This window comes from Amia ocellicauda, chromosome 5 (genome assembly GCF_036373705.1).
Source record: "Amia ocellicauda isolate fAmiCal2 chromosome 5, fAmiCal2.hap1, whole genome shotgun sequence".
Lineage (NCBI taxonomy): Eukaryota > Metazoa > Chordata > Actinopteri > Amiiformes > Amiidae > Amia > Amia ocellicauda.
Window position 1 is genome coordinate 51,669,747 of NC_089854.1, and position 72,089 is coordinate 51,741,835.

Below are 72,089 nucleotides of genomic sequence, written 5' to 3' on the forward strand. Positions count from 1 at the left end.
CTCCTAAAACTCAACCCAAAAATACAATTAGACTAATTAAACTCAACACCTAACCTTAACTTAAGACTCAAACCCCAAACTTAACCCTTAAACTCAACCCTAAAATACAATTACCCCACAATTTAACTAGGCACTCAAACCTACCCCTAAACCCAATCCCTAAACCTAACCCTTAAACTCAACCCCCAACCCTAACCCCAACCCTAACCCCAACCCTAAATTTAACCCCTAAATTTAACCTCAAATATGAATAACCCATAATTTAATTAGGCCTTCAAGCTTAAACCTACCCCTGAACCTAAACCCTAAACCTATCCCTTAAACTTAACCCTTAAACTCAACCCTAAAATAACCTAAACCCTAACCATATCCCTTAAACTTAACCCTTAAACTCAACCCTAAAATAACCCCAACCCTAACCCTAAAATATAATTAGCCCACAATTTAACTAGGCACTCAAACCAACCTCTAAACCCAATCCCTAAACCTAACCATTATTCAAATGTAACCCTCAATCCTATCCCCAATAATCAATTTCACAACTTATCCTTAAATTTATTCCCCATAACTTATTCCCCCCCAAAACAAAACCCAGACTCCCTTAAAAACCTAGGTAATAGACTTCCAGACTCCATAATTAAATTTTAATCCCAATTCCAAACATTCCCCTTACTTTTAAGACGTATTCTTGTACATACAAACTTCACATCATTCAATTACACCACATCTCATCCCACTGAATTACCTTAACAAAACAGACTATAGAACGAATACTTTCGGATGCATCTTTTAAGGACACAACAATAGCCTCAACACCTGTGAGTGCCAGTGCACTTGAGGATGTCAGAGGAACCAAAGGTTTGATTCACCTGACAACCTCAATAACCTATTTTTTTTAAACCTAACCAGCCAGTGCCACCAGGTTAGGCTACATGATAAGTCAACAAAATTCAAGAAATGTACAAATGATTGATACAGAAGAATTATACAGTTTGTTTCCTTTTGCAGATTATATTAAGATCAGGAGGTCAATTACACCTTTAAAAAGGGAATAAAAAAGACCAAAGCACTATGGGTACTTCATTTATTCAAAGGAGCCAATCCCATAGTGCATTATGAAGACCTAAAACCGCAGGATAATAACTGCAAATCACCAATATACTCACCTTCTATTACGGGAATTATATAGCACTTGAAAAAGCCTAACAATTGGCGAAACGTCGTGCAAATTCACCAAAAGATCAGGAGAAGAAGATCAACTTCAACCAACCCGGGTTGGAGAACAGTGGCTGGAGCGCTACGGCCACCAACACATTCATACTGTTATTTTCTGCAAACTCGGATACAGAACGGACAACACACCGGATACTAGGACTTGGAAGACTTTCAACGGAATTACAAGGGTAGGAATTGGACTTATTTACTCTTGCTTTTAAACCCAAAACCGGAAAAAAGTCATCCTACCTATGTACGATATATTGATGCATTTTGTATGACTTTTCTTTTATCTGTATTACTCCTGTATATTTTTGTTTTAAAAGACTTTTTTATGCTCTGTTTTTAGGATATTTTAAGCACATCATACTGAGGTTTCTTAAAGAACAACAATAGCAGAGCCTTTGTTTGTACTAGCTGGAGCAATTTGTTAATGCTAACTACAACATTATTTTTTCCTTTTTTTTAAAACCATTAATAAATAAATTGTCATACTATATAGTATTGTATCCTATCTACAAACACTATGGACAGAACACAAATGGTTAAACATTTCTACAAAATTATACAGATTAGTCATCACCTAACAATAACAAATAGTGCTATTTATCAAGACAAATTACCAATAGCCTTCCAAAGACAAACTAAAATACTAGGACAGTACATCAAACCTGCTATCCCTACATTTGATACTTTAGAACTACTGACAGCTAACGCAATTAATTGGATGCACACAAATGTACAGATATTGCAAGTACATTATGAAAATGCATTAAACACATTACTAGAAGACATTCTACAATACAAAGGAACGAACTGGAAAGATAAACTGGACCAAGCTATGACATGGGCAAAACGAAATTATGGAAATAGATTAAAGCCAGAAATTCTACATAAAACCAAGCACCGAATTGAAATCCTCCTAACTAATCAAACACAAATCGCATCAACAAACGGATTAATAGACACACAGAATGTTAATTCACAACTAAGTAATCAGTTTGCTCCTTTAGCCACACTAGAACCCAACCTATCTACACAGAGACCCAAAACTGCTAGATTCTACAGTAATGTGGTAGTTTCGGATTCACAAGGCATTCACTCGTCCCCTATAGAAGAAACTCCTATCCCTACAAGACTATCATATTCTAGTCCCTTGCTCCCACACAATATACCCAAACCAAGACCAACCATAATATCAACCCCAATAGAAGAAAACCCCAGCCTCCCTAGACTACCATATACTAGCCCCTTACCTCCCCGAACCATAGCCAAACCTAGACAAACCACAATACCAGCCCAGATACACCACTCTACAACAAATATGATTCCACTGGACAGCCCCATAATAGACACAAGTAATATTGACGCAGCTCAGGATAATACTGATGGAACAGATTCACAATTCGAAAACAATGATAGCCTCAATACAACACCACCTCATGAAAATACACGATATACGGTTCATAGACACCCAAACACAGAGAGAAAACTAACAGATTGGCATTTAACTACAACAAAACCGATAGTAATCATAGGGGATTCCAATTTGGATACCATAGGGCAACATAATAATTCACATATACAAATCGATAGCTACCCAGGAGCCAAATTTATACATGCTGCCAGTATTCTAGAACGCACAGCCCTCAATAAGGAAGTACAACATCTAATCCTTTCATTTGGAATCAATAACAGGGACCAAAAAGTAAAAGAAACCGCAATTAAGCAATTACAGAAAATGGTTCGAACAGCAGAAATAAAATTTCCTCGGGCACAGATACATATCCCTATGATCAACTTTTCAACTCATCTGGAGGAACATACACAAAACAACATTAGAGAAATAAACTCATACATAAAGAACAATTACAATAATATCACGTCAATAGACCCAACAACATATAGAACTCTCTCCGATGACATCCACTGGACTACCCAAACAGCACAAACAATCCTATACCACTGGATAAGGCATTTAAACTTATAAATCCTGTGAGCACAAACATTTCAGTGAACAGGAACACTACAGAATTAATACAACAGGACACACCTAACATATTGAACTTATCCAGAATATTCAGATTAAATATGGAACAGAGGAATCTCTTAAACAAAGGGCTTTCCTTTGTCCCGACCCCCGACCTTATTTTTTCTACACAGCTTAAAGCAGACATACAAACATATCATCGTAGATTAAAATTAGCAGATTTCTTTAAGGATACACAACATTCACCTAGACCTTTTATTCCCAAATCAACTTGGGAACCAAAAAATAATCAAATACATCCACATATAAGACAACTAATAACAACAGACCAAAATTACAGCTACAATATACAATACAATCAAGATAACCGCTTGGATAACCTAACACAGGGGGAAAGGAGAGCTTTACAACAATTACAAAAAAATAAGAACATTATTATAAAACCAGCGGATAAAGGGGGCAGAATAGTAATTATAGACAAAACACAATATCTAACAGAAGCATATAGACAACTAGACAATACAGAACATTATCAACAATTAACAGAACCCATTTACTTACAAAATCAAATATACATACGGGACATATTACAGACCCTTAGACATACACAATACATCAATAACAAACAGGAACAATATTTAAGAGGGACCAATGCACCCAGACCAAGACAATTTTATCTACTTCCAAAAATTCACAAACACCCTTCCACATGGACCATTCCCTATCAAATCCCCACTGGTAGACCCATAGTATCAGATTGTAACAGCGAAACATACCACATTGCGGAATACATTGACCATTTCCTTAACCCCATCTCGCAAAAACACCCCAGTTATATAAAAGACACCTATGACTTCATCAACAAAATAAAATGCATAATAGTACCACATGATGCCTGGCTCTTCTCCATTGATGTCACAAATCTCTACACTAACATAGATACAATAACCGGTTTAAACACAGTCTCAAAATGGTTCAAACTTTATCCAGACATCAACAGACCAGACAACCAAATCCTACAATTATTACAAATTAGCCTAGAAAGAAATGACTTTGAATTCAATAACAAACACTTTTTACAAATAAAGGGCACAGCTATGGGAAAAAGGTTTGCACCAGCATATGCTAATATCTATATGGCTGACTGGGAACAGACGATACTAGAACAATGTACACTGCTACCTACCCACTACTACAGATTTTTAGATGACATTTGGGGAATCTGGCCCCATCCATTAACCGAATTCAACACTTTTATACAGAAACTCAATCACCATCACCCTCACATTAAAGTAACGAGCACCATTCACAAGACCGAAATTAATGTTCTGGACACTTGCACTTATAAAGGTCCACAATTTTTGAGCACCAACACTTTAGACACAAAAGTTTTTTTTTTTAAAGAAACCGATACACATACACTACTACATAGACACAGTTTCCATCCAAAGCACACCTCTAAAGGTCTTATCAAATCACAGTTATTAAGATTTCACCACATCTGCACAGAAGACACAGAATTCAAGAAGGCCACCAATACACTATTTACAGCACTCTACAAGAGAGGGTACAATAGAACCTTCCTCAGGAACATTAAAAAAACATTTTTGCAACCTAAAATTAAAGACAATAAAACTATTATACCTCTAATCACTACTTATTCCCAATATACAGTTCAAATCAACAACTCCATTAAACTAAACTTTCAAAAACAACAATCCAGACACCAGATACTCCCAAATCACAAAATTATATCTGCATATCGGAAAAACAAAAGTCTACATAACCTACTAGTCCATAGTAAATGCCAAAACACCAACCGAAAACCCAAGTCTAAACCAACCTACTTTCGTCAGCTGGCCTATATCACCAATACAAGCAATAAAACTACATTCAAGTTACAGTCAGGCATCACACATAAAACAAAAAATGCAATATACCTCATTCAATGTAAAACTTGCAATTTAAAATACATCGGAGAGACTAAAAACCAGATTAGTACTAGAATAGGTCAACACATTTATAATATTAACAAACAAAAGGATAGACACACACATTTAGTGCAACACTTCATAGAACATCACACACAACAAATGACAGTTACAGGTCTAGAAACTAATCATAATTGGAATACAATGCAACGACAAATAAGAGAGAGACACTGGATTCACAAACTAAATACAATTTACCCATTAGGACTCAATGAAAGATTTAAAACAAACACAAAAAAAATCCCAGTAGTTGCCCTTAGACCTACCCACATTTAACTTCCTACACCCCAAAAAATTAAACTTCAATTTCAAGCAATTCATTCAGCTCAATCACAACCCCCAATTTTACAAGTCAAAAAATAAATAATAAGTCGAATCCCAAACTTACTCCTTAACCCTAAATACAAAACTACAACCTACCCTCTACCCCTTAATGTAGTCCCAAAATTTAATCTAAAACTTAAAAACTTAGCCCCAAAACCCAACCCTAACCTAACCTCAGACCCAACCCCAAAAACCCAACAAGGCCATCAAACTTAATCTCCAACCCAAATTTTAGACCCAATCCCTAAACTTTATCACCTAATTCAATCTCACAATTTAATTAGGCCCTCAAACTTAACCCCGAAATTTTACTCCTAAAACTCAACCCAAAAATACAATTGGACTAATTAAACTCAACACCTAACCTTAACTTAAGACTCAAACCCCAAACTTAACCCTTAAACTCAACCCTAAAATACAATTACCCCACAATTTAACTAGGCACTCAAACCTACCCCTAAACCCAATCCCTAAACCTAACCCTTAAACTCAACCCCTAACCCCAACCCTAATCCCAACCCTAACCCCAACCCTAACCCCAACCCTAACCCCAACCCTAACCCCAACCCTAAATTTAACCCCTAAATTTAACCTCAAATATGAATAACCCATAATTTAATTAGGCCTTCAAGCTTAAACCTACCCCTGAACCTAAACCCTAACCCTATCCCTTAAACTTAACCCTTAAACTCAACCCTAAAATAACCCCAACCCTAACCCTAAAATATAATTAGCCCACAATTTAACTAGGCACTCAAACCAACCTCTAAACCCAATCCCTAAACCTAACCATTATTCAAATGTAACCCTCAATCCTATCCCCAATAATCAATTTCACAACTTATCCTTAAATTTATTCCCCATAACTTATTCCCCCCCCAAAACAAAACCCAGACTCCCTTAAAAACCTAGGTAATAGACTTCCAGACTCCATAATTAAATTTTAATCCCAATTCCAAACATTCCCCTTACTTTTAAGACGTATTCTTGTACATACAAACTTCACATCATTCAATTACACCACATCTCATCCCACTGAATTACCTTAACAAAACAGACTATAGAACGAATACTTTCGGATGCATCTTTTAAGGACACAACAATAGCCTCAACACCTGTGAGTGCCAGTGCACTTGAGGATGTCAGAGGAACCAAAGGTTTGATTCACCTGACAACCTCAATAACCTATTTTTTTTAACCCTAACCCTAACCCTAACCCTAACCCTAACCCTAACCCTGACCCTAACCCTGACCCTGACCCTAACCCTAACCCTGACCCTGACCCTAACCCTGACCCTGACCCTAACCCTAACCCTGACCCTGACCCTGACCCTGACCCTGACCCTGACCCTGACCCTAACCCTAACCCTAACCCTAACCCTGACCCTGACCCTAACCCTAACCCTGACCCTAACCCTGACCCTGACCCTGACCCTGACCCAAACCCTGACCCTGACCCTGACCCTGACCCTGACCCTAACCCTAACCCTGACCCTGACCCTGACCCTGACCCTGACCCTGACCCTAACCCTAACCCTGACCCTGACCCTGACCCTGACCCTGACCCTAACCCTAACCCTGACCCTGACCCTGACCCTGACCCTGACCCTAACCCTAACCCTAACCCTAACTTCAATTTCAAGCAATTCATTCAGCTCAATCACAACCCCCAATTTTACAAGTCAAAAAATAAATAATAAGTCGAATCCCAAACTTACTCCTTAACCCTAAATACAAAACTACAACCTACCCTCTACCCCTTAATGTAGTCCCAAAATTTTATCTAAAACTTAAAAACTTAGCCCCAAAACCCAACCCTAACCTAACCTCAGACCCAACCCCAAAAACCCAACAAGGCCATCAAACTTAATCTCCAACCCAAATTTTAGACCCAATCCCTAAACTTTATCACCTAATTCAATCTCACAATTTAATTAGGCCCTCAAACTTAACCCCGAAATTTTACTCCTAAAACTCAACCCAAAAATACAATTAGACTAATTAAACTCAACACCTAACCTTAACTTAAGACTCAAACCCCAAACTTAACCCTTAAACTCAACCCTAAAATACAATTACCCCACAATTTAACTAGGCACTCAAACCTACCCCTAAACCCAATCCCTAAACCTAACCCTTAAACTCAACCCCCAACCCTAACCCCAACCCTAACCCCAACCCTAACCCCAACCCTAAATTTAACCCCTAAATTTAACCTCAAATATGAATAACCCATAATTTAATTAGGCCTTCAAGCTTAAACCTACCCCTGAACCTAAACCCTAAACCTATCCCTTAAACTTAACCCTTAAACTCAACCCTAAAATAACCCCAACCCTAACCCTATCCCTTAAACTTAACCCTTAAACTCAACCCTAAAATAACCCCAACCCTAACCCTAAAATATAATTAGCCCACAATTTAACTAGGCACTCAAACCAACCTCTAAACCCAATCCCTAAACCTAACCATTATTCAAATGTAACCCTCAATCCTATCCCCAATAATCAATTTCACAACTTATCCTTAAATTTATTCCCCATAACTTATTCCCCCCCAATACAAAACCCAGACTCCCTTAAAAACCTAGGTAATAGACTTCCAGACTCCATAATTAAATTTTAATCCCAATTCCAAACATTCCCCTTACTTTTAAGACGTATTCTTGTACATACAAACTTCACATCATTCAATTACACCACATCTCATCCCACTGAATTACCTTAACAAAACAGACTATAGAACGAATACTTTCGGATGCATCTTTTAAGGACACAACAATAGCCTCAACACCTGTGAGTGCCAGTGCACTTGAGGATGTCAGAGGAACCAAAGGTTTGATTCACCTGACAACCTCAATAACCTATTTTTTTAAACCTAACCAGCCAGTGCCACCAGGTTAGGCTACATGATAAGTCAACAAAATTCAAGAAATGTACAAATGATTGATACAGAAGAATTATACAGTTTGTTTCCTTTTGCAGATTATATTAAGATCAGGAGGTCAATTACACCTTTAAAAAGGGAATAAAAAAGACCAAAACACTATGGGTACTTCATTTATTCAAAGGAGCCAATCCCATAGTGCATTATGAAGACCTAAAACCGCAGGATAATAACTGCAAATCACCAATATACTCACCTTCTATTACGGGAATTATATAGCACTTGAAAAAGCCTAACAATTGGCGAAACGTCGTGCAAATTCACCAAAAGATCAGGAGAAGAAGATCAACTTCAACCAACCCGGGTTGGAGAACAGTGGCTGGAGCGCTACGGCCACCAACACATTCATACTGTTATTTTCTGCAAACTCGGATACAGAACGGACAACACACCGGATACTAGGACTTGGAAGACTTTCAACGGAATTACAAGGGTAGGAATTGGACTTATTTACTCTTGCTTTTAAACCCAAAACCGGAAAAAAGTCATCCTACCTATGTACGATATATTGATGCATTTTGTATGACTTTTCTTTTATCTGTATTACTCCTGTATATTTTTGTTTTAAAAGACTTTTTTATGCTCTGTTTTTAGGATATTTTAAGCACATCATACTGAGGTTTCTTAAAGAACAACAATAGCAGAGCCTTTGTTTGTACTAGCTGGAGCAATTTGTTAATGCTAACTACAACATTATTTTTTCCTTTTTTTTAAAACCATTAATAAATAAATTGTCATACTATATAGTATTGTATCCTATCTACAAACACTATGGACAGAACACAAATGGTTAAACATTTCTACAAAATTATACAGATTAGTCATCACCTAACAATAACAAATAGTGCTATTTATCAAGACAAATTACCAATAGCCTTCCAAAGACAAACTAAAATACTAGGACAGTACATCAAACCTGCTATCCCTACATTTGATACTTTAGAACTACTGACAGCTAACGCAATTAATTGGATGCACACAAATGTACAGATATTGCAAGTACATTATGAAAATGCATTAAACACATTACTAGAAGACATTCTACAATACAAAGGAACGAACTGGAAAGATAAACTGGACCAAGCTATGACATGGGCAAAACGAAATTATGGAAATAGATTAAAGCCAGAAATTCTACATAAAACCAAGCACCGAATTGAAATCCTCCTAACTAATCAAACACAAATCGCATCAACAAACGGATTAATAGACACACAGAATGTTAATTCACAACTAAGTAATCAGTTTGCTCCTTTAGCCACACTAGAACCCAACCTATCTACACAGAGACCCAAAACTGCTAGATTCTACAGTAATGTGGTAGTTTCGGATTCACAAGGCATTCACTCGTCCCCTATAGAAGAAACTCCTATCCCTACAAGACTATCATATTCTAGTCCCTTGCTCCCACACAATATACCCAAACCAAGACCAACCATAATATCAACCCCAATAGAAGAAAACCCCAGCCTCCCTAGACTACCATATACTAGCCCCTTACCTCCCCGAACCATAGCCAAACCTAGACAAACCACAATACCAGCCCAGATACACCACTCTACAACAAATATGATTCCACTGGACAGCCCCATAATAGACACAAGTAATATTGACGCAGATCAGGATAATACTGATGGAACAGATTCACAATTCGAAAACAATGATAGCCTCAATACAACACCACCTCATGAAAATACACGATATACGGTTCATAGACACCCAAACACAGAGAGAAAACTAACAGAGTGGCATTTAACTACAACAAAACCGATAGTAATCATAGGGGACTCCAATTTGGATACCATAGGGCAACATAATAATTCACATATACAAATCGATAGCTACCCAGGAGCCAAATTTATACATGCTGCCAGTATTCTAGAACGCACAGCCCTCAATAAGGAAGTACAACATCTAATCCTTTCATTTGGAATCAATAACAGGGACCAAAAAGTAAAAGAAACCGCAATTAAGCAATTACAGAAAATGGTTCGAACAGCAGAAATAAAATTTCCTCGGGCACAGATACATATCCCTATGATCAACTTTTCAACTCATCTGGAGGAACATACACAAAACAACATTAGAGAAATAAACTCATACATAATGAACAATTACAATAATATCACGTCAATAGACCCAACAACATATAGAACTCTCTCCGATGACATCCACTGGACTACCCAAACAGCACAAACAATCCTATACCACTGGATAAGGCATTTAAACTTATAAATCCTGTGAGCACAAACATTTCAGTGAACAGGAACACTACAGAATTAATACAACAGGACACACCTAACATATTGAACTTATCCAGAATATTCAGATTAAATATGGAACAGAGGAATCTCTTAAACAAAGGGCTTTCCTTTGTCCCGACCCCCGACCTTATTTTTTCTACACAGCTTAAAGCAGACATACAAACATATCATCGTAGATTAAAATTAGCAGATTTCTTTAAGGATACACAACATTCACCTAGACCTTTTATTCCCAAATCAACTTGGGAACCAAAAAATTATCAAATACATCCACATATAAGACAACTAATAACAACAGACCAAAATTACAGCTACAATATACAATACAATCAAGATAACCGCTTGGATAACCTAACACAGGGGGAAAGGAGAGCTTTACAACAATTACAAAAAAATAAGAACATTATTATAAAACCAGCGGATAAAGGGGGCAGAATAGTAATTATGGACAAAACACAATATCTAACAGAAGCATATAGACAACTAGACAATACAGAACATTATCAACAATTAACAGAACCCATTTACTTACAAAATCAAATATACATACGGGACATATTACAGACCCTTAGACATACACAATACATCAATAACAAACAGGAACAATATTTAAGAGGGACCAATGCACCCAGACCAAGACAATTTTATCTACTTCCAAAAATTCACAAACACCCTTCCACATGGACCATTCCCTATCAAATCCCCACTGGTAGACCCATAGTATCAGATTGTAACAGCGAAACATACCACATTGCGGAATACATTGACCATTTCCTTAACCCCATCTCGCAAAAACACCCCAGTTATATAAAAGACACCTATGACTTCATCAACAAAATAAAATGCATAATAGTACCACATGATGCCTGGCTCTTCTCCATTGATGTCACAAATCTCTACACTAACATAGATACAATAACCGGTTTAAAAACAGTCTCAAAATGGTTCAAACTTTATCCAGACATCAACAGACCAGACAACCAAATCCTACAATTATTACAAATTAGCCTAGAAAGAAATGACTTTGAATTCAATAACAAACACTTTTTACAAATAAAGGGCACAGCTATGGGAAAAAGGTTTGCACCAGCATATGCTAATATCTATATGGCTGACTGGGAACAGACGATACTAGAACAATGTACACTGCTACCTACCCACTACTACAGATTTTTAGATGACATTTGGGGAATCTGGCCCCATCCATTAACCGAATTCAACACTTTTATACAGAAACTCAATCACCATCACCCTCACATTAAAGTAACGAGCACCATTCACAAGACCGAAATTAATTTTCTGGACACTTGCACTTATAAAGGTCCACAATTTTTGAGCACCAACACTTTAGACACAAAAGTTTTTTTTAAAGAAACCGATACACATACACTACTACATAGACACAGTTTCCATCCAAAGCACACCTTTAAAGGTCTTATCAAATCACAGTTATTAAGATTTCACCGCATCTGCACAGAAGACACAGAATTCAAGAAGGCCACCAATACACTATTTACAGCACTCTACAAGAGAGGGTACAATAGAACCTTCCTCAGGAACATTAAAAAAACATTTTTGCAACCTAAAATTAAAGACAATAAAACTATTATACCTCTAATCACTACTTATTCCCAATATACAGTTCAAATCAACAACTCCATTAAACTAAACTTTCAAAAACAACAATCCAGACACCAGATACTCCCAAATCACAAAATTATATCTGCATATCGGAAAAACAAAAGTCTACATAACCTACTAGTCCATAGTAAATGCCAAAACACCAACCGAAAACCCAAGTCTAAACCAACCTACTTTCGTCAGCTGGCCTATATCACCAATACAAGCAATAAAACTACATTCAAGTTACAGTCAGGCATCACACATAAAACAAAAAATGCAATATACCTCATTCAATGTAAAACTTGCAATTTAAAATACATCGGAGAGACTAAAAACCAGATTAGTACTAGAATAGGTCAACACATTTATAATATTAACAAACAAAAGGATAGACACACACATTTAGTGCAACACTTCATAGAACATCACACACAACAAATGACAGTTACAGGTCTAGAAACTAATCATAATTGGAATACAATGCAACGACAAATAAGAGAGAGACACTGGATTCACAAACTAAATACAATTTACCCATTAGGACTCAATGAAAGATTTAAAACAAACACAAAACAAATCCCAGTAGTTGCCCTTAGACCTACCCACATTTAACTTCCTACACCCCAAAAAATTAAACTTCAATTTCAAGCAATTCATTCAGCTCAATCACAACCCCCAATTTTACAAGTCAAAAAATAAATAATAAGTCGAATCCCAAACTTACTCCTTAACCCTAAATACAAAACTACAACCTACCCTCTACCCCTTAATGTAGTCCCAAAATTTAATCTAAAACTTAAAAACTTAGCCCCAAAACCCAACCCTAACCTAACCTCAGACCCAACCCCAAAAACCCAACAAGGCCATCAAACTTAATCTCCAACCCAAATTTTAGACCCAATCCCTAAACTTTATCACCTAATTCAATCTCACAATTTAATTAGGCCCTCAAACTTAACCACGAAATTTTACTCCTAAAACTCAACCCAAAAATACAATTAGACTAATTAAACTCAACACCTAACCTTAACTTAAGACTCAAACCCCAAACTTAACCCTTAAACTCAACCCTAAAATACAATTACCCCACAATTTAACTAGGCACTCAAACCTACCCCTAAACCCAATCCCTAAACCTAACCCTTAAACTCAACCCCCAACCCTAACCCCAACCCTAACCCCAACCCTAACCCCAACCCTAAATTTAACCCCTAAATTTAACCTCAAATATGAATAACCCATAATTTAATTAGGCCTTCAAGCTTAAACCTACCCCTGAACCTAAACCCTAAACTTATCCCTTAAACTTAACCCTTAAACTCAACCCTAAAATAACCCCAACCCTAACCCTATCCCTTAAATTAACCCTTAAACTCAACCCTAAAATAACCCCAACCCTAACCCTAAAATATAATTAGCCCACAATTTATCTAGGCACTCAAACCAACCTCTAAACCCAATCCCTAAACCTAACCATTATTCAAATGTAACCCTCAATCCTATCCCCAATAATCAATTTCACAACTTATCCTTAAATTTATTCCCCATAACTTATTCCCCCCCAAAACAAAACCCAGACTCCCTTAAAAACCTAGGTAATAGACTTCCAGACTCCATAATTAAATTTTAATCCCAATTCCAAACATTCCCTTTACTTTTAAGACGTATTCTTGTACATACAAACTTCACATCATTCAATTACACCACATCTCATCCCACTGAATTACCTTAACAAAACAGACTATAGAACGAATACTTTCGGATGCATCTTTTAAGGACACAACAATAGCCTCAACACCTGTGAGTGCCAGTGCACTTGAGGATGTCAGAGGAACCAAAGGTTTGATTCACCTGACAACCTCAATAACCTATTTTTTTTAAACCTAACCAGCCAGTGCCACAAGGTTAGGCTACATGATAAGTCAACAAAATTCAAGAAATGTACAAATGATTGATACAGAAGAATTATACAGTTTGTTTCCTTTTGCAGATTATATTAAGATCAGGAGGTCAATTACACCTTTAAAAAGGGAATAAAAAAGACCAAAGCACTATGGGTACTTCATTTATTCAAAGGAGCCAATCCCATAGTGCATTATGAAGACCTAAAACCGCAGGATAATAACTGCAAATCACCAATATACTCACCTTCTATTACGGGAATTATATAGCACTTGAAAAAGCCTAACAATTGGCGAAACGTCGTGCAAATTCACCAAAAGATCAGGAGAAGAAGATCAACTTCAACCAACCCGGGTTGGAGAACAGTGGCTGGAGCGCTACGGCCACCAACACATTCATACTGTTATTTTCTGCAAACTCGGATACAGAACGGACAACACACCGGATACTAGGACTTGGAAGACTTTCAACGGAATTACAAGGGTAGGAATTGGACTTATTTACTCTTGCTTTTAAACCCAAAACCGGAAAAAAGTCATCCTACCTATGTACGATATATTGATGCATTTTGTATGACTTTCCTTTTATCTGTATTACTCCTGTATATTTTTGTTTTAAAAGACTTTTTTATGCTCTGTTTTTAGGATATTTTAAGCACATCATACTGAGGTTTCTTAAAGAACAACAATAGCAGAGCCTTTGTTTGTACTAGCTGGAGCAATTTGTTAATGCTAACTACAACATTATTTTTTCCTTTTTTTTAAAACCATTAATAAATAAATTGTCATACTATATAGTATTGTATCCTATCTACAAACACTATGGACAGAACACAAATGGTTAAACATTTCTACAAAATTATACAGATTAGTCATCACCTAACAATAACAAATAGTGCTATTTATCAAGACAAATTACCAATAGCCTTCCAAAGACAAACTAAAATACTAGGACAGTACATCAAACCTGCTATCCCTACATTTGATACTTTAGAACTACTGACAGCTAACGCAATTAATTGGATGCACACAAATGTACAGATATTGCAAGTACATTATGAAAATGCATTAAACACATTACTAGAAGACATTCTACAATACAAAGGAACGAACTGGAAAGATAAACTGGACCAAGCTATGACATGGGCAAAACGAAATTATGGAAATAGATTAAAGCCAGAAATTCTACATAAAACCTAGCACCGAATTGAAATCCTCCTAACTAATCAAACACAAATCGCATCAACAAACGGATTAATAGACACACAGAATGTTAATTCACAACTAAGTAATCAGTTTGCTCCTTTAGCCACACTAGAACCCAACCTATCTACACAGAGACCCAAAACTGCTAGATTCTACAGTAATGTGGTAGTTTCGGATTCACAAGGCATTCACTCGTCCCCTATAGAAGAAACTCCTATCCCTACAAGACTATCATATTCTAGTCCCTTGCTCCCACACAATATACCCAAACCAAGACCAACCATAATATCAACCCCAATAGAAGAAAACCCCAGCCTCCCTAGACTACCATATACTAGCCCCTTACCTCCCCGAACCATAGCCAAACCTAGACAAACCAATTGGGTAGTCCTCACGGCACACGGGTTAAAAACCACTGAGCCAAGCCACGGTGCTTCTTGGCTTTGCATTGCCACTGAGACTGCCAGGGGAAGGCGGTGACGCGCTTCCATTCGGTAGCTCAGTTGATAGAGCGGAGGACTGTAGGTTTCAGGCAGCGGGCACCCTAAGGGCGCTGGATCAATTCCGTCTCGAAGGAAGCCGTGCTTATGGTTTGGCGTCGGTTTTGGACGAGCTCCCAAATGTCAAGCCATTGGAATTGCATGAGGACAAGGAGAAAACCCCGGCAATTCGGATTTGTTGTTGAGAACTCGCATTGCCCAAACATCTCGTATTGCATGTGACCCTTTTCACCCTGAGCCCAGTTTTCTAAACTGGCCAGAAAGCGGTCTGGAACAATCATGAAGCCAACACATTGTGAAGCACTTCACTGAAGCCCGGGTAGCTCAGCCGGTAGAGCATCAGACTTTTAATTTTAATTTTAAGTCCGTGTTCGGGCGCAGTGTTGAGACCTTGTTGACCGAGGGCCATGATGGTGAAAAGCCTGGACGGCCTTCCTCGGGACAATGAGAAACGCAGTTGCGTCTAGGCGAGGTGTCCTGTCCTCTTTGCTTCCTTCGGCAAATATCCAGCCTGGCAAGTGTTGTCTTCCAGAGGCAAGTCAAGCCAGGAACTCTGAGAGATGTTTTTGCTGTTGACGACGTGTCACTTTAGAACAGGACAACATGCATCTCTACTTGACTTGGCACAATCTGTGAGGGTTGGGCCAACACAACCTACTCAATGTGTCCACACATTTGCTGGCGTCTTGAAATACTTGGAATGACCTGTGGCCCCATACCATGCAGAAGTCCACAACTATGCGTGTCAGCATGCACTGCTCCTCATCCCCAATGTGCCACTTGTAAGAACTGTGTAAAAAGCGACAGAGAACGTGATCAGCAAAGAAACACAATTCCCCTGAGAACGACAGTCATCATGCCGATCGTAATCTCAGTGCATACCTGGATGCCCAACAAGCCAAGCCAGTGGTTCCCAAGCGTTTTAATGCCACGGCACACTTTGCTGAGACCAAAAACCTTTGCGGCGCACCAACATGGAAAAAAAAAAAGGATTTACTAGGTATTGTCTCACCTGAATGGCAACAGGCTGCTAAAACTATTATCAAACGCACATTGCATGTTAAAGTATGTCAGTAAGGGAGTAATTAAAAGGGCAAATGTGTGAAGTGCAAGGAGTGGCCTTTAGTGGTTAGGTAAAAAAGTAGACCAGACACAATAAACTATTCGCAGTAAATATAAATTCACAGCAACATAGGTTCAGTTCACAATATCCTATAACAAGCTCTATTCAACACAGTGGTTAAACGTTACAAAGGGCATTACAGTTGTTGAAAAACAATAGCACACGGATCAAACATGCTATCCCCGCCGTTTTATTCGATTTGATTAGACGTTTCGCGACCAAAACGTTTTGTGTGCGGACTGAACGCACACCTGAGCCGAGCACGATCACAATACATATCCACAGTTAATCTAAGCGGTATCGTATTGTAACCGTTTCGGTTTGTTATCAACCCTTCCGGATCCAAAACCAGGAGTCAGACACCCTTCTCGGTGGACACGCTGTTGACTTCTCACAAGCACCATCCGCCTTCACAGAGGCAGCGCTAGCAGTGGAAAGAACGAAGAACTGCAGGAGAAACGCCGGGGCTATTTAGAGCCCGATTATTCATCGCAGAGGGGGGAAACCAAAGCCAAATGAGACTTAGAGGAACAGGAGACACCCAACAACAGTACACAACGGTACAGAACACAATCAATACATAACAATGAACAGGTCCTTAATTCACTGTTTACAGTCCTTTCTCTTATCTCCCAGCAGCCCCTACGGAGATGGCCGCATATTAATCCAGAGGGGCGGTGCTGCCTCTCCATCTCCGTTACAGTATCAAAAAATTAAGCCTACCAAAAGGGCAAGAACAAACACATTGAATAATATTGATAAAATCGATTTCGTTCACCAGTCCAACTTAGAACAAGGACAAGCAGAGTGCAAGATGAAAAGGAATTCACCATCTGTCCCTTTAATCAATTGCCTTTCAGTACCACTGATAGCACTGCGACTCAGTGTAGGTGTGCGTTCAGTCCGGCAAACACAACATTTCAGTTATGAAACGCTTTCTACAGGTGATGTATGAATGTAACATTTTCACAAATTTGAATAAGTTTGATTTGATACAAGATTTATGAAGTTGACCCAAAAAAATGACATCATATCTTTGAGGGGATAAAAATCTCACGACACAATTGGGTAGTCCTCACGGCACACGGGTTAAAAACCACTGAGCCAAGCCACGGTGCTTCTTGGCTTTGCATGGCCACTGAGACTGCCAGGGGAAGGCGGTGACGCGCTTCCATTCGGTAGCTCAGTTGATAGAGCGGAGGACTGTAGGTTTCAGGCAGCGGGCACCCTAAGGGCGCTGGATCAGTTCCGTCTCGAAGGAAGCCGTGCTTATGGTTTGGCGTCGGTTTTGGACGAGCTCCCAAATGTCAAGCCATTGGAATTGCATGAGGACAAGGAGAAAACCCCGGCAATTCGGATTTGTTGTTGAGAACTCGCATTGCCCAAACATCTCGTATTGCATGTGACCCTTTTCACCCTGAGCCCAGTTTTCTAAACCGGCCAGAAAGCGGTCTGGAACAATCATGAAGCCAACACATTGTGAAGCACTTCACTGAAGCCCGGGTAGCTCAGCCGGTAGAGCATCAGACTTTTAATCTGAGGGTCCAGGGTTCAAGTCCCTGTTCGGGTGCAGTGTTGAGACCTTGTTGACTGAGGGCCATGATGGTTAAAAGCCTGGACGGCCTTCCTCGGGACAATGAGAAACGCAGTTGCGTCTAGGCGAGGTGTCCTGTCCTCTTTGCTTCCTTCGGCAAATATCCAGCCTGGCAAGTTTTGTCTTCCAGAGGCAAGTCAAGCCAGGAACTCTGAGAGATGTTTTTGCTGTTGACGACGTGTCACTTTAGAACAGGACAACATGCATCTCTACTTGACTTGGCACAATCTGTGAGGGTTGGGCCAACACAACCTACTCAATGTGTCCACACATTTGCTGGCGTCTTGAAATACTTTTTTATGACCTGTGGCCCCATACCATGCAGAAGTCCACAGCTATGCGTGTCAGCATGCACTGCTCCTCATCCCCAATGTGCCACTTGTAAGAACTGTGTAAAAAGCGACAGAGAACGTGATCAGCAAAGAAACACAATTCCCCTGAGAACGACAATCATCGTGCCGATCGTAATCTCAGTGCATACCTGGATGCCCAACAAGCCAAGCCAGTGGTTCCCAAGCGTTTTAATGCCACGGGACATTTTGCAGAGACCAAAAACCTTTGCGGCGCACCAATATGGAAAAAAAAAAAGGATTTACTAGGTATTGTCTCACCTGAATGGCAACAGGCTGCTAAAACTATTATCACACGCACATTGCATGTTAAAGTATGTCAGTAAGGGAGTAATTAAAAGGGCAAATGTGTGAAGTGCAAGGAGTGGCCTTTAGTGGTTAGGTAAAAAAGTAGACCAGACACAATAAACTATTCGCAGTAAATATAAATTCACAGCAACATAGGTTCAGTTCACAATATCCTATAACAAGCTCTATTCAACACAGTGGTTAAACGTTACAAAGGGCATTACAATTGTTGAAAAACAATAGCACACGGATCAAACATGCTATCCCCGCCGTTTTATTCGATTTGATTAGATGTTTCGCCACCAAAACGTTTTGTGTGCGGACTGAACGCACACCTGAGCCGAGCACGATCACAATACATATCCACAGTTAATCTAAGCGGTATCGTATTGTAACCGTTTCGGTTTGTTATCAACCCTTCCGGATCCAAAACCAGGAGTCAGACACCCTTTTCGGTGGACACGCTGTTGACTTCTCACAAGCACCATCCGCCTTCACAAAGGCAGCGCTAGCAGTGGAAAGAACGAAGAACTGCAGGAGAAACGCCGGGGCTATTTAGAGCCCGATTATTCATCGCAGAGGGGGGAAACCAAAGCCAAGTGAGACTTAGAGGAACAGGAGACATCCAACAACAGTACACAACGGTACAGTACACAATCAATACATAACAATGAACAGGTCCTTAATTCACTCTTTACAGTCCTTTCTCTTATCTCCCAGCAGCCCCTTCGGAGATGGCCACATATTAATCGAGAGGGGCGGTGCTGCCTCTCCATCTCCGTTACAGTATCAAAAAATTAAGCCTACCAAAAGGGCAAGAACAAACACATTGAATAATATTGATAAAATCGATTTCATTCACCAGTCCAACTTAGAACAAGGACAAGCAGAGTGCAAGATGAAAAGGAATTCACCATCTGTCCCTTTAATCAATTGCCTTTCAGTACCACTGATAGCACTGTGACTCAGTGTAGGTGTGCGTTCAGTCTGGCAAACACAACATTTCAGTTATGAAACGCTTTCTACAGGTGATGTATGAATGTAACATTTTCACAAATTTGAATAAGATTGATTTGATACAAGATTTATGAAGTTGACCCAAAAAAATGACATCATATTTTTGAGGGGATAAAAATCTCACGACACAATTGGGTAGTCCTCACGGCACACGGGTTGAAAACCACTGAGCCAAGCCACGGTGCTTCTTGGCTTTGCACGGCCACTGAGACTGCCAGGGGAAGGCGGTGAGGAGCTTCCCTTCGGTAGCTCAGTTGTTAGAGCGGAGGACTGTAGGTTTCAGGCAGCGGGCACCCTTAGGGCGCTGGTTCAGTTCCGTCTCGAAGGAAGCCGTGCTTATGGTTTGGCGTCGGTTTTGGACGAGCTCCCAAATGTCAAGCCATTGGAATTGCATGAGGACAAGGAGAAAACCCCGGCAATTCGGATTTGTTGTCGAGAACTCGCATTGCCCAAACATCTCGTATTGCATGTGACCCTTTTCACCCTGAGCCCAGTTTTCTAAACCGGCCAGAAAGCGGTCTGGAACAATCATGAAGCCAACACATTGTGAAGCACTTCACTGAAGCCCGGGTAGCTCAGCCGGTAGAGCATCAGACTTTTAATCTGAGGGTCCAGGGTTCAAGTCCCTGTTCGGGCGCAGTGTTGAGACCTTGTTGACTGAGGGCCATGATGGTGAAAAGCCTGGACGGCCTTCCTAGGGACAATGAGATACGCAGTTGCGTCTAGGCGAGGTGTCCTGTCCTCTTTGCTTCCTTCGGCAAATATACAGCCTGGCAAGTGTTGTCTACCAGAGGCAAGTCAAGCCAGGAACTCTGAGAGATGTTTTTGCTGTTGACGACGTGTCACTTTAGAACAGGACAACATGCATCTCTACTTGACTTGGCACAATCTGTGAGGGTTGGGCCAACACAACCTACTCAATGTGTCCACACATTTGCTGGCGTCTTGAAATACTTGGAATGACCTGTGGCCCCATACCATGCAGAAGTCCACAGCTATGCGTGTCAGCATGCACTGCTCCTCATCCCCAATGTGCCACTTGTAAGAACTGTGTAAAAAGCGACAGAGAACGTGATCAGCAAAGAAACACAATTCCCCTGAGAACGACAATCATCGTGCCGATCGTAATCCCCGCCGTTTTATTCGATTTGATTAGACGTTTCGCGACCGAAACGTTTTGTGTGCGGACTGAACGCACACCTGAGCCGAGCACGATCACAATACATATCCACAGTTAATCTAAGCGGTATCGTTTTGTAACCGTTTCGGTTTGTTATCAACCCTTCCGGATCCAAAACCAGGAGTCAGACACCCTTTTCGGTGGACACGCTGTTGACTTCTCACAAGCACCATCCGCCTTCACAGAGGCAGCGCTAGCAGTGGAAAGAACGAAGAACTGCAGGAGAAACGCCGGTGCTATTTAGAGCCCGATTATTCATCGCAGAGGGGGGAAACCAAAGCCAAATGAGACTTAGAGGAACAGGAGACATCCAACAACAGTACACAACGGTACAGTACACAATCAATACATAACAATGAACAGGCCCTTAATTCACTCTTTACAGTCCTTTCTCTTATCTCCCAGCAGCCCCTTCGGAGATGGCCGCATATTAATCGAGAGGGGCGGTGCTGCCTCTCCATCTCCGTTACAGTATCAAAAAATTAAGCCTACCAAAAGGGCAAGAACAAACACATTGAATAATATTGATAAAATCGATTTCGTTCACCAGTCCAACTTAGAACAAGGACAAGCAGAGTGCAAGATGAAAAGGAATTCACCATCTGTCCCTTTAATCAATTGCCTTTCAGTACCACTGATAGCACTGCGACTCAGCGTAGGTGTGCGTTCAGTCCGGCAAACACAACATTTCAGTTATGAAACGCTTTCTACAGGTGATGTATGAATGTAACAATTTCACAAATTTGAATAAGTTTGATTTGATACAAGATTTATGAAGTTGACCCAAAAAAATGACATCATATTTTTGAGGGGATAAAAATCTCACGACACAATTGGGTAGTCCTCACGGCACACGGGTTAAAAACCACTGAGCCAAGCCACGGTGCTTCTTGGCTTTGCACGGCCACTGAGACTGCCAGGGGAAGGCGGTGACGTGCTTCCATTCGGTAGCTCAGTTGATAGAGCGGAGGACTGTAGGTTTCAGGCAGCGGGCACCCTAAGGGCGCTGGATCAATTCCGTCTCGAAGGAAGCCGTGCTTACGGTTTGGCGTCGGTTTTGGACGATCTCCCAAATGTCAAGCCATTGGAATTGCATGAGGACAAGGAGAAAACCCCGGCAATTCGGATTTGTTGTCGAGAACTCGCATTGCCTGAGCCGAGCACGATCACAATACATATCCACAGTTAATCTAAGCGGTATCGTTTTGTAACCGTTTCGGTTTGTTATCAACCCTTCCGGATCCAAAACCAGGAGTCAGACACCCTTTTCGGTGGACACGCTGTTGACTTCTAACAAGCACCATCTGCCTTCACAGAGGCAGCGCTAGCAGTGGAAAGAATGAAGAACTGCAGGAGAAACGCCGGGGCTATTTAGAGCCCGATTATTCATTGCAGAGGGGGGAAACCAAAGCCAAATGAGACTTAGAGGAACAGGAGACATCCAACAACAGTACACAACGGTACAGTACACAATCAATACATAACAATGAACAGGCCCTTAATTCACTCTTTACAGTCCTTTCTCTTATCTCCCAGCAGCCCCTTCGGAGATGGCCGCATATTAATCGAGAGGGGCGGTGCTGCCTCTCCATCTCCGTTACAGTATCAAAAAATTAAGCCTACCAAAAGGGCAAGAACAAACACATTGAATAATATTGATAAAATCGATTTCATTCACCAGTCCAACTTAGAACAAGGACAAGCAGAGTGCAAGATGAAAAGGAATTCACCATCTGTCCCTTTAATCAATTGCCTATCAGTACCACTGATAGCACTGCGACTCAGTGTAGGTGTGCGTTCAGTCCGGCAAACACAACATTTCAGTTATGAAACGCTTTCTACATGTGATGTATGAATGTAACATTTTCACAAATTTGAATAAGTTTGATTTGATACAAGATTTATGAAGTTGACCCAAAAAAATGACATCATATTTTTGAGGGGATAAAAATCTCACGACACAATTGGGTAGTCCTCACGGCACACGGGTTGAAAACCACTGAGCCAAGCCACGGTGCTTCTTGGCTTTGCACGGCCACTGAGACTGCCAGGGGAAGGCGGTGAGGAGCTTCCCTTCGGTAGCTCAGTTGTTAGAGCGGAGGACTGTAGGTTTCAGGCAGCGGGCACCCTTAGGGTGCTGGTTCAATTCCGTCTCGAAGGAAGCCGTGCTTACGGTTTGGCGTCGGTTTTGGACGAGCTCCCAAATGTCAAGCCATTGGAATTGCATGAGGACAAGGAGAAAACCCCGGCAATTCGGATTTGTTGTCGAGAACTCGCATTGGCCAAACATCTCGTATTGCATGTGACCCTTTTCACCCTGAGCCCAGTTTTCTAAACCGGCCAGAAAGCGGTCTGGAACAATCATGAAGCCAACACATTGTGAAGCACTTCACTGAAGCCCGGGTAGCTCAGCCGGTAGAGCATCAGACTTTTAATCTGAGGGTCCAGGGTTCAAGTCCCTGTTCGGGCGCAGTGTTGAGACATTGTTGACTGAGGGCCATGATGGTGAAAAGCCTGGACGGCCTTCCTCGGGACAATGAGATACGCAGTTGTGTCTTGGCGAGGTGTCCTGTCCTCTTTGCTTCCTTCGCCAAATATCCAGCCTGGCATGTGTTGTCTTCCAGGGGCAAGTCAAGCCAGGAACTCTGAGATATGTTTTTGCTGTTGACGACGTGTCACTTTAGAACAGGACAACATGCATCTCTACTTGACTTGGCACAATCTGTGAGGGTTGGGCCAACACAACCTACTCAATGTGTCCACACATTTGCTGGCGTCTTGAAATACTTGGAATGACCTGTGGCCCCATACCATGCAGAAGTCCACAGCTATGCGTGTCAGCATGCACTGCTCCTCATCCCCAATGTGCCACTTGTAAGAACTGTGTAAAAGGCGACAGAGAACGTGATCAGCAAAGAAACACAATTTCCCTGAGAACGACAGTCATCGTGCCGATCGTAATCTCAGTGCATACCTGGATGCCCAACAAGCCAAGCCAGTGGTTCCCAAGCGTTTTAATGCCACGGCACACTTTGCTGAGACCAAAAACCTTTGCGGCGCACCAACATGGAAAAAAAAAAAGGATTTACTAGGTATTGTCTCACCTGAATGGCAACAGGCAGCTAGAACTATTATCACACGCACATTGCATGTTAAAGTATATCAGTAAGGGAGTAATTAAAAGGGCAAATGTGTGAAGTGCAAGGAGTGGCCTTTAGTGGTTAGGTAAAAAAGTAGAGCAGACACAATAAACTATTCGCAGTTAATATAAATTCACAGCAAAATAGGTTCAGTTCACAATATCCTATAACAAGCTCTATTCAACACAGTGGTTAAACATTACAAAGGGCATTACAATTGTTGAAAAACAATAGCACACGGATCAAACATGCTATCCCCGCCGTTTTATTCGATTTGATTAGACGTCTCGCGACCGAAACGTTTTGTGTGCGGACTGAACGCAATGCGACTCAGTGTAGGTGTGCGTTCAGTCCGGCAAACACAACATTTCAGTTATGAAACGCTTTCTACAGGTGATGTATGAATGTAACATTTTCACAAATTTGAATAAGATTGATTTGATACAAGATTTATGAAGTTGACCCAAAAAAATGACATCATATTTTTGAGGGGATAAAAATCTCACGACACAATTGGGTAGTCCTCACGGCACACGGGTTGAAAACCACTGAGCCAAGCCACGGTGCTTCTTGGCTTTGCACGGCCACTGAGACTGCCAGGGGAAGGCGGTGAGGAGCTTCCCTTCGGTAGCTCAGTTGTTAGAGCGGAGGACTGTAGGTTTCAGGCAGCGGGCACCCTTAGGGCGCTGGTTCAGTTCCGTCTCGAAGGAAGCCGTGCTTACGGTTTGGCGTCGGTTTTGGACGAGCTCCCAAATGTCAAGCCATTGGAATTGCATGAGGACAAGGAGAAAACCCCGGCAATTCGGATTTGTTGTCGAGAACTCGCATTGCCTGAGCCGAGCACGATCACAATACATATCCACAGTTAATCTAAGCGGTATCGTTTTGTAACCGTTTCGGTTTGTTATCAACCCTTCCGGATCCAAAACCAGGAGTCAGACACCCTTTTCGGTGGACACGCTGTTGACTTCTAACAAGCACCATCTGCCTTCACAGAGGCAGCGCTAGCAGTGGAAAGAATGAAGAACTGCAGGAGAAACGCCGGGGCTATTTAGAGCCCGATTATTCATCGCAGAGGGGGGAAACCAAAGCCAAATGAGACTTAGAGGAACAGGAGACATCCAACAACAGTACACAACGGTACAGTACACAATCAATACATAACAATGAACAGGCCCTTAATTCACTCTTTACAGTCCTTTCTCTTATCTCCCAGCAGCCCCTTCGGAGATGGCCGCATATTAATCGAGAGGGGCGGTGCTGCCTCTCCATCTCCGTTACAGTATCAAAAAATTAAGCCTACCAAAAGGGCAAGAACAAACACATTGAATAATATTGATAAAATCGATTTCATTCACCAGTCCAACTTAGAACAAGGACAAGCAGAGTGCAAGATGAAAAGGAATTCACCATCTGTCCCTTTAATCAATTGCCTATCAGTACCACTGATAGCACTGCGACTCAGTGTAGGTGTGCGTTCAGTCCGGCAAACACAACATTTCAGCTATGAAACGCTTTCTACAGGTGATGTATGAATGTAACATTTTCACAAATTTGAATAAGTTTGATTTGATACAAGATTTATGAAGTTGACCCAAAAAAATGACATCATATTTTTGAGGGGATAAAAATCTCACGACACAATTGGGTAGTCCTCACGGCACACGGGTTGAAAACCACTGAGCCAAGCCACGGTGCTTCTTGGCTTTGCACGGCCACTGAGACTGCCAGGGGAAGGCGGTGAGGAGCTTCCCTTCGGTAGCTCAGTTGTTAGAGCGGAGGACTGTAGGTTTCAGGCAGCGGGCACCCTTAGGGTGCTGGTTCAATTCCGTCTCGAAGGAAGCCGTGCTTACGGTTTGGCGTCGGTTTTGGACGAGCTCCCAAATGTCAAGCCATTGGAATTGCATGAGGACAAGGAGAAAACCCCGGCAATTCGGATTTGTTGTCGAGAACTCGCATTGCCCAAACATCTCGTATTGCATGTGACCCTTTTCACCCTGAGCCCAGTTTTCTAAACCGGCCAGAAAGCGGTCTGGAACAATCATGAAGCCAACACATTGTGAAGCACTTCACTGAAGCCCGGGTAGCTCAGCCGGTAGAGCATCAGACTTTTAATCTGAGGGTCCAGGGTTCAAGTCCGTGTTCTGGCGCAGTGTTGAGACCTTGTTGACCGAGGGCCATGATGGTGAAAAGCCTGGACGGCCTTCCTCGGGACAATGAGATACGCAGTTGCGTCTAGGCGAGGTGTCCTGTCCTCTTTGCTTCCTTCGGCAAATATCCAGCCTGGCAAGTGTTGTCTTCCAGAGGCAAGTCAAGCCAGGAACTCTGAGAGATGTTTTTGCTGTTGACGACGTGTCACTTTAGAACAGGACAACATGCATCTCTACTTGACTTGGCACAATCTGTGAGGGTTGGGCCAACACAACCTACTCAATGTGTCCACACATTTGCTGGCGTCTTGAAATACTTGGAATGACCTGTGGCCCCATACCATGCAGAAGTCCACAGCTATGCGTGTCAGCATGCACTGCTCCTCATCCCCAATGTGCCACTTGTAAGAACTGTGTAAAAAGCGACAGAGAACGTGATCAGCAAAGAAACACAATTCCCCTGAGAACGACAGTCATCATGCCGATCGTAATCTCAGTGCATACCTGGATGCCCAACAAGCCAAGCCAGTGGTTCCCAAGCGTTTTAATGCCACGGCACACTTTGCTGAGACCAAAAACCTTTGCGGCGCACCAACATGGAAAAAAAAAAAGGATTTACTAGGTATTGTCTCACCTGAATGGCAACAGGCTGCTAAAACTATTATCAAACGCACATTGCATGTTAAAGTATGTCAGTAAGGGAGTAATTAAAAGGGCAAATGTGTGAAGTGCAAGGAGTGGCCTTTAGTGGTTAGGTAAAAAAGTAGACCAGACACAATAAACTATTCGCAGTAAATATAAATTCACAGCAACATAGGTTCAGTTCACAATATCCTATAACAAGCTCTATTCAACACAGTGGTTAAACGTTACAAAGGGCATTACAATTGTTGAAAAACAATAGCACACGGATCAATCATGCTATCCCCGCCGTTTTATTTGATTTGATTAGATGTTTCACGACCAAAACGTTTTGTGTGCGGACTGAACGCACACCTGAGCCGAGCACGATCACAATACATATCCACAGTTAATCTAAGCGGTATCGTATTGTAACCGTTTCGGTTTGTTATCAACCCTTCCGGATCCAAAACCAGGAGTCAGACACCCTTTTCGGTGGACACGCTGTTGACTTCTCACTAGCACCATCCGCCTTCACAAAGGCAGCGCTAGCAGTGGAAAGAACGAAGAACTGCAGGAGAAACGCCGGGGCTATTTAGAGCCCGATTATTCATCGCAGAGGGGGGAAACCAAAGCCAAATGAGACTTAGAGGAACAGGAGACATCCAACAACAGTACACAACGGTACAGTACACAATCAATACATAACAATGAACAGGCCCTTAATTCACTCTTTACAGTCCTTTCTCTTATCTCCCAGCAGCCCCTTCGGAGATGGCCGCATATTAATCGAGAGGGGCGGTGCTGCCTCTCCATCTCCGTTACAGTATCAAAAAATTAAGCCTACCAAAAGGGCAAGAACAAACACATTGAATAATATTGATAAAATCGATTTCATTCACCAGTCCAACTTAGAACAAGGACAAGCAAAGTGCAAGATGAAAAGGAATTCACCATCTGTCCCTTTAATCAATTGCCTTTCAGTACCACTGATAGCAATGCGACTCAGTGTAGGTGTGCGTTCAGTCCGGCAAACACAACATTTCAGTTATGAAACGCTTTCTACAGGTGATGTATGAATGTAACATTTTCACAAATTTGAATAAGATTGATTTGATACAAGATTTATGAAGTTGACCCAAAAAAATGACATCATATTTTTGAGGGGATAAAAATCTCACGACACAATTGGGTAGTCCTCACGGCACACGGGTTGAAAACCACTGAGCCAAGCCACGGTGCTTCTTGGCTTTGCACGGCCACTGAGACCGCCAGGGGAAGGCGGTGAGGAGCTTCCCTTCGGTAGCTCAGTTGTTAGAGCGGAGGACTGTAGGTTTCAGGCAGCGGGCACCCTTAGGGCGCTGGTTCAGTTCCGTCTCGAAGGAAGCCGTGCTTACGGTTTGGCGTCGGTTTTGGACGAGCTCCCAAATGTCAAGCCATTGGAATTGCATGAGGACAAGGAGAAAACCCCGGCAATTCGGATTTGTTGTCGAGAACTCGCATTGCCTGAGCCGAGCACGATCACAATACATATCCACAGTTAATCTAAGCGGTATCGTTTTGTAACCGTTTCGGTTTGTTATCAACCCTTCCGGATCCAAAACCAGGAGTCAGACACCCTTTTCGGTGGACACGCTGTTGACTTCTAACAAGCACCATCTGCCTTCACAGAGGCAGCGCTAGCAGTGGAAAGAATGAAGAACTGCAGGAGAAACGCCGGGGCTATTTAGAGCCCGATTATTCATTGCAGAGGGGGGAAACCAAAGCCAAATGAGACTTAGAGGAACAGGAGACATCCAACAACAGTATACAACGGTACAGTACACAATCAATACATAACAATGAACAGGCCCTTAATTCACTCTTTACAGTCCTTTCTCTTATCTCCCAGCAGCCCCTTCGGAGATGGCCGCATATTAATCGAGAGGGGCGGTGCTGCCTCTCCATCTCCGTTACAGTATCAAAAAATTAAGCCTACCAAAAGGGCAAGAACAAACACATTGAATAATATTGATAAAATCGATTTCATTCACCAGTCCAACTTAGAACAAGGACAAGCAGAGTGCAAGATGAAAAGGAATTCACCATCTGTCCCTTTAATCAATTGCCTATCAGTACCACTGATAGCACTGCGACTCAGTGTAGGTGTGCGTTCAGTCCGGCAAACACAACATTTCAGTTATGAAACGCTTTCTACAGGTGATGTATGAATGTAACATTTTCACAAATTTGAATAAGTTTGATTTGATACAAGATTTATGAAGTTGACCCAAAAAAATGACATCATATTTTTGAGGGGATAAAAATCTCACGACACAATTGGGTAGTCCTCACGGCACACGGGTTGAAAACCACTGAGCCAAGCCACGGTGCTTCTTGGCTTTGCACGGCCACTGAGACTGCCAGGGGAAGGCGGTGAGGAGCTTCCTTTCGGTAGCTCAGTTGGTAAAGCGGAGGACTGTAGGTTTCACGCAGCGGGCACCTTTAGGGCGCTGGTTCAATTCCGTCTCGAAGGAAGCCGTGCTTATGGTTTGGCGTCGGTTTTGGACGAGCTCCCAAATGTCAAGCCATTGGAATTGAATGAGGACAAGGAGAAAACCCCGGCAATTCGGATTTGTTGTCGAGAACTCGCATTGCCCAAACATCTCGTATTGCATGTGACCCTTTTCACCCTGAGCCCAGTTTTCTAAACCGGCCAGAAAGCGGTCTGGAACAATCATGAAGCCAACACATTGTGAAGCACTTCACTGAAGCCTGGGTAGCTCAGCCGGTAGAGCATCAGACTTTTAATCTGAGGGTCCAGGGTTCAAGTCCCTGTTCGGGCGCAGTGTTGAGACATTGTTGACTGAGGGCCATGATGGTGAAAAGCCTGGACGGCCTTCCTCGGGACAATGAGATACGCAGTTGCGTCTTGGCGAGGTGTCCTGTCCTCTTTGCTTCCTTCGGCAAATATCCAGCCTGGCATGTGTTGTCTTCCAGAGGCAAGTCAAGCCAGGAACTCTGAGAGATGTTTTTGCTGTTGACGACGTGTCACTTTAGAACAGGACAACATGCATCTCTACTTGACTTGGCACAATCTGTGAGGGTTGGGCCAACACAACCTACTCAATGTGTCCACACATTTGCTGGCGTCTTGAAATACTTGGAATGACCTGTGGCCCCATACCATGCAGAAGTCCACAGCTATGCGTGTCAGCATGCACTGCTCCTCATCCCCAATGTGCCACTTGTAAGAACTGTGTAAAAAGCGACAGAGAACGTGATCAGCAAAGAAACACAATTTCCCTGAGAACGACAGTCATCGTGCCGATCGTAATCTCAGTGCATACCTGGATGCCCAACAAGCCAAGCCAGTGGTTCCCAAGCGTTTTAATGCCACGGCACACTTTGCTGAGACCAAAAACCTTTGCGGCGCACCAACATGGAAAAAAAAAAAGGATTTACTAGGTATTGTCTCACCTGAATGGCAACAGGCAGCTAGAAGTATTATCACACGCACATTGCATGTTAAAGTATATCAGTAAGGGAGTAATTAAAAGGGCAAATGTGTGAAGTGCAAGGAGTGGCCTTTAGTGGTTAGGTAAAAAAGTAGAGCAGACACAATAAACTATTCGCAGTTAATATAAATTCACAGCAAAATAGGTTCAGTTCACAATATCCTATAACAAGCTCTATTCAACACAGTGGTTAAACATTACAAAGGGCATTACAATTGTTGAAAAACAATAGCACACGGATCAAACATGCTATCCCCGCCGTTTTATTCGATTTGATTAGACGTCTCGCGACCGAAACGTTTTGTGTGCGGACTGAACGCACACCTGAGCCGAGCACGATCACAATACATATACACAGTTAATCTAAGCGGTATCGTATTGTAACCGTTTCGGTTTGTTATCAACCCTTCCGGATCCAAAACCAGGAGTCAGACACCCTTTTCAGTGGACACGCTGTTGACTTCTCACAAGCACCATCCGCCTTCACAGAGGCAGCGCTAGCAGTGGAAAGAACGAAGAACTGCAGGAGAAACGCCGGGGCTATTTAGAGCCCGATTATTCATCGCAGAGGGGGGAAACCAAAGCCAAATGAGACTTAGAGGAACAGGAGACATCCAACAACAGTACACAACGGTACAGTACACAATCAATACATAACAATGAACAGGCCCTTAATTCACTCTTTACAGTCCTTTCTCTTATCTCCCAGCAGCCCCTTCGGAGATGGCCGCATATTAATCGAGAGGGGCGGTGCTGCCTCTCCATCTCCGTTACAGTATCAAAAAATTAAACCTACCAAAAGGGCAAGAACAAACACATTGAATAATATTGATAAAATCGATTTCGTTCACCAGTCCAACTTAGAACAAGGACAAGCAGAGTGCAAGATGAAACGGAATTCACCATCTGTCCCTTTAATCAATTGCCTTTCAGTACCACTGATAGCACTGCGACTCAGTGTAGGTGTGCGTTCAGTCCGGCAAACACAACATTTCAGTTATGAAACGCTTTCTACAGGTGATGTATGAATGTAACATTTTCACAAATTTGAATAAGTTTGATTTGATACAAGATTTATGAAGTTGACCCAAAAAAATGACATCATATTTTTGAGGGGATAAAAATCTCACGACACAATTGGGTAGTCCTCACGGCACACGGGTTGAAAACCACTGAGCCAAGCCACGGTGCTTCTTGGCTTTGCACGGCCACTGAGACTGCCAGGGGAAGGCGGTGAGGAGCTTCCCTTCGGTAGCTCAGTTGTTAGAGCGGAGGACTGTAGGTTTCAGGCAGCGGGCACCCTTAGGGCGCTGGTTCAATTCTGTCTCGAAGGAAGCCGTGCTTATGGTTTGGCGTCGATTTTGGACGAGCTCCCAAATGTCAAGCCATTGGAATTGCATGAGGACAAGGAGAAAACCCCGGCAATTCGGATTTGTTGTTGAGAACTCGCATTGCCCAAACATCTCGTATTGCATGTGACCCTTTTCACCCTGAGCCCAGTTTTCTAAACCGGCCAGAAAGCGGTCTGGAACAATCATGAAGCCAACACAGTGTAGGTGTGCATTCAGTCCGGCAAACACAACATTTCAGTTATGAAACGCTTTCTACAGGTGATGTATGAATGTAACATTTTCACAAATTTGAATAAGTTTGATTTGATACAAGATTTATGAAGTTGACCCAAAAAAATGACATCATATTTTTGAGTGGATAAAAATCTCACGACACAATTGGGTAGTCCTCACGGCACACGGGTTGAAAACCACTGAGCCAAGCCACGGTGCTTCTTGGCTTTGCACGGCCACTGAGACTGCCAGGGGAAGGCGGTGAGGAGCTTCCTTTCGGTAGCTCAGTTGGTAAAGCGGAGGACTGTAGGTTTCACGCAGCGGGCACCTTTAGGGCGCTGGTTCAATTCCGTCTCGAAGGAAGCCGTGCTTATGGTTTGGCGTCGGTTTTGGACGAGCTCCCAAATGTCAAGCCATTGGAATTGAATGAGGACAAGGAGAAAACCCCGGCAATTCGGATTTGTTGTCGAGAACTCGCATTGCCCAAACATCTCGTATTGCATGTGACCCTTTTCACCCTGAACCCAGTTTTCTAAACCGGCCAGAAAGCGGTCTGGAACAATCATGAAGCCAACACATTGTGAAGCACTTCACTGAAGCCTGGGTAGCTCAGCCGGTAGAGCATCAGACTTTTAATCTGAGGGTCCAGGGTTCAAGTCCCTGTTCGGGCGCAGTGTTGAGACATTGTTGACTGAGGGCCATGATGGTGAAAAGCCTGGACGGCCTTCCTCGGGACAATGAGATACGCAGTTGCGTCTTGGCGAGGTGTCCTGTCCTCTTTGCTTCCTTCGGCAAATATCCAGCCTGGCATGTGTTGTCTTCCAGAGGCAAGTCAAGCCAGGAACTCTGAGAGATGTTTTTGCTGTTGACGACGTGTCACTTTAGAACAGGACAACATGCATCTCTACTTGACTTGGCACAATCTGTGAGGGTTGGGCCAACACAACCTACTCAATGTGTCCACACATTTGCTGGCGTCTTGAAATACTTGGAATGACCTGTGGCCCCATACCATGCAGAAGTCCACAGCTATGCGTGTCAGCATGCACTGCTCCTCATCCCCAATGTGCCACTTGTAAGAACTGTGTAAAAAGCGACAGAGAACGTGATCAGCGTTTTAATGCCACGGCACACTTTGCTGAGACCAAAAACCTTTGCGGCGCACCAACATGGAAAAAAAAAAAGGATTTACTAGGTATTGTCTCACCTGAATGGCAACAGGCTGCTAAAACTATTATCACACGCACATTGCATGTTAAAGTATGTCAGTAAGGGGAAGTGTGTGTGAATGTGTGAAGTGCAAGGAGTGGCCTTTAGTGGTTAGGTAAAAAAGTAGACAGACAAACTAAATAATTACTTGATGCAAATCATTTATTTAGTGCAGACAGACCAAGACCAGACACAATAAACTATTCGCAGTAAATATAAATTCACAGCAAAATAGGTTCAGTTCACAATATCCTATAACAAGCTCTATTCAACACAGTGGTTAAACGTTACAAAGGGCATTACAATTGTTGAAAAACAATAGCACACGGATCAAACATGCTATCCCCGCCGTTTTATTCGATTTGATTAGACGTCTCGCGACCGAAACGTTTTGTGTGCGGACTGAACGCACACCTGAGCCGAGCACGATCACAATACATATCCACAGTTAATCTAAGCGGTATCGTATTGTAACAGTTTCGGTTTGTTATCAACCCTTCCGGATCCAAAACCAGGAGTCAGACACCCTTTTCGGTGGACACGCTGTTGACTTCTCACAAGCACCATCCGCCTTCACAGAGGCAGCGCTAGCAGTGGAAAGAACGAAGAACTGCAGGAGAAACGCCGGGGCTATTTAGAGCCCGATTATTCATCGCAGAGGTGGGAAACCAAAGCCAAATGAGACTTAGAGGAACAGGAGACATCCAACAACAGTACACAACGGTACAGTACACAATCAATACATAACAATGAACAGGCCCTTAATTCACTCTTTACAGTCCTTTCTCTTATCTCCCAGCAGCCCCTACGGAGATGGCCGCATATTAATCGAGAGGGGCGGTGCTGCCTCTCCATCTCCGTTACAGTATCAAAAAATTAAGCCTACCAAAAGGGCAAGAACAAACACATTGAATAATATTGATAAAATCGATTTTGTTCACCAGTCTAACTTAGAACAAGGACAAGCAGAGTGCAAGATGAAAAGGAATTCACCATCTGTCCCTTTAATCAATTGCCTTTCAGTACCACTGATAGCACTGCGACTCAGTGTAGGTGTGCGTTCAGTCCGGCAAACACAACATTTCAGTTATGAAACGCTTTCTACAGGTGATGTATGAATGTAACATTTTCACAGATTTGAAAAAGTTTGATTTGATACAAGATTTATGAAGTTGACCCAAAAAAATGACATCATATTTTTGAGGGGATAAAAATCTCACGACACAATTGGGTAGTCCTCACGGCACACGGGTTTAAAACCACTGAGCCAAGCCACGGTGCTTCTTGGCTTTGCACGGCCAATGAGACTGCCAGGGGAAGGCGGTGAGGAGCTTCCCTTCGGTAGCTCAGTTGTTAGAGCGGAGGACTGTAGGTTTCAGGCAGCGGGCACCCTTAGGGCGCTGGTTCAATTCTGTCTCGAAGGAAGCCGTGCTTACGGTTTGGCGTCGGTTTTGGACGAGCTCCCAAATGTCAAGCCATTGGAATTGCATGAGGACAAGGAGAAAACCCCCGCAATTCGGATTTGTTGTCGAGAACTCGCATTGCCCAAACATCTCGTATTGCATGTGACCCTTTTCACCCTGAGAACAGTTTTCTAAACCGGCCAGAAAGCGGTCTGGAACAATCATGAAGCCAACACATTGTGAAGCACTTCACTGAAGCCCGGGTAGCTCAGCCGGTAGAGCATCAGACTTTTAATCTGAGGGTCCAGGGTTCAAGTCCCTGTTCGGGCACAGTGTTGAGACCTTGTTGACTGAGGGCCATGATGGTGAAAAGCCTGCACGGCCTTCCTTGGGACAATGAGATACGCAGTTGCGTCTAGGCGAGGTGTCCTGTCCTCTTTCCTTCCTTTGGCAAATATCCAGCCTGGCAAGTGTTGTCTTCCAGAGGCAAGTCAAGCCAGGAACTCTGAGAGATGTTTTTGCTGTTGACGACGTGTCACTTTAGAACAGGACAACATGCATCTCTACTTGACTTGGCACAATCTGTGAGGGTTGGGCCAACACAACCTACTCAATGTGTCCACACATTTGCTGGCGTCTTGAAATACTTGGAATGACCTGTGGCCCCATACCATGCAGAAGTCCACAGCTATGCATGTCAGCATGCACTGCTCCTCATCCCCAATGTGCCACTTGTAAGAACTGTGTAAAAAGCGACAGAGAACGTGATCAGCAAAGAAACACAATTCCCCTGAGAACGACAATCATCGTGCCGATCGTAATCCCCGCCGTTTTATTCGATTTGATTAGACGTTTCGCGATCGAAACGTTTTGTGTGCGGACTGAACGCACACCTGAGCCGAGCACGATCACAATACATATCCACAGTTAATCTAAGCGGTATCGTTTTGTAACCGTTTCGGTTTGTTATCAACCCTTCCGGATCCAAAACCAGGAGTCAGACACCCTTTTCGGTGGTCACGCTGTTGACTTCTCACAAGCACCATCCGCCTTCACAGAGGCAGCGCTAGCAGTGGAAAGAACGAAGAACTGCAGGAGAAACGCCGGGGCTATTTAGAGCCCGATTATTCATCGCAGAGGGGGGAAACCAAAGCCAAATGAGACTTAGAGGAACAGGAGACATCCAACAACAGTACACAACGGTACAGTACACAATCAATACATAACAATGAACAGGCCCTTAATTCACTCTTTACAGTCCTTTCTCTTATCTCCCAGCAGCCCCTTCGGAGATGGCCGCATATTAATCGAGAGGGGCGGTGCTGCCTCTCCATCTCCGTTACAGTATCAAAAAATTAAGCCTACCAAAAGGGCAAGAACAAACACATTGAATAATATTGATAAAATCGATTTTGTTCACCAGTCCAACTTAGAACAAGGACAAGCAGAGTGCAAGATGAAAAGGAATTCACCATCTGTCCCTTTAATCAATTGCCTTTCAATAGCACTGCGACTCAGTGTAGGTGTGCGTTCAGTCCGGCAAACACAACATTTCAGTTATGAAACGCTTTATACAGGTGATGTATGAATGTAACATTTTCACAAATTTGAATAAGTTTGATTTGATACAAGATTTATGAAGTTGACCCAAAAAAATGACATCATATTTTTGAGGGGATAAAAATCTCACGACACAATTGGGTAGTCCTCACGGCACACGGGTTGAAAACCACTGAGCCAAGCCACGGTGCTTCTTGGCTTTGCACGGCCACTGAGACTGCCAGGGGAAGGCGGTGACGCGCTTCTATTCGGTAGCTCAGTTGGTAGAGCGGAGGACTGTAGGTTTCAGGCAGCGGACACCCTAAGGGCGCTGGTTCAATTCCGTCTCGAAGGAAGCCGTGCTTATGGTTTGGCGTCAGTTTTGGACGAGCTCCCAAATGTCAAGCCATTGGAATTGCATGAGGACAAGGAGAAAACCCCGGCAATTCGGATTTGTTGTTGAGAACTCGCATTGCCCAAACATCTCGTATTGCATGTGACCCTTTTCACCCTGAGCCCAGTTTTCTAAACCGGCCAGAAAGCGGTCTGGAACAATCATGAAGCCAACACATTGTGAAGCACTTCACTGAAGCCCGGGTAGCTCAGCCGGTAGAGCATCAGACTTTTAATTTTAATTTTAAGTCCGTGTTCGGGCGCAGTGTTGAGACCTTGTTGACCGAGGGCCATGATGGTGAAAAGCCTGGACGGCCTTCCTCGGGACAATGAGATACGCAGTTGCTTCTAGGCGAGGTGTCCTGTCCTCTTTGCTTCCTTCGGCAAATATCCAGCCTGGCATGTGTTGTCTTCCAGAGGCAAGTCAAGCCAGGAACTCTGAGAGATGTTTTTGCTGTTGACGACGTGTCACTTTAGAACAGGACAACATGCATCTCTACTTGACTTGGCACAATCTGTGAGGGTTGGGCCAACACAACCTACTCAATGTGTCCACACATTTGCTGGCGTCTTGAAATACTTGGAATGACCTGTGGCCCCATACCATGCAGAAGTCCACAGCTATGCGTGTCAGCATGCACTGCTCCTCATCCCCAATGTGCCACTTGTAAGAACTGTGTAAAAAGCGACAGAGAACGTGATCAGCAAAGAAACACAATTCCCCTGAGAACGACAATCATCGTGCCGATCGTAATCCCCGCCGTTTTATTCGATTTGATTAGACGTTTCGCGACCGAAACGTTTTGTGTGCGGACTGAACGCACACCTGAGCCGAGCACGATCACAATACATATCCACAGTTAATCTAAGCTGTATCGTTTTGTAACCGTTTCGGTTTGTTATCAACCCTTCCGGATCCAAAACCAGGAGTCAGACACCCTTTTCGGTGGACACGCTGTTGACTTCTCACAAGCACCATCCGCCTTCACAGAGGCAGCGCTAGCAGTGGAAAGAACGAAGAACTGCAGGAGAAACGCCGGGGCTATTTAGAGCCCGATTATTCATCGCAGAGGGGGGAAACCAAAGCCAAATGAGACTTAGAGGAACAGGAGACATCCAACAACAGTACACAACGGTACAGTACACAATCAATACATAACAATGAACAGGCCCTTAATTCACTCTTTACAGTCCTTTCTCTTATCTCCCAGCAGCCCCTACGGAGATGGCCGCATATTAATCGAGAGGGGCGGTGCTGCCTCTCCATCTCCGTTACAGTATCAAAAAATTAAGCCTACCAAAAGGGCAAGAACAAACACATTGAATAATATTGATAAAATCGATTTCGTTCACCAGTCCAACTTAGAACAAGGACAAGCAGAGTGCAAGATGAAAAGGAATTCACCATCTGTCCCTTTAATCAATTGCCTTTCAGTACCACTGATAGCACTGCGACTTAGTGTAGGTGTGCGTTCAGTCCGGCAAACACAACATTTCAGTTATGAAACGCTTTCTACAGGTGATGTATGAATGTAACATTTTCACAATTTTGAATAAGTTTGATTTGATACAAGATTTATGAAGTTGACCCAAAAAAATGACATCATATTTTTGAGGGGATAAAAATCTCACGACACAATTGGGTAGTCCTCACGGCACACGGGTTGAAAACCACTGAGCCAAGCCACGGTGCTTCTTGGCTTTGCACGGCCACTGAGACTGCCAGGGGAAGGCGGTGAGGAGCTTCCCTTCGGTAGCTCAGTTGTTAGAGCGGAGGACTGTAGGTTTCAGGCAGCGGGCACCCTTAGGGCGCTGGTTCAATTCCGTCTCGAAGGAAGCCGTGCTTATGGTTTGGCGTCGGTTTTGGACGAGCTCCCAAATGTCAAGCCATTGGAATTGCATGAGGACAAGGAGAAAACCCCGGCAATTCGGATATGTTGTTGAGAACTCGCATTGCCCAAACATCTCGTATTGCATGTGACCCTTTTCACCCAGAGCCCAGTTTTCTAAACCGGCCAGAAAGCGGTCTGGAACAATCATGAAGCCAACACATTGTGAAGCACTTCACTGAAGCCCGGGTAGCTCAGCCAGTAGAGCATCAGACTTTTAATTTTAATTTTAAGTCCGTGTTCGGGGCAGTGTTGAGACCTTGTTGACCGAGGGCCATGATGGTGAAAAGCCTGGACGGCCTTCCTCGGGACAATGAGATACGCAGTTGTGTCTAGGCGAGGTGTCCTGTCCTCTTTGCTTCCTTCGGCAAATATCCAGCCTGGCAAGTGTTGTCTTCCAGAGGCAAGTCAAGCCAGGAACTCTGAGAGATGTTTTTGCTGTTGACGACGTGTCACTTTAGAACAGGACAACATGCATCTCTACTTGACTTGGCACAATCTGTGAGGGTTGGGCCAACACAACCTACTCAATGCGTCCACACATTTGCTGGCGTCTTGAAATACTTGGAATGACCTGTGGCCCCATACCATGCAGAAGTCCACAGCTATGCGTGTCAGCATGCACTGCTCCTCATCCCCAATGTGCCACTTGTAACAACTGTGTAAAAAGCGACGGAGAACGTGATCAGCAAAGAAACACAATTCCCCTGAGAACGACAATCATCGTGCCGATCGTAATCTCAGTGCATACCTGGATGCCCAACAAGCCAAGCCAGTGGTTCCCAAGCGTTTTAATGCCACGGCACACTTTGCAGAGACCAAAAACCTTTGCGGCGCACCAACATGGAAAAAAAAAAAGGATTTACTAGGTATTGTCTCACCTGAATGGCAACAGGCTGCTAAAACTATTATCACACGCACATTGCATGTTAAAGTATGTCAGTAAGGGAGCAATTAAAAGGGCAAATGTGTGAAGTGCAAGGAGTGGCCTTTAGTGGTTAGGTAAAAAAGTAGACAGACAAACTAAATAATTACTTGATGCAAATCATTTATTTAGTGCAGACAGACCAAGACCAGACACAATAAACTATTCGCAGTAAATATACATTCACAGCAAAATAGGTTCAGTTCACAATATCCTATAACAAGCTCTATTCAACACAGTGGTTAAACGTTACAAAGGGCATTACAATTGTTGAAAAACAATAGCACACGGATCAAACATGCTATCCCCGCCGTTTTATTCGATTTGATTAGACGTTTCGCGACCGAAACGTATTGTGTGCGGACTGAACGCACACCTGAGCCGAGCACGATCACAATACATATCCACAGTTAATCTAAGCGGTATCGTATTGTAACCGTTTCGGTTTGTTATCAACCCTTCCCTTCGATTGCTGTAAAAGAGCGATCGACTTGCAGAGCTTCCGTAGTGTTCTTAGTTTTTTTTTTTTTTTTTTTAACTTCAAAGATCAGTAACAGTATGGAAATGCACATATGGTATATTTATACTTTTAAGACAGATCAATAACCCTTCCTAAAGGAGAATGACTGTTCACTCTCCCCTTTCCCAGAGAGATCTACCACTTTCTAAACACAAGGAATGGCCTGTAATATTTACTCTTACTACTTAATATATATATACACACTTTTTTTCTTATTAAGATGCCAGCTACCATTTTCCTAAATGGGATGTATAATCAAAGACCTATAACCAGACAGGTCATTCAAATACCCTTCATTCTTCCTCAGAGTGCATGCATGTCATTCAACCCAAATCAGAAACATCCATTCCTCGTAGGATAACGGTAGTTTGTGACCTTCGCGTGGCAGTCCTTGCTTCGTATGTTGGGAATATTTCCACTCGCATGCAGACACAAGTGCGGAGTTAAATAAGTACACCATACTGTTTCGCACTTGCAAAATTAGTGTTCCCCTGTAATTAGATTGCATGGTGGAAAGTGAGTACCAGTATTTTTAAGCCTGAATTAATAAGTTCTAAATAGGTAATATTTTGACAGTGATTCTAGGTGTTACACAGTTAAAGATTTAAAAACTACCAGGCTGACTCTCCTGGCAGTTTGTCCTGTTATGTATATGTGGAATATGGTGAGGATATGAAATCTAATTATCAAAAATTTATGGTCCTATCACACATAGATTCAACTGGATGTGTTTTGCTTGTAATGTTTGACTAATGGTGGGTTCTCTGGGGAACCCAGACTTGTGGCTGCGTTGTAGTTGTGCATGTCTGATAGGTACAAGATACAGAGTGTTTTCAGCTCTTTGGTCTTAAAATGTCCTGTAAAATAGCCACTTTGGTACCACAATCCTCTGTGGAGTCTTGATCTGAATCTTGAGGGAAATTCAGTCACCCGAATCCTTAATCCAAGTTTTAAAAGACTTTATTGATTAATAAACTATCATGAGGTTGTGCGTTTTCATATTACATACAGGTTAGCATGGGAAATGTTCCAGGTGATTCTTTTGTAAATCAGTTAGGTTCCAAAATGTTTGAGCAATAGCCCACTAATGTCATTTGGTAATCTCCAATAAAATATCACTGGATTAAGTTGTCTGAGGCCTGTCTGTCTGTTTCCCTCTGACCAATCACTCACTCACTCGCTCGCTGAAGACCTGGCTTAACCAATGGCAGAGTGTCTGGAGATAAATCCTGATGGAGAACGCTAGAATATCATTTAGATGTCACCAGGGGCAGAAAGACAGATGCCCCTCCCCAACAGGCACTCAAGTTATAGCTTTTCTATAGTGAGAAAAACAAAGCAAAATTACTTTTCAGACTTGTGCTGGTATGTAGCCTATAGTATTGATTTTGTTTGTAGCTCTTAAACATATGCACATAACTATAAGGCACCTCGACAAACTGATAATGACACGCATCACTTCAATCCTTCAGTATTCCTCCCAGCAATAAACAAAGACAAAATATCTTGAATGGATTTTCAAGAACTTAAATCCACCTTAAACTATTACGTAAACACCTCCAGTCCAGGAAAATGCATTTCTTCCCATTCTGTAGGGCAGGATCGCAACCTTCGATTTAAGAAGAGCAGTATCTGTATAGATAGGATTTGAAGCACATAACAGACACACACGTACAGATGCATAAATACAGATCTGTGTAAGTACATATGTATGTGTTATATTTCCATTTCTACAGAAAACAAACATCTGAAGAGTTAAACATACTTTCAGGAAAGAGAAGATCTCAATTCCTCAATCTTATGCCAGCAAGACTGAAGAGACACTCATTAATACTTATATGTTATATGGGCTATTCAGTTGATTTATGAACAATAAGCTATTCTGGATTCATATTAATTTGGGGCTCTTAGTGGTCATCTTTTATCTGATCAACAACATATGTTACCAGAATATCTTCCAAATTCATTGGAAGTAAAAGAAAAAATGAAGTATAGTTCCTGTGGTATGCACTAAGAATTGATGTCAATTTGTGACCATTTAGAGGAGGTACGCACGCCCAAGGGCTCTCTGGCCCGCAGAGAGTTGACGGTTGGCCCAAAAGTGAATCCGGGTTAGACTGGCACAACAGTAAAATGTCTGATACATGTTGGGCACCCTGTTGGCCTGGGACAGCCAGAATTCATTTTACGCCACCACCATGGCCGCCAATGAGCCGAAGCACGGGAGCTCGACCACAAGGTCTGTTGTGAGATGGTCCAGGAGGGTGTGGGTCGCAAGGTGGGCGCAAATATGCCAGGAGGCAGGGTCCTCAGGATGTGCATGATGTGTGCTTTATAGCTCACAGATCTGGAGAGGAGTATCCACAATTGTGAATTGCAAAAAAGAGATAGAGTTACTGTATGTCACAGTAGTGTTGAAGAACAATCATCTTCAATCAGGTTGGAACGTGTTGCAATGCCTTTAATACACGCAGCTTGGAGAGGAACAGTGAATCAAGAAGATCCCAAAGTCGCTCTGCCTTCATTTTAACAGTCAATGCTTTTATACACAAAAATCAAAGAGCTGGTTATAATCAGAAAGTCATTACTATGGTATCTTAAAAGTTAGCTAAGCAGAATATATATAATTATAGGACAGAGTTCATAGGTCAACACATGGATTAGGGAGCAGGCACTTAAATCATACTGTTTGACATTGTCTCCAAGATTCTCATCGTAAATAACAAACAGAAATCAAGCTACCTTCTGGCCTGACTTTCTTAAATATACAAGAGAGATAAACAGGTATTAGAGAAAGAATTTCTAACTTTCCTTCCACAGTAGATAAAGCAAGCAGGGGAGGGCTGGCCTGAGTGACAGTATAGTAACCTATAGCCAATGGAAAGGACGTTACTGTCTGTCATCATCCCTAGAGATTATATATTTTTTACCCAACCATAGACCATGGCTCTATGAATATCTAGCCAATCCAATTAAATACTTTTAATGATGTGCAGAAACCCAGAGAAGGGAGTAGCAGTGAAGAGGAATATGAGTATGAAGAGCAATAATGCGTCACCTTATAACACCCCTTCTCATGTGTTAGTGTTTATACAGATCCCCATTAGCTGCCATTTTATTTCATATGTGATTGATTAATTTGAAGAAGATGCTCCCACACACTGTCTCTACTAGCAAGTGTTATAATTCAATAGACTGCAATGTTTTGATCAAAGATCTTATAACACTTGCAAGTAGCATGTTTTTTCTATCCAGATCCTTTTCCCTCATACACACCTGTCTAGTCAATACATGTGTGCAATTAGCTTTTGTTATGGTGATTGATTAATTACCCAAATAAATGCCATGTTTTAACATGTTCACCACACATTTACGCACCCTCATGTATTTCTGGTGATGTTTGCCTTTGGCTGGTAAAAATACCAAATGGCTGGTAAGTTTTTTCCTTCTACCAGACACTGTGGCTAGTGGCCAAAAAAAGGTAATTTTATCCCCTAATCCCCTGTGTTCCAATGGCACGTTGTGTTTGCTAATCAAGTTTATCATTTTAAAAGGCTAACTGATCATTAGAAAACCCTTTTGCAATTATGTTAGCACGGCTGAAAACTGTTGTGCTGATTAAAGAAGCAATTAAACTGGCCTTCTTTAGACTAGTTGAGTATCTGGAGCATCAGCAATTGTGGGTTTGATTACAGGCTCAAAATGGCAAGAAACAGAGAACTTTCTTCTGAAACTTGTCAGTCTATTCTTGTTCTGAGAAATGAAGGCTATTCCATCTGAGAAATTACCAAGAAACTGAAGTACAACTTCGTACAACTCTGTGTACTACTCCCTTCACAGAACAGTGCAAAATGGCTCTAACCAGAACAGAAAGAGGAGTGGGAGGCCCTGGTGCACAACTGAGCAATAGGACAAATACATTAGAGTGTCTAGTTTGCAAAATGGACGCCTCACAGTTCCCCAACTGGCAGCTTCATTAAATAGTACCCGCAAAACACCAGTCTCACCGTCAACAGTGAAGAGGCGACTCCGGGATGCTGGTCTTCTAGGCAGAGTTGCAAAGAAAAAGCCATATCTTAGACTGGAGAATAAAAATAAAAATGTAAGAACACAGACACTGGACAGAGGCAGATTGGAAAAAAGTGTTATGGACAGATGAATCTAAGTTTGAGGTGTTCGGATCACAAAGAAGAACATTCGTCAGATGCAGAGCAAATGAAAAGATGCTGGAGGAGTGCTTGATGCCATCTGTCAAGCATGGTGGAGGCAATGTGATGCTCTGGGAGTGCTTTGGTGGTGGTAAAGTGGGAGATTTGCACAGGGTAAAATAGGGATGCACCGATAAGAAAATTATTGGCCGATACCGATAGCCGATGTTCATATAACATAATCGGCCGATGCCGATACTGATGTTATGACATTTCTGTAACTTTCTACCCTGTCATAAATTAAATAATGTTGTTTCCGATGAGGCTTCTAATATCAGCTCATTTTAATTATACAAGTTATTTTTCCATATATTTGAATAAGAAAAGACTTATACCCCATTCAGACATAGGATAAAAGGCCACCAACACCGACATATGGTGTATTTTTTGGAAATGAAAGGTACACAAAGGGAGACCCATCTTCAAAGCCGATACATTTCTTTTGTGCAACAGAGGTAGTCTATTTTACCTCGGATTTGTATGAATGGGGTACAAGCATTAGTGGCACAAGTAATCGCCATTTTAAAGTAGTCGGCCGATACCGATTATTACATTTTTGGCCTGTAACCTGCCAATACCGATTGCTGGCCGATTAATCGGTGCATCCCTAGGATAAAGGTATCTTGAAGAAGGAAGGCCATCACTCCATTTTGCAACGCCATGCCATACCCTGTGGATGGCGCTTGACTGGAGCCAGTTTCCTCCTGCACAGGACAATGACCCAAAAGTACAGCTCCAAACTATGCAAGAACTACTTAGGGAAGAAGCAGTCAGCTGGTATTCTGTCTATAATGGAGTGGCCAGCACAGTCACCGGATCGCAACCCTACTGAGCAGTTATGGGAGCAGCTTGACCGTATGGTACGTAAGAAGTGCCCATCAAGCCAATCCAACTTGTGGGAAGTGCTTCAGGAAGCATGGGGTGAAATCTCTTCAGATTATCTCAACAAATTGACAACTAGAATGACAAAGGTCTGCAAGGCTGTAATTGCTGCAAATGGAAGATTATTTGATGAAAGCAAAGTCTGAAGGACACAATTATTGTCAATGACTATATTTCCATTTTGCTATATTTCCTATTCAAACTCATTTCATGTATGTTTTCATGGAAAACAATGACATTTCTAAGTGACCCCAAACTTTTGAACGGTCGTGTACATTCACAGTGGTACCATGGTAATGACATAGGCCCCTTCCCCATTGGGCAGTATCCTCGATTTTAAAGATAAGTGGGATTTGAAGATCAAGCACGCAAGAAGTATACAGAGAAAACCCCTTACATGGTCAAATAAAATAATGTTCTCATTTGTATCAATTATTAAGCATGTCAAGAAAAAAATACATAATAGTTATACATCAATCTCAAGGATGACAACTCTGTAGATTACAACAAATCTATGACCTTGTAAAGCACATCAATACATGCATCATGAAAGCCTGATTCTAGAGATTAAATTGAGAAACAAGCACTAGAACATCTGTGCTGAACGATTTTAAATGCAATAGAATCTAAGGAATGCTGAATGCCACCAAGAAGGCAGGTCATTGTATCCAAATATTCCACTTGAAACCTAAATACTGGGTGAATATCCATAGAAGCATAATGTTAATGTAGAATAATTTGGACATGTTCTGATTATTACTCAAATTTCCTGGTGGTATTTGTACATTGCATATTACCATTTAAAATCCATTATATTTAATTAACTGGATGGGATTGGGGATTGTTGTGGGCAAGGGTACTCCACATTATAATTTCCGCTAGGCTACAAAGAAATACAAAGTCCCACACTGCTTCGAGAGAAAAAACTAGAGGAACAGAGAACATATTTTACAGTCCCTTACCACTCAGACCCGGGGGCTTAGCTGTTGTAGTGCTATGCATTAACAGTGTATTTTCTCTGTCTATGGGAGAATATTGAGTACATCTCACATGTATTTGTCAGTATATATGATGGCCAAAATATTGAGGCTCCTAAAAATCTAATTTAAATTTCGAATTTAATTGCTTCTTCATTTAGCTTATATTCAAGTTATTTAATTTGACGGGCTTGGAATGCAAAGAGACATACATTTAATGTAGGCTAATGTCTTTATTTCATGAACAATAGCAAGGCTATTTGTTTTATTTAATTGTTGTAGCCTATATGCTTGTGAAGAGTTCATTCTGCTGACTACTTTAAATAAAATACATTTGTTGGATCATAGTGTTTATTGCTGTTTAAATGTATGCTATTATATGGCTATTTAAAACATATGTCCGATAGTTGTTCTATATGGCCGGAATTCTGGAATGTTAACGGCCATGTTGCCCATAAAAAAAAAAAAGGCTAGCGCAAACTCTGCCTAGATCACGGTATTCAGATATGAATTCTGTGAGGGAAATTGCAAGAAAACTAATAGTTTTACCTAATGGAATACAATCCTCAATTAATAGATGCAGAGAAAGTGTTAGCTGTATAAACATTGCGGCAGAGGCAGAAAAAGGAACATGCATTACAACACCTTGAAGATCAAAGTACATTTATAAAGATACATGAAATGCATTCCATTTTCAGCTCTTTCGAAGAAACAGTATTTGAGATGAAAATCAAATCAGACTTTTACAGTGCCATTAGTAAACGCCAGCAGAACAGCTATTCATCGGGTAAATGAGATCAGCAATGCTGGACTTCAAGATTGTAGTGTGTTCTTATATATTCTGATGGCTCTTCTCAGTCTAGTGGCGAGAGAGAAAAAGATAAATTGAGCAAGAGATGCTGACAATTCAAGTCAAGCAGAAGGTAAAAGACAACACTTTAGGTAGTGGAACAGTGCTCATTATGTAGGCTACACAAACCTGTTACTGAGCTTGTGTTACCTTAGACTTGAAAGAGCAGTCAACCTCGAACCAGGAGCCGGGCCTTTTGGATAATTATTTTGGATTCTTAACTTACTGACTGTGGCCCATTCATCTTTGGGATTCCCTTCATTGTCGTACACAGACCCTGTGCTAGTCTTTACTCTGACAGGATGAGCACCACATGCCTGCTTTAAGCTGCAAACAGCATTTCAAGCAGTTTTAACACCCCATTATGAGGCCTCATATTAACAGTTCCTGAGAGGGGACAGCCTTGCAAACTGAAGTGTGTCTTAAGCACATGGACTTGTCGGGCTCAACAGTGTGGCAGGGTTTAATTGATTGTGCATGACAGTGATTAATGCATTAAATGGGCCAAACAATCTTGCAATAATAATTTTGCTCTTGGGACTTCTTTGCATCTTTGGTTTGGAACAACGCAAGACCGAGTTCTCGAATTGCACATTTCTTAATCTCTTAGTAGCTCATTCTTATGTGAGGTGGGATTGCATTGCACAATAATAATATCCCCTCTCAAACTCATTAGATAAGTATTTTCTGATTTACCATGCACAACGGAAGCTTCCCTGGAGACTCATTAGCCTGTCTCATTTATTTATTTATTTTCTACATTTTATTCCCCCCAGTTTCTTAACTATGGAGCAAAAATGACATTTTACAGCCACGAGGGGATCTTTGCTGTTTTTCTAAGATGTCCCATGAGATCTGGAAGGCTCAACTGGCTGATTGGTGCAGTTGTCAATTATTTTCTTTGGAATTAATGCATCAGGTTTTCACATTGGGAAACTTGACTTGCAACCTTTGTATTCTTTATTTAACAATTTATTGCGAAAGCATTGTAAAGTTTTAGCAGTCATTATTATTTAGTTACTTTATCTTCATATGTCTTTTCAATGGTATTTTATTTTAAATCGGAATGCAAATATGATTAGTTTTGGTTTCTCTTGTTTGTAGAACTTAACTGTTATGGTCAGATGGAAAATGCAATTAAAATCCTAAAAAACAGCTTTGGTAAGCTTTGGTCCTGTCTTTTAGGTTAGCTTGTATGTACTGCTTAATAAATATTATAACAAACACAAAGTAAAAACTGCTTTACTGGTCAGACATGTTCCTTTTAGTTATTTATTGATTCCTACCAGTGAAGATTAAAGGAGTATTGTACTTGAACCATAACAATACCATTTTCTGTACTGTTTCTTCAAGGGCAGGGAAGTTAAGATGGGCAGAATGTCAGCTAGATTAAAATGCTCCTTCTTTCAGAGGAGGGCAAGGACACTAAGAAGAGGGTGTATAATTGCAGTGCGACTACTAGTTCCTTATCATCTTCCTGTGTATTTGACATCTAATAGCTGCCCTCGTCTCCCCTCTACAGTGTGTCAGGGACTAGGGATTAGTGGCAGGGACTAGATTAATGGATGACTGATTTCTGCAGAAGGATAACATTGCTGCAAAGGTAACTAGAAATATGAATAAATAAACTATATCCACGCATGCTCATTTCCCACTCCCTTCCCAGTAGGTATTCTTACACAAATGTCTATATAAATAGTTTAAATTAATCCTGGACTTCAATGATTCTCCATTTAAACTGCTATAATCAAACAGGGCAGACTGTAACATTATTGTGGCTGTGAGGCTGAAACCATTTTATTAGAATTGCTTTGTGCAGCTGCTTACCTTGTTGACTGACCATTCACAATTTATAACACTTCACATATGAGGTCCTCCAAAAACATAACTCAATAACTATAATATAATCCTGATTAAAAAATTCAGGAGATTCAGGTGAAGTCTGAATTTCTAAAAAACAATGTTTTATATAGAGATGACAAAAGAAAAGGTAAGTATTGCATGTAGCACAAAAGTTATTTTAAATATTTAAATAGAAAGGTCAGTCTTTCAAACAGCAAACACAAAATTGTTCTTTCTAGCTTGTCACAGTGTATCAGTGAACAGATACAATCTGCTCAACACAGTCAACAAAATCATTTCAGATTCTCAGACACAGAAAAATGTACATAAAAGCAACCCAAAAAAGAAGCTACTGCAGCTACTTCTATTCATTAGAAAGAAATGCCCAGAATCTAAAAAAGGATGCACACTTTGTCTGATCAGTGACAGGAATCATGAGTACCGGTTTGTAAGTTTGTTTCCGGTTAAGGGGAACGTTGCAATCCTGTCCGGTCTCAAAGTTGCCTGGTGACTATTATTGTTATTATTTATTAGTTGACACCATTTCCCAAGGTGAATAACAGTCACCAAATATACAGCTTTAAAAACAGAGCAAGAGCTATGAAATTACAATTTATTTCTTAGGCAGGGCAACTTAAAAAATGTGACAATATATCACATTATGTTTTACATACAATTACCCATTTAAACATGTTATTTTTCTACTGGAACAATCTAGGTGAGGTACCTTGCTGAAGGGAACAATGGCAGTGTCCCGAACCTAGGAATGATCCCACAACCTTCCACCCAGGAGGGAGCCCTGACCACTACTCCATTAGTAATATATTACTTCACTCCCAATAAGAGTAAAATTAACTTGGGGCAGATTAGCGGTAGTTTATCATGCCATATTATCATGCCATCTTTAAAGGCACACCGACCAATTGTAAAAAACCCACTGGGAGCATTGAATTGGTCTCAGACCTCAGGACTACATGTTACAGGCTATATGATTAACCCTGCTTTCCTTGTGTGGATTTTAGCCGCATAAGCCAGGGTGCAGGATCTTGGTCCTCTAGGGCTGTATTGGCTTAAGGTATTATTTGTACGTCAACTCCTAACTGCCTGGTTCAACTGATCATTGGCTTAATTGGACAAATTTGACCACTTTCCTCATTATTAAATTATGGGTGATTGAAGGAAACCTATAAAACCTGCTGGACTGCAGCCTTCCAGGACCAGACATCAGCCAATTAGGAGTCGGTTCTTTGATATTTTGTTAATGTATATTATATTTTCATCTAAGGTGCTGGTGGCAGGTTTTATATTAGAATGGTAGAAAAGTAAGTATTCAAATTCACAATTATCCCAAGTCTGCCATAGTTAGAAAAGGATCTGCACATTCCTGTCAAGCTGAATGTTAACAGGAGATGCCTACACTCACCTAAAGGATTATTAGGAACACCTGTTCAATTTCTCATTAATGCAATTATCTAACCAACCAATCACATGGCAGTTGCTTCAATGCATTTAGGGGTGTGGTCCTGGTCAAGACAATCTCCTGAACTCCAAACTGAATGTCTGAATGGGAAAGAAAGGTGATTTAAGCAATTTTGAGCGTGGCATGGTTGTTGGTGCCAGACGGGCCGGTCTGAGTATTTCACAATCTGCTCAGTTACTGGGATTTTCACACACAACCATTTCTAGGGTTTACAAAGAATGGTGTGAAAAGGGAAAAACATCCAGTATGCGGCAGTCCTGTGGGCGAAAATGCCTTGTTGATGCTAGAGGTCAGAGGAGAATGGGCCGACTGATTCAAGCTGATAGAAGAGCAACTTTGACTGAAATAACCACTCGTTACAACCGAGGTATGCAGCAAAGCATTTGTGAATACACAACACGTACAACCTTGAGGCGGATGGGCTACAACAGCAGAAGACCCAACCGGGTACCACTCATCTCCACTACAAATAGGAAAAAGAGGCTACAATTTGCACAAGCTCACCAAAATTGGACAGTTGAAGACTGGAAAAAAGTTGCCTGGTCTGATGAGTCTCGATTTCTGTTGAGACATTCAGATGGTAGAGTCAGAATTTGGCGTAAACAGAATGAGAACATGGATCCATCATGCCTTGTTACCACTGTGCAGGCTGGTGGTGGTGGTGTAATGGTGTGGGGGATGTTTTCTTGGCACACTTTAGGCCCCTTAGTGCCAATTGGGCATCGTTTAAATGCCACGGCCTACCTGAGCATTGTTTCTTACCATGTCCATCCCTTTATGACCACCATGTACCCATCCTCTGATAGCTACTTCCAGCAGGATAATGCACCATGTCACAAAGGTCGAATCATTTCAAATTGGTTTCTTGAACATGACAATGAGTTCACTGTACTAAACTGGCCCCCACAGTCACCAGATCTCAACCCAATAGAGCAACTTTGGGATGTGGTGGAATGGGAGCTTCGTGCCCTGGATGTACATCCCACAAATCTCCATCAACTGCAAGATGCTATCCTATCAATATGGGCCAACATTTCTAAAGAATGCTTTCAGCACCTTGTTGAATCAATGCCACGTAGAATTAAGGCAGTTCTGAAGGCGAAAGGGAGTCAAACACAGTATTAGTATGGTGTTCCTAATAATCCTTTAGGTGAGTGTATACTGCAGTAGGGCTGCGTTTTTTCATGAGAGCATGGATTCCATTTAAAGTCTTTCTCATGCAAACATTTATTTCAGTCGAGAACTTTAGGGCTTTAATAGCCTTCTTCATCTTCAATGACACCACAGCCAGCTAGAAGTGAACTGGGAATTTCGTGAAAAAGGACAATTATAGTACCCAAAGAAGTGCTTCCTTGCTGTGCTACTCTGCAGAAGAAAGTAGCAGTCCCTCTATCTGGAGAACTGCTAATGAAATGGCCCAAGAAGAGAAAACATCAAGCTTTATGTAAGGTACTCCTCCAGACTGCTGGAGTGTGTCTGAAGAAAGCTGGAGAACTGCCACAATAGCCACTCCTAGAGCTGTTGAACCTCTGATAGAAGAAGCAACAGTAATTAACACTTCTCCATAGGAAATCTCTCAACGTAGGGAATTAATCTATGTCTCACTCCAAGTAAATTAGGATTCTTGTCAAGTCTTGTTTGGCAGCCCTAATTTATTCTCCTTGAGTTGTCTGTGATAACAGGCAAAATCTAAGCCTGTTCTCCTCATTCAAGAACTGCAAATACGCACAATCAGTGTTTAGCATCTAGAGTCCATTTCACACTAGCATCCTCAACCCGTGTCAACCTGGTCACATGACAAAGACCACACCGACATCACTGTGAATTCTATTACAGTGATGACAATAAAAGTGCATGCCAACAGTAACAGCACCAGTCCTACAAAGAGCATCCCTGTCACAACGTATTACAGACCCAGCTACTTTATTTAAGCCTACTCTTTATTATTGGATAATATTGATAATAATACATTCTTGTTGAATTTGTGTCATGTTAGATGCTGTTTGTTTTGTTTTACAGAAGCTGCTTTTAACCCTCAGGCTAGATTTTATCTATAACTTATCATGTTCTCTATGAAGGCATCGTTTCTGCACACTTTTTCAATAAAGGCCTCCATAGGCGCAATTGTTGTTCATTGCCATTTTCATTTCTAGTTACCGGATCCTCAGATTGGTTAAACCAATAACTGCTCAGGTGAAACAAACCTTTTTAAAAAGTAAAGAAAAAGAGTGCAATCAATATAACTCGCTTACACGTTCTGTGCATTCCTATATACATTTATATCGAGATTTTATACTGCCCCTCAAATAAATAAATAGATAGATACAAACAGCCAGACACTAATCACCACTACATTGATCCAAAGTGTATGATACTGAAGTAAATAGAAAAAAGCCACATCTTGTTCATTAAACAATCCTTATACATTTCTTTAATTTACTTGTATTCTTCCCGAAATAGAAAAAAAAAACACATTACTTCTGGGGCAAAGACGAGAGAATTATAAGAAGTTTGTTTGGTGAATAATTATCCAGCTGCTACAACCACTTGTGTTTCGATATGACAGTAAAAAGAAGCTGCACTGAAATTAATTGAGCGATTTTTTAAATGTAATTTTTCAAGCATTATAATACTTTTTAATTTTAAAGTGAGCACTGAGCTTTATATATATATATTTATATACATGCCCTGCATATATATTTATATTTAAAAACTGTGATTACTGCTAACAAGTGTATATGAATATAAAAGGTTTGTTTCAACCAAGCTGTAATTATTTTAACTGATCTGAGGATCAACTGAGATTTGCATTTCACTCGGCAAAGAGATTGAAAAAGCTATTTAAAGACTAACAATCCAAAGTATAACATGGCTGAATAGGAATTTATTATTATTATTATTCAATAAAAATGAAAATATCGAGTTCTTGGGTCTTAAAGGGGTTAATGCAGTGTAATGGTTGGCGCAGGGATGGAGCTCTTAATTGGATAGGTGCTATGTGTTGCTAATTTACCCAGCTGGACTTTAAGCTTGCTTTGAGATACAGAAAAAACCAGACTTCTGTCAAGTTATCCTGAAAGGTATCTGGTTAACTGGCAGATTGGAAGACTAAGGGCCGAATTAAAATCAAAACTCTGACCCACCCGCTAATAACAAACTACAAACCTGTACATCATAGCGGTTACATCTGAAAATGAAGCCGCAACTGAGTACAGCTGTAGTTTTCTATTAGCGGATGGGTCAAAGTTTTGATTTAATCCGGCCCTAAGTTAATAACGTACATTGTATAAAAATGTACCAGATTAATTAATCAGTCTTATTAAACAGTAAGAGAAATCTAGTTTTAGTTAGCTAAGGTTAGCAAACTTAGATATCAGTACTGTTATATTAACTATAGCTTCTTACTAAATAATGTTAGTCTTCTGCCTTGAGTGATTCAGCATGTTATTCGTATGATGTATAAGTTATTTAAATGTAGCCTAAGTTATTTAAAGGTTGGTGTACTGGTGCCTCCATGCAATTTTAAGTTATTCAAATCTAAATTAATTTTAAATTGTCAATGGCTTGGTGTTGCCACAATATACATCTATACGTTTTTAGTACATTTTCTTGTTATTTTCATTATTACTGTATCATAATCTTATTTTTTATTGGATGGGTTTGCGACACACACACAAATATGGAAATTAATCTTTCTCCACTTGGTTTTCACTTAAACTGAATTAAGGATGTCTGCAAAGAAATAAATAATAATAGCAATGATAATACTGTATGAGAGTCTCTGGTTTGCTCAGTCCTGGAATTGTTTACCTCAGTGAGTGAGTGACATCTACATTCGCCATCAATAAGAGCACAGTCCCATCAAGCTCCAGGCCTGGACATGGCAGTTCTAACCACTGGTACAGCTGTGACTGTGATGATGTTTCATATGGATTGAGTAACAGGAGGGGTTGGTTGACTCATATGAAAAAATAAAAGGGGAGAAAATATTCCCAGTTTTTTTCAAAATACAAGAGACTAGTAATCCAAGGAAGAATTATACCATTATCTACAATTCTACAGACAATGTTGGAAATGGGTTGCAAATCCAAGGGTAATTTGTGTGAAATTCTGCTACCTGATGTTTTACAGCCAATTGTTCTCATGTTAGATGGTATGTTTGCAAATCAGGCAAAGCTTTATTGTAAACATGTTTTGTTCAAGAATTAATCCAATACACAATGAAGTCATATATGAAAGAAAAAAAAACACTTATCATTGATTTGATTATGGCAGTGGTGGGTAACCTAAATTAAGCAATGGGCCGCAAGTCCAGGTGTCAAATAACTGCCTGTGCAACAAGACCCCTTTACCACAATTACAAGCCACAAATGCTACATTTAAAAAATAAAATAGCAATATCATGCGAAAAATTCATATCAACAATCTATTAAAGAAGTAAAACTGATACAAAATAAACAGTTGTCATAAATATACTACTTTATTCTTAATTTATTTTTTGGGAGGTGGAAGTGGATGTACTTTGGGCTACATTAGGCCTGCAAACCACAGAGGGACATGGGGGGTTCAAAGTGGGGGGAGGTTATCAGTGCATGCAGGTGGCAGGAGGGTGGATGCAGGGGTTCCATCTGTCCATAGTGTTTTGGATTATTCTGTATTGTAGATTGTGATTTGTTTTGTTGGCATGTTTGCTTAATTACCACAAAAAATAAATATAAATATTGTTTAAAGAAATTGCTGTTTAATCCCGAATTTATCATTGGCACCCTTGGCACTTAGTGAATTGAACAAACCAGACTATGGGCACTCCAGCCTAACAAAGGTTCGCCATCCCTGCTCTAGAACTGAGCTTCTGGCCACGTGATTCAATTATGACCATCTAAGGCCTGATGCCCTGCCTTTTCCTTCAATTATGACATTAGCAGCAGCTTTAATCAGTGGATGATTAACAGCTTGAGTGCTGCCTCCGGTCCCAGTTATGACATCATAAGCGGCAGACGCGTCACATCCCCACATGCTACAGGGTCAGGACACACTTGCAAGTGCAACAGCGCCAGCGGATGCAAATCCTGAGCTCGGTGTATCATCCTTCCAGTTGTTTTCATTTGTATCACCCATCTCAGCGTGTAGAGGAGCGACTGGAGTAGCTAGCAGTCAGTGAAGAGTAGTCAGTGACATTTTCATTCAGTATGATTGCGAACTGTGGCAAATGGGTGAAACGGTTGCACCAGCCGGCAAGGAAAGTGACCTTAGTGATGCTGGGTCTGGACAAAGCTGGGAAAACAGCGACTCTGAAAGGAATTTTGGGAGAAAATCCAGAAGACGTGGCCCCCACCGTGGGCTTCTCCAAAATCGACCTGAAGCAGGGGGACTCCGAGGTGACCATTTTTGACTTGGGTGGGGGCAAGTCGATCCGGGGCATCTGGCAAAATTACTACGCCGAGTCGCACGGCGTGGTGTTCCTGGTGGACTCCAGCGTTGTGGAGCGCATGCGTGAGAGCAGGGACACCCTGGCCGAGGTCCTGAGACACCCGCGCATCACCGGGAAGCCCATGCTTGTCCTGGGCAACAAGCAGGACCGCGACGGGGCCTTGTATGAGGGAGAACTCGTCCAGTCTCGTCCAGTCTCTCTCCCTGGATAAGCTAGTGAACAAGTACAAGTGTCGCTGTACAATCGAGACGTGCTGCGCTGTGATGGACAACAGCATGAATCGGGAGCACCCTGTCAAGAGGGGGCTGGGCTGGCTGCTCCGCATCATCCACTGCGAATACGCGGCCTTGAACGGGCGCGTAGAGAAGGACACGGCCGAGCAGAGGGCCCTGGAGGAGCAGGACAAGCGCGACAGAGCGGAGCGAGTGCGCCGGGTCCGAGAGGAGCGGGAGCAGAGAGAGAGGGAGGAGGCCGAGCAAGAGGGGAGGGCCGCGCCGGAGGAGCAGGTGGAGGACAAGGACGGCATCATGTCCAATCCTTTCCAGCCCATCGCTGATGTCATCACTGGCAACGAGGCCAAGCAGAGGACGGAGGCCAAGGAGAGGAAACGGTGCAGGTGACGGCAGTTCACCTGGATCCCGGGCCGGCGGACGACGGGGGTGGAGGAGGGGAGCCGTGAGAAGGAGGACAAGCGGAGGAGAGAGGAGGAGAGGGAGAGGAAGCCGAGGCGGTTCCCCTGGCGCTGGGGCTGGCGCAGGACATGCCCAATGACGACGGGCGAGGCGGAGGAGAGCAGCCCCTGGGAGGCTGACAGCGCTGTGTACAGTAACCCCACTCTGGGTAGCTGACCTACACCGACCACACACAGGTGGAGTAAACACTCCCAGAGAAGTGATCTGACATGTTACACTGCGAGAGATGCTCAAATCCGCTACAAACCCCATAGATTTGACTTCAGCAACACGCACCTAAACCAGACCCTGCGGCTGTACATTCAGGAACATCATAGCATGCAATTATTACACATCAACATAAAGTCTGGAGCTCCGGTTCTGCACAAACTTGAGAAACAAACCCGGTTTTCACACAGCCGGCGTCTTACTCACGCAGGCGATGTCCAAACACTCCTGCTGTTGTTTTGGGAGCCGCACGGATCCTGTTCACAGCGCTTCTGAATCCATGTGTAAAGTATAGTGCCAGTTCATGCGCGTTTCCCCACGACGTTTCCTTCTCGCTCTCCATCTTCCCCCTCACTTCCTGCTCTTGCTGCCACTTCCCGCCAACAAAACCTCACATGTCTCTCTAGCTCCGCCGCCCGCCCTTTCACCCGCCAGGTGCTCCGATATATATATCAGCATCAATTAAATAACACTTCCCACAGTGCTTCATTTAGTTAGAGCCCATCTGGACCAACACTAGTCCAATTATGATTGCCAGGCTCCCCTACATTACCCCCTGGAAAATAAAACTGCAATCAAGTCCCGAAAAAACATCATTATACATAGTTTTAAGTGTAATATGGATTTAGTGTTATTGGATTTAATAATATTCAGATTTACAAAGAGTATAACCAAAGTGCACATCCATCGCTTCCCTTTTGTATGCCAATATAATTATAATATGCAACAAATCGTGCATATGTGTATGTGTATCATATATGCAAGTTAATGTGTGTGTGTATATTATATATATATATATATATATATATATATATATATATATATATATTACACAGTGTAAATAAGCATAGAGTGTGTTGTCAGTACTGAAGTGTTTTAGACTTGGAACAATCCCTTCAAGTGTTGTCAGATCCAGATTTAAACACAGAATGCATTGTATCGATTTCACGATTTTTATATCAATGTTAAAAGATACCTACATTACTATGTCCAAACAGAGGGGAATGTAGAGCAGAGTAGATTTTATTTAGATTGTTTTTGACATGCCCGGGTTAATTGCTGCATACAGTCTAGTCTTTCTACCACCGACCAATACATCTAACTTCTGTACATTGTGTGTTTTGTTTTTGTGCTATGAAAAGTAGGTAGCCAATCTGGACATACAATCCCCGGATCGAGCACCGTTACATCAGTGGCCCCAGGCAGCCCCTCCTCCGCCTCCCCATCAGCAGATTGCCGTATCTCTGCTCATGCATCTCGGGCTCAGTCTACTGCGCAATCTCGTGGTAGTGGAACCACAGTGACCTCCGGCACAGAGGTTACAGCTGAGTCGTGGGAGCTTGCAGATGTGGTCGTGCTGCTCCAGCTGTATAGTGAAGAGAGCAGACAGAGGGAAGAGGAAAGGCAAAGGAAGGAGGATGAGAAATTTGAAAGGCTGCTGGCAGTGTTGCAAAGGCAGCATGACAAGAAGATGGAGTTAATGAAAGCATGTCTTAGACATTTTAAATAATAATAAGTAGTACACATGTATCCATTTGGTCATATATATTGCAAGTAACCAAGCGTACAATTTTATTGGGGAGATGCACCACTTTTTTTTTTTTTTTAATCTTAATTCTGTTAGCTGTATATATTGTTTTAAATTGAAAACCTTTCCACCCTGTTTCTGATGAAGAGATTAAGGTTTTCATGGCCATTCAAATCCTCGTGGGCATTAAACAAATCCCCATCATATCACGATCACTGGTCTTCCCATGAAGAGTGGAGAGAAAAATAGCGCAGGCTGCTCTGGCACTTTGCTGATGTCCCCATTGTCAATGCAAAATCCTGTTCAACCAGCAATTTCCACATGATAAAATGACACTGAGGGATTTCTGTTGTGCTGTCTTGACAGGCTTGGTCAAGGCCAAAGTCCAAAAGATTGAGAAGAGAAGACTGTCTGGTGAGAGATGAGCAAGCCAGTCTCAGGCCCTGCAGTATAAACCTTATTTAGCAGTTGAAAAATGCATGTTTAGGGTCATATTGGTTAGGGTCAAGGTCAAAGGTCAGTTCTGAGGTGGTTTCTCATTGTTACCACTGTGAATTAATGGGCAATCACAGCACCATAATCTGTGCTGATCATTTTATCAGTTACTTCCATAAATTCTTCAGCTCTTTTTCATTTTTTGTGATGGAGAAAAAAGCTGATCAGCACAGATTATGGTGCTGTGATTGCCATATTGCCATTGCCATTGCAACAAAGCTATAACACGTTTGGAGCTGAAAATGTGTTAAAGGCCTTATTTATCGCCTACTGTTTTCAATGTAATACTTTTATTTCATCATTGTAATGTGTGTTGGGGCAGATATTGCTCAGGCCTAGTATTATTATTTATTTTGTCTTATTTATTTCTTGGCCGATGCCCTTATCCAGTATTGTGTAAAGACCAAAAGCCAGCTGTTTCCTACAAAAAACTAGTTGGAGAGTATCAGAATGCCTCATTATAACGGACAGGAAACAGTATTGTTACTACCCAATAGGATCTGGCATGGTTGAGGCTACTACCAGCATGGCCAATCTTTGCCATCCTACTCTAAATATAAATGCAGCTAGAACACCGACTAAGACAAACAAATAAATGATACACAATAACAAATACCGAGATACAGACAGAACAAGAACTAAAAAAGAACTGTTCTGAACATTTACAACGTGTTTATTTCCTTTCAGTCTTTCCTCTCAGTTGGACAGATTCCTTTCTAAGACCTACAGTCATGTGTGGCTCTACACACACAAGTTCATGTACATACAAATTACCTGGCTCTCAGTACAAGACCTGAAGATATCAATCTGGCCCCTCAGTCAAAACTGATATGTAGATAATTATTAATTAGACCCTAATAAAACACATAAGTGATGTGTCTAATGTAAAATGCAAATATGCTCAACAGACCCTGAAAGGGACTCATGGATCTGATGAGGCTGTATCATTGAAATGAATAAAAAATTCTGTAGTTGTTGAATTTTACTTTAAAGCTTTTACAGCTCTGATGTCAGGTATGGTTGATCCCAAAATTATGACATTGCTAATACCTTTTGTTTTAATATTAATATGAATTAATATTCCACTTAGGCAATTAGTTAGGCAATGTACCCTGATTATATTAAAAAACAATATTTAATTTCTTACTGGCTGTTACACCTGTTGCAGGGCAGTACCACTCATCCCATTGGGATGGCTAATGGGAAAGAATGAGTTACAGTGGCAGTTTTAGGGTTAAATGTTAAATTATGGGATAATATCGAAATGCCCTTATAGCATATACCTGCATTTAAAATAACAAAACTGTTTTTATGTTCTGGTATGATTTGTATTTTGTATTACAGCTATTTAGAAATAAACAAATACATTTTGTCTCCAGGGGTGGGGACCTGGGTGGTCCACAGAAATGTTTGTACTGTATTTGGAAAACACTTAGTAGAATGGAATTGGCAGGACATAGGTCACAAACGCTGTCATGTTCCTTAAATAACTGTAACAATACATATTATTGAATGTTATAGTATCCTGTATTAAAGTTTGTGTTGGAATTCTGGTATGTTCTATGTGAATTTGAGGGAAAACATACAGTAGATTATATCAGTTGATCCTTCAGGGTGGAAGAAAATCAGGACAATAATTTCTTCTTGTGTACAAGACACTCAATTTGTAAGTTGAGTATTACATGTACACTTTCATGAATACTCACACATATAGGCCAGTGTGTTCCTAATCCATTTTCCATGTTGATCGTATTTGATGGGCATGAATCATGCAGAATGGTTTTATTAAATTACCCATAAATCTCCCTTATTATACCTCATGTTGCCCTTGCACAAAGGTGTGTTTTGTGTTGCAATGTTCAGGAATACTTACAAGCATCTGTCTAGAGAACTACAGTCAAGCATTGTAGTAAGTTTGAATTAATAATGACTTGTAAAATGCCTAGTGTCACTTCTGCTGTGTCCTTGGTGTTCATGTAAGAGAGACAATTGTGCATTTCAAAAGGAACCCTTCTTTCAGGATAGTTGGTGTTGGTAGTTGTGTGTCGTTTGTGCTTTCCCTGCCCCTGTGTTCTCTGATTAGGGAGAGATGTGTTTTAGCACACTGCCAACACTGAGATCAGCTGCAGCTAGCCAGCCCATATCAGCATTTCCAGTTGCTATATGTAAGTCTGTTTCAAGGCCCTCCAAGCAATGCAGTGGGAACAAACATGCAGAAGCGACTCCTTTACCAGAGACATTTCCTCTTGAATAAGTCAAGGAAATCTGAAAAACCCTGTTGTGTAATACCAAGGCATAGAGCTGTGAATTTCAGCAGCCCTACACCCCCCTTCAACAGGCTCTCTCTTTGGTGGTAACAGTAAATAATGGACCATGAAAAACAAAACAAAAAAATCCCCCATTACATTTTTCAGGAGAAAACATATGTTGCATTGTGTGTATTTTGTTGTTCTCCGTGTGAACCTCTCTGGTAGTTTATTTTAAGGCTATTTTAAGTGACATTTCTCCCAAGTCAAACGTGCTCCTGAAAAGTATCTCGCAAAACCTTAATGATAAGAAAGAGAGTAATGTAGTGCATACTATTGGGCGTCGTGACACTGGACTGTAATAACTTGCTTCCAATGCCATTAGTAACCAAGTTAAAAATAACAAGAGATACATATTGATCAGCGACACATACAGCAGAGATTGAACAGGCTATGTAATGGAAATAAATGAAGTATAAAAACCCAAGGAAAACGGAGATGAGATGAATCACACATTAAACTTCAATTTGCAAATAACTGAGACCCAGCGAAGGGCAGTGGTCATGGATGATCAACACTCTTGAGCAAACACAAAGCAAAAAGATCAATATGACTTCTTCTCTGTGCATCTCTAGGTAGGATTAGACTTGTATTTTATAAAGGCAAATGCTGATGTTGTTGTTGGAGTATAAATACATAATTGTATGCTCTGGGTCAACATTGACAGCTCTAGGATATGTTATATGTAAGACCCATGCATTTCACTGCTCCTTTGAACTGTAGTTCAATTTATAAACTTTCAATCCAGTTTGCAAAAGTTTTAGGCATCTCTGAAAAAATGCTGTAAAGTAAGAATGCTTTCAAAAAAAGACATTAATACAGACATGCTCAAATTTGTTGGTATTACAGCTCATTGAAATAATGCTTAATTCCTCCTGAAAAGTGATGAAATTAAAAGCTATTGCATCATGTATGCTTGCATGCCTTTGGTATGTCATAGAATAAAGCAAAGAAGCTGTGAAAAGAGATAAATTATTGCTCATTCTACAAAGATATTCTAAAATGGCCTGGACACATTTGTTGGTACCCCTAAGAAAAGATCATAAATAATTGGATTATAGTGATATTCCAAACTAATTCATTTTTTTAATTAGTATCACACATGTCTCCAATCTTGTAATCAGTCATTCAGTCTAGTTAAATGGAGGAAAGTAGTCACTGTGCCGTTTGGTATCATTGTGTGCACCACACTGAACATGGACTAGAGAAAGCAAAGGAGAGAGTTGTCTGAGGAGATCAGAAAGAAAATAACAGACAAGCATGGTAAAGGTAAAGGTTACAAGACCATCTCCAAGCAGCTTCATATTCCTGTGACAACAGTTGCAAATATTATTCAGAAGTTCAAGGTCCATGGAACTGAGCCAACCTCCCTGGGCACGGCAGCAAGAGAAACATCGACCCCAGATTGAACAAAAGGATAGTGCGAATGGCACCCATCAAACCTGAGGCTTTTGAGTAACTTTCCGTAGGTTCCAACCATGAAAAATGTAAACCGACTATATATATATTTAGAAAATATATAGAAAGTAAATGCTTATTTCACAGTAAAATTTTACCTTAGTCTCAGACAAACTCCAATAGTACAAGAGAAAAGTGTCTGCATTTGTACCTGTGAAAATAAAATTGAACATGCATAAGACAATGTATTGCAGTAGATATGACATTTTTAAATGCAAGCAGGCTTGTCATGGTTATAAATTAAATTATAAACTTGAATAACTGATTGAGAACCCAAAGGTGCAACTGCCTGATACTGGCAGGAAACTAAATGTGTTTAATTTAGTGTATGTGTTACATGTTCCTGTGTGCTGCTTAGTGCTGTGCCAATACAACGATTTAATGTAGAATCGCGTTTGTTTTTTTCACAATATTGTATCGATATTCTGATCTCTAGAATTTATGTTTATTTATTTTTTATGCCGGTAATATGCGAGAAATAAGGTTTGCAGTTGAAGTAACACCAATGTAGTATTAAGCACAATCCTATAGATGACAGTAAGCAGGGGAGCCGCTTGGAGTTCTGGTCCCCCTTACCCCCCTTACCCAGGAACACTCATATATGTAGCAGTTTTTTCAGTATCTAGTTTACTTGTTTTAATTTCTCTAAATAATTATAATACAGTGCTTAAAGTTGCTCTATGCAACAATTTAGCATAGCGTAAGCTTTCAAAATTGCACACTACTGCCCTTAAGTTATTTTAATGTAGCTTTTATTTATTAAAATAATTATATTAAGTTGCTTAAGGTTTCTCTAATAATGTATTTTTCAGAATTGTACACTGCTAAAGTCTTTGTGTTGACTGGTTTAACTGTCCTGAAGGTCAATCCTTAATATTAAATTTAGAAAATAGTAATTTAGTAATTTCAAATTGAGTGGTTGTTTTATTAGGGGTTGCTAATGGGGATTAGATAAAGATTGTCCTTTGAAGTATAGCCTAATATTATTTGAGGTTTTATTTAGCACTTCAGTAAGTATCGTGATTTGGTTGTAATATCACATGTGTATCACAAGGTACCCACCCCTAGTGCAGCTACAGTACAACTGTTTAAGTAATTGTTACAACCCCAGTTGGGACAGTATGGAAAATGCTAATAAAAACAAAGAGGAGTGATTTGTAAATGTACTTTGACGTACAACAAGTTATTTGATGTTTTACCTAATCAACTGCATAGTTTTCTGAAGGTAAATGTTTATTTGAAATTGATGCATGCAACACGTTCCAAAAAAGTTGAGACGGGCAATTTAGGACTAATAGGGATGTGACAAGTTGAAATAAGAAGGTGATGTGAGGCAATCGTGAAATCATAGTATATAAGGAGCCTCCAAAAAAGGCCTAGTCCTTCAAGAGCAAGGATGGATTGAGGCTCGCCAATCTGCCAACAGATGCGTCAGCGAATAAACCAACATTTTGAGAACAACATTCCCCAAAGACAAAATTGGTAGGATTTTGGGCATTTCACCTTCTGCAGTGCACAATATAATTAAAAGATTCAAGGGATCCGGTCAAATCTCGGTGCGTAAAGGGCAAGGCCGAAAACCACTTCTGAATGCGCGTGATCCCATCCCTCAGACGTCACTGTCTTAAAACCGTCATGAGTCTGTAATGGATATCCTGACATGGGCTCGGGAATACTTTGGTAAAACTTTGTCAGTCAACACCATTCGCCGCTGCATCCACAGATGCAAGTTAAGGCTTTACTATGCAAAGCAGAAGTCATACATCAACACTGTCCAGAAGCGCCGCCGACTTCTCTGGGCTCGGTCTCATCTGAGATGGACAGTAGCACAGTGGAATCGTGTTTTGTGGTCCGACAAGTCAACATTTCAAATAGTTTTTGGACAAAACAGCCGTTGTGTTCTCCGGGCCAAAGAGGAATAGGACCGTCCAAGCTGTTATCAGCATCAGGTCCAATAGCCAGCATCTGGCATGGGTAACTTGCACATCTGTGAGGGCACCATTAATGCAGAAAGATACGCACACATTTTGGAGCAACATATGCTGCAATCCAGACGTCGTCTTTTCCAGGGATGTCCCTGCATTTTCCAGCAGGACAACGCCAAACCACATTCTGCCCAGATTACTAGCGCATGGTTGCGTAAGCAGAGAGTGCGGGTGCTAGCATGGCCTGCCTGCAGTCCTGACCTGTCTTTGATTGAGAATTTGTGCTTCATAATACGCCACACAATAAGGCAACGAAGGCCCTGTACAGTTGCACAGCTGAAGAAATGCATAATGGATGAATGGGGGAAAATTCCACTTGCTAAACTTAACCTTTACTTTACTATGTAAGACCAATATAGTGCACTATTCTCTACAACCTTGTTATTCACAGTGTATTTTTAACAGTGTAACATAATCATTTCCAATTCAGTGCAAATAAGTGTAGCTTCACAACTTTAAATTCGTTTATTTTCACAAATATGAGAACACTGTAAAACTGCACACACACATATGAGATATAGATATATAGATATAGATAGTAGACTGAGTAGACTCTGCTCTCTCTTTTACATTTTACAGGCCTATGAGACTCAACTTTACCTGGATCACAATAAAAAGCAACCTGTAAGGCTATGACATGGAAACATATTTTGACTGAAACAATGTAGACTTTTTCCATGACAAAACATGCAGTCTTATTTGATATTCTTTTCATCCTATTCCCTTTCCATTGTGGTCTTTGTATGTTTACTATTCTATTATTACTATACTATTAATGATAAAAAGCATAATAGGTCACTAATATGTGGGTATAAATATTGGTGACATTGGAACTAATATATCTAGTCATGTTAGATTGTTCAGTGAACAATGTTCACACACTGTGGTACAATAGCTCTACCTTCCACAGCAGGGATCCTTCTGGGCACATTACTGGGTCCTGGCACTGTCTCTAACACTAAATCAAATTTTAAAAATTAAATTGTTATAATTTAATCCCCCCCTCCCTACAAAACAAAAGTATTCGTCTTTAACATTTAGCAGTCCTACCTGCCCACTCTGGAGTTATGGGCTCATGGCTGGCGTTTGGTACTGCCTCTTCCTCAACGCCAGCAGCAAACTGGTCTACTGGCTGCTGCTTACTAGAGACTACAATAGACAAGTCTCCCACATGCGTCGTGACATACCAGTGTAGCGTAAGGTACACTTATACATTTCAATTAAAGAAATTAAATTCAATCACGAATCCTGGAATCTTGTAGAACTCAATTTCCGTAATAATTGGACGCAGACACCAATTCCAAAGATATAAATTGTCAAATTTATTAAAAACAAAGACTAAATGTAGCACTACACTAATCATACAAAAAGGGAAAAACTAATAAAAATTCAACTCTAGATCAACAAATCAAAGACAAATCACTTCCGTGACCAAATCAAAGACCATGGGATCGCATATGATAACACACAAATCGTTTAACAAAAAAGGTTATAAACACATTGACTACAATACCAGTTAGTAAGACGAAGGTGAGTCTCTCATTAGTATTGTTAGTCGGACATCAAATAACTACGCAGGATAGTATTTATGTCAGGTAACTTCTCGTTATATATATATCAGTCTCATTTACATTTAGGTGCCAAGAAAGATCCTATCATTACTTGTTACCACAATTTCCCTTAACTGATTATTATTCAATGATTAAGGATAGGCAGGGCCACCAATAATCTAATGTCTATTAACGTGTGTCAATTTCAGACTAAACAGTTAAACAGGAATGAGAAGATATTTCTCGGCGTTTACAGATTTTATTTCTAAAATTGTCAACAAAACAGTTTAATGCAACACACATTGATATTTAAGCAAAACTAAATTATATTACACATTCTAGAGTTATGAATCACAGATTAATATTTCTAATTGATTTCTCAAATGTCATGAATGATAAACTCCAAACTGTTAAACTTATCTGAACTTCGTCGCAGAGAGGCCTCTCTGTCTGCGGGCTCAGATAACAGCACACGGCACGAGGTCCGTGTGGTTTGGATCAAAGGCAGTCCGGTTCGGCTTTGTCCAAGAACTTCCACTCAGTCGATGCACCTGGAAGTTGGGGTTTCGTGAAAGTAGAGTCTTTTCCAAACAGATTTTCCACTGGTTTGAAGGCTCCAAGGTTGTGCACAGGATCTTCTTTGCAAGGAAGGTTTCCACCGTAGTTACTTGAAGACAAAATGTTTGAGGAAAGCAGGGCCCTGTTAGTTTCCAAGGGTCAAGTTTCTTAAGACTCAATAGCTATTTAAATGACTGACACTTTCATATTGCAGTCAAACTCTACTGATCAGATGGGTACAGGCGGGCATGCGCAGTTTATAAAGTTCTTTAATTATTAAAGTCCTTTAAAATAATTATTTGTAGGGATCAAACTCCTTCTGCCAATTTAACTCTTCTGTTGCCGGCAAAGACTTAGTTGGTTTCCTGATTCGGTTCTGGCAACAGATCTACAAGTTGAGCAGTGGCAGCGGGTTACTGGTTCAGGTGAGAGAGAGAGAGATGCCGTGCGCTAGCTTTTATGCCCCTTAAATCAAGAGGTGATTGGTTCTTGAGTTTGCGAGATTGGATTTCGGTTTCAGCCCCCAGTGTCCTATTGGAGGGGGCTCGATTTATGACTGATGTCAATCCATGCCATCCATGCCGTTTGGCCTAGGTTCCTAGGGATTTCGGCTCTCGTCCACTTCAAAGAATTTTATTTCCTCCACGCCATATTCCCCAGACATTTTCACAGCAGGGATTCCTAGCCATTTGCCCATTCTCAGTGCCAACCTCCCAAGACTGCCACTTTGATATAGAACAGTTCATGTGCCGATGAGCTCAAGAAATCTGGTAACTTTGGGGGAGAGGTCTTCTTCAGATCAGAGCTTCAGATCAGAGCTAGAATGCTCTTATCACAATACACCCCCCTTTAACGCTACAGCCCTAACACAGACTTTTTATTTAAATGCAAACTGTGTGAACATTGATGTGTAATGAACCAATTTTAAATAGAAATCAGAACTCAAAATTGTTTGCATTTCTAAACCTTGTATTCTTTTCACTAATTTAGCCTGTTTTTGGTGGTATGCAGAGAGCACAGAGAGAAGCAAGATAATGTTTTACTTCTCATTGTGCTTGGGTTTTGTTTGCTGCTTTTCCAGAGGGTTCTTATACTTTTGTACTTTCAATTTTTTTCCCAGAATTTAACCACTTAACCTGCACCAAAAACAATGTTTCTGTGTAATACCAAGTGTACTGTCAACACTGTTGTGTTGTTTCGCCGAGTGTTTGGTATCCCATGAAAGCTGAGACTCTCAACTTTGAAATATTCTGAAACCAGACAGTTTACTGATAAAAACACTACCATCCAAGTTTTGGTAGAATCTTGTACCAAAGTATTGAACCAAGTATTATATACTTGATTACTCGTTAGGGTGTTCTGAACAAAACAAGTCTATTTGCAAAGAAATTTGATTGAATTTGAGGGATCTATGCCCATCTCTGTGGGTCCCCCCTCCTGCTGCGCCATGCCCCTATAGGCACAACGTAGCGACGTGTGACAAGAAAACACTGATTGTGATTTCAGTGACATTGGCACAGGCATGTAGCCAATAAACTAAGCTTTCAAACGATGTGCAGATTTGGCGGTTAGCCAATAGCATCTCTGCACGAGAGGAATGTGTAAACCTGGATTAAATTATCAATGCCTGCCAGTACATTCACACACCGCTGGGAGGCCTTGTGGAAGGACTGGATCCTGCCGTGGATTTGCAAGTATTATTATTTGGATTTTTCTATTTCAGTTTGGCCACTTAGATACGTGTTTGGACAGCACCTAGACACCACTCACAAAAGGACCCCCTTTAGAGTGGGTTCTGCTCATCCTGTCAACACACAAATTGGTACAGTTGTTGTCAATATGCCACTTGTTATGGACCCAGGGTCAGGTGTTATCAAGCAGGGAACAAGTAGGACCAGATAGACAGTTCTCCAGAAGAAAGTAATTTAATTCAGTAGCTGAACAGAATGATTGTAGCAAATCTATCCCTCCACAAGAGACCACAAAACAGGGAAAACAAGAGCTACCCTCTGCACTAGCCACCTCCATGTAGTAACCCAACCTTCCAACTGCCCCCTAGCAGTTCTCACAATTCCTCTTTATACCCCAAGGTCTAGAACTCCTCCCCCCAGAACAGATCATTAATCAAATATAAATGTCTCAATATCTAAAAGTATGGACACAATACAGTATTTATATCATGAGTGGGTAATGTAAACAATTATGTCTAATACCATAAAGAAAAAAAAACAACATTAGTACAAAGAAAATAAAACAAACATTATTGCAGACACCGCTTTCCTACAACCCCTTGAACCCTTCCCTTGTGGCCAGAGAACTAAGAGTGGCTACCTTAATACAATAAATATGGTAATGACCAAGCATATATTGCACTTCTCCTTCATGGCCTCTGTAACCACTTTTACCCTTCACCAACATGGCCACCCACACACCAACTCCAACAACTCCAACAACTCCAACAACTCCAGCCCAGCTCCCCCTTTCCCTCCACAACAGGTAAGTTCATAAGTGAGTTATTAATACCAACCATGCCCTTTTCTTAATACAACAAATTACCACCATTAGTAACTTAGTAAAAAACTTTTTAACTACAACACACTGCATCACACTAAACCAGCAACGAATAGTGTGGTTGTATTGGAGATGGGTTCACTCCATTACACCGCTAAATGGATATTTGGAGCTTCAGCCAGCTATACATATAGGTGCCTTCTTTATGTGTTGGGAAACCTAACTTTGCATTTTGAAGCAGAAAAAACTATTTTGTGTTATTTTTGTGTTATGTATTGTGTTACTCCAAGCTATGTCCTGAGCATTCAAGCAATTTCCTTTCAAATTATACCATCCATATGCATGTGAGCTATAGGTTTTTGAAATTGGGATGGTCCTTTTAGGAGGAAATTTAATGTCAGCTGAAGATAGGGGCGTAACAATTACAACCCCCCCAATATTTGTATCATGATCACATGAAAAATATGTAGAATTTATTTATTTTGTGGCAATATTTTTGTTCCTAATTGAATGTGAGTTTGTCATAATAAATCAGACAAAAATACTTAAGTCCCCCTCCATTGCACAAATTGGTAACACCCAATTTTCCTTTGCAAACGTTTATGCTTTCCTCAACACAGAGCTGAGCGCTTTGTCTGTAGATTGGGGAGCACAGGTAGCAGCTCTGAAAATGAAGAGATATACTTTTTATTTTAAAATAATTTCACAGCTATGACGTTAGAATTTAATAAAGTTATGCAGTCTGTAAGTTTTGAACGTTTTTATATCAGATTCAAGGTGAATATAACAGCATGGTAGAACAGTCAGAAGAGGGAGAGGAGAAACAGTTGATCAGGTAAAGTTGATGTTATTCAAATAATATACTATAATATATAATATACAATACTTATGTACATGTGCTTTTTTGTTTTTTCTTTTTAATAAATTTGCAAAGATTTAAAACAAACTTCTTTGACGTTGTCATTATGGGGTATTGTCTGTAGAATTTTGAGGAAAATAATTAATTTAATCCATTTTGGAATAAGGCTGTAACATAACAAAATGTGGAAAAAGTGAAGCGCTGTGAAAACAGCCATTTCAGATGAGCAGGCAAGAATTAATCATATTTTATAGGGAATATTTTTTATATTATAAACTGTCAGTTTCAGGGTGAACCTAATGTTAGTGATCAGCTGAGCACAGGCAACAGGGACAGCGAAGGATTTAATGATTCAGAAATCATCACTTGCTTAAAGCCTGCACACCCTGATCCCAAGTTTATAGTACTACAGACTAGATCAAACTATGTATTACACTTTCAGATGTTCCCCTGGCTGCACTATAGTGCCACTTTAAAAGAAAACAATGCTTGGTTCTAAGTTAGATGCTGCCTTTGTGAGTACTGGCTTTAGGAACTGGAAAAAGGTAGTCGAAAAGTTTACAGCCCATGCTAAAAGTCACTCCCACTGCCATGCAACAACTGTGTATGCTCAGGAAACTAACAGCATAGCTTCACAACTCACCTCATCTGTTTCTAGACAATAGGAGGAAGCAAGAAATGCATTGCTAAAAATTGTAGGATGTATTCAGTATTTAGCTCGAAAAGGTATTGCACTGAGAGGTTATGATGAAGAGAGGGGAAATTTTTCCCAACTTCTAAAATGCAAGGCAGCAGATGATCCAGCCCTAACCATAATTAAAAAATCCTCAAATTCAAAATGACATACTCAGCATAATGAGCAATGTCATCATCAGAGGAATAGCTGATACAATTCATTCACTTCCAGTCAGTCACTCAGTTGATGGAACACAAGATGTCTCAGGCACAGAGAAAGAGTCTGTTTGTCTTCATTATGTTGACCACGACTTGATTCCGCATGAGGAATTCATTGGTTGTTACGCAGTGACAGAAACTACAGGAGAGAGTCTTCCAAAAATGGCAATAGATGTAATCGAGACAATACATTTGCCATTAACTGCATTGTGTGGCCAGACATATGATGGTGCAGCCAATATGTCTGGCAAATACTCAGGAGCACAGGCTGTAATTAGAAAGAAACAGCCTTTATCTTTATATGTGCCCTGTGCAGCTCATTGTGTAAACCTAGTTACTCAAAAGGCATGCACAGCTTCAAAACAGCTGAGCGATTCTCTTGACTGGGTGCATCAGCTAGGAAATCTGTGTAGCCTGTCTGGTAAATTCAAAGAAAAGTTCAACCAGATTGCTACGGCAGATCATGTTATCTCAAGCACTCTAAAGCCTCTGTCAAACACGATGGACAGTACGACACCAAGCAATCTGTTCTCAAGCAGTATGATTCTGTACTCACTTCCTTAGAGGAAATGTCAAACAGCAATGCTCCTAGTGCAGCCACCGCCAATGGCTTGCACCAACAGTTTCTCAAAGGCAATACCTTACTGGGTCTTGTGTCGACAGGAGCTGTGATTGGAGAGTTGGAATGTTTGAATACTTCTCTCCAAAGAAAAACACAAACTATCTCTGGCATGAAAAATGCTGTTTCTTGTGTTCAGTCTGTTTTGAAAGACAAAAGAGATGACGAAGCCTTTCAAAGTCTTTTTGAGCAAGCCACTGTGATTGTGAATTCTCTAACTTAGAGGCTATCAAATTACCAAAACTAAGACAACCACCCAAGTGTTTTAGAATAGAAGCAAGCACATACTGCAAAAACAGCAACAGAGCATTACAGAGATGAGTTTTATCGGGTCCTTGATGTTGTTGAGGCAGAGCTCAATTAACGTTTTCAGCAGGAACAAATTGATTCAGTG

General features: G+C 41.2%; 7 non-coding genes and 1 pseudogene across 7 annotated transcripts; all 8 read left to right on the top strand.

Moving 5' to 3' along the window:
- The first annotated feature begins 18,580 nt into the window (after positions 1–18,580).
- trnak-uuu (transfer RNA lysine (anticodon UUU)) lies at positions 18,581–18,653 on the top strand. Its single transcript has one exon. It is a non-coding gene; the product is annotated as a tRNA-Lys (tRNA).
- Positions 18,654–20,896: 2,243 nt separating this feature from the next.
- trnak-uuu (transfer RNA lysine (anticodon UUU)) lies at positions 20,897–20,969 on the top strand. Its single transcript has one exon. It is a non-coding gene; the product is annotated as a tRNA-Lys (tRNA).
- A 2,940-nt stretch (positions 20,970–23,909) lies between these two features.
- trnak-uuu (transfer RNA lysine (anticodon UUU)) lies at positions 23,910–23,982 on the top strand. Its single transcript has one exon. It is a non-coding gene; the product is annotated as a tRNA-Lys (tRNA).
- A 2,747-nt stretch (positions 23,983–26,729) lies between these two features.
- trnak-uuu (transfer RNA lysine (anticodon UUU)) lies at positions 26,730–26,802 on the top strand. The gene has a single exon. It is a non-coding gene; the product is annotated as a tRNA-Lys (tRNA).
- A 3,373-nt stretch (positions 26,803–30,175) lies between these two features.
- Positions 30,176–30,248, top strand: trnak-uuu (transfer RNA lysine (anticodon UUU)). Its single transcript has one exon. It is a non-coding gene; the product is annotated as a tRNA-Lys (tRNA).
- A 2,835-nt stretch (positions 30,249–33,083) lies between these two features.
- trnak-uuu (transfer RNA lysine (anticodon UUU)) lies at positions 33,084–33,156 on the top strand. Its single transcript has one exon. It is a non-coding gene; the product is annotated as a tRNA-Lys (tRNA).
- A 2,198-nt stretch (positions 33,157–35,354) lies between these two features.
- Positions 35,355–35,427, top strand: trnak-uuu (transfer RNA lysine (anticodon UUU)). The gene has a single exon. It is a non-coding gene; the product is annotated as a tRNA-Lys (tRNA).
- A 7,080-nt stretch (positions 35,428–42,507) lies between these two features.
- On the top strand, positions 42,508–56,653 carry LOC136749053 (ADP-ribosylation factor-like protein 13B pseudogene; annotated as a pseudogene).
- The last annotated feature ends 15,436 nt before the right edge of the window (positions 56,654–72,089 follow it).